This window comes from Uloborus diversus, chromosome 1, assembly GCF_026930045.1.
Source record: "Uloborus diversus isolate 005 chromosome 1, Udiv.v.3.1, whole genome shotgun sequence".
Taxonomy (NCBI): domain Eukaryota; kingdom Metazoa; phylum Arthropoda; class Arachnida; order Araneae; family Uloboridae; genus Uloborus; species Uloborus diversus.
Genome location: NC_072731.1, coordinates 59,904,273 through 59,965,220, shown reverse-complemented (window position 1 = coordinate 59,965,220; position 60,948 = coordinate 59,904,273). Strand labels below are relative to the sequence as shown.

The 60,948-nt window shown below is 34.2% G+C and overlaps 1 protein-coding gene across 2 annotated transcripts; it reads right to left on the bottom strand.

Moving 5' to 3' along the window:
- Positions 1 to 344: 344 nt before the first annotated feature.
- LOC129229938 (NFX1-type zinc finger-containing protein 1-like) lies at positions 345 to 36,939 on the bottom strand. 2 transcript variants are annotated; one of them, XM_054864323.1, is made up of 5 exons: positions 36,847 to 36,939; positions 35,944 to 36,022; positions 35,345 to 35,396; positions 27,822 to 27,863; positions 345 to 7,926 (listed from the first exon to the last, which is right to left on the bottom strand). In XM_054864323.1, the coding sequence occupies exons 4-5, from the start codon at positions 27,830 to 27,832 to the stop codon at positions 2,259 to 2,261; spliced, it is 5,679 nt and encodes a 1,892-aa protein (XP_054720298.1). In that variant the 5' UTR covers positions 27,833 to 27,863; positions 35,345 to 35,396; positions 35,944 to 36,022; positions 36,847 to 36,939; the 3' UTR covers positions 345 to 2,258. The 2 variants fall into 2 exon arrangements, with proteins under 2 accessions (XP_054720298.1, XP_054720304.1); XM_054864329.1 differs by lacking the exon at positions 36,847 to 36,939 and adding an exon at positions 36,492 to 36,691.
- Between the last annotated feature and the right edge of the window lie 24,009 nt (positions 36,940 to 60,948).

Sequence of the window (60,948 nt, the reverse complement as noted above, 5' to 3'; positions counted from 1 at the left end):
TTTTTTTTTACTACGTTTTTAACTATTTTTAGTTTTTTTAAATTTAGGACATAAATGTGAGATTAATAATTTTCCCGATATATTTTGTAGCTTTTCCCTATCCGATTAACTAAATTTTATATTTGAGTCAGGGGGAGAAAGTGCACCATCCTGCCAAAAATCATGGACATAAACATATTAATATCTTTCGTGATTTACTTTTAATTTTATTAGTTAAATACACACAAAAAAAATGGGGGGGGGGATGCAAGTGCATTTATGATCTGGCCCCCTAACTTTTTCAAGGCACGAGCCGCCACTGTGAATTTAATTAAATTTAGATATTCCTCAAAAAAAAAAAAAAATGGTTTTGAACTTAATTTACCATTTGCAAAGCGCTCAGAAACAAAGGTACCATTTGTTCACTTTAAGTTTATTTTTCTCTCTCGTGCTAGAAGGGAAATTGACCTGCGCCTTGCAGAATTTTTTATACTAATGGCCATTGGCCAACTTAATGCAGCACTTTTACAATGTAATCAAAAGATGAAGTTAAAGCCTGTGTAGAAAGTATCCCTGAATAAGACAACTTTAATTAGTGAAACTTATTTTATTTTTTCCCAACAGCAAACACTAATGCTCATGTAGCATTCACTTCTTTCTATACATTTTCTTCCTCACTATACTAATGGAAATGAAAGAGCGGTATTTTTTCCAATTGAAAAAAGGGGGGGGGGGAATCCACAAAGCTGTGGTAAATTCTCGGTCCTGCTATCTGTTTGCCAAGATACGTAATCAGTATATAAGATAGATACAATACTATATATAAATCATGAATTTGCCAAGCTACATAATCAGTTTATATACAATCTTGAATTAAGATTAAACTTTCATGCAGATAGTTAAATTCAGGGTTCATGCACTCATGGTTAAAAAAAATTCCCTGACTTTTCCAGGTTGTTTTTTAAAAAATTCCAGGCTACTCACTTCATTCAAAATTAAGTTTAAATAACAATATTTTCAAAAAAACTAAAATTGTTTAAAGTAGCAATGCATAAAAACTGAAACTTTTCCCCTTAGATTTAAAAAAAATCTTGAAATTTTTTTTCTTTTTTCTCTCAAAATTTGTTTTTTTTTTCCTTTTTTTTTGTTATGTTCAAAACTGCTCTAATTTGTTTACTACTGGCCGATGACAATAATCATCTTTTTTGCTTTCTTTTCTAAATTAAAAGGATGCTTACATCAAAATTAAAATTTTCCTTTTCTAGAAAATAATTAATTCTTAAAAGTGTGTAATCCATTGCACATTTTATGTTGTTTTCAATAGTTTATATTGAGATAAACATCCAATTCTGTTTTTGGAAATTTACCTCTACTTACTTGACCAAATATGACGACTATGTGCAAAATTTAAGATAATAAGTAGATTTTTGAATTTGTAGCATAAAAGTAGTTATAACCAAATAATAACCCTTAAAAAAACTACAATTATGACAAAATAGTTAGTTTTTAGCACATAAGCATCTAAATAAATTAGAATTTAAAAAATTTCTGAAGATAAAATTTTGCATTTTTCTAGAAAATAATTATAGATTATCCATTAAAAAAAAGAGGGCCTATTTTGCGTTATTTTCAAGAGTTTGCATTGCAATAAACAACAAATGCCGTTTTTGTAAGCCTAGGCACTTAAAGTCTTGTGTACTTCCATCTTGAGAATGATCAAATATGGCGGCTATGCGAAAAATTAAGAAATAATATTTTGAACTTGTAGCATGAAAACAATTTAAAAATAACAAATCTTCATGCAACTACAATTCAGTTGAAAAGTTTTTAGCACATTTGCGTCCAAAGCAAGGAGGATAAGATTAAGTTTTAAGAACAAAATTTTTCATTTCTCAAGAAAATTATATATTTAAAGAAAAAATGCAGCACATTTTGTGTTACTTTCATTAGTTTTCAGAAAAGAAAACATTTAATTCTGCTTTGTTTTGACTTGATCTCATGGTACAAAATTCCCTGTAAAAAAATAATTTGGGGGGAAATTTACAAAATTCCCTGACATTTTTAACTATGTCATTTTCCATGACAATTCCAGGTTTTCCCGGAGCTTACAAATCCTGTAAATAATCTGATAAAAATGCTTCAGAGTCCAAATTTCTATTTAAACAAAATTTAAGAGGCAATTTTATTGAGGATTTCACATATTAAAAGCAAATTTCTATACATGAGACTACCAGCCCGTCTTGCCCATGTGAAAATGTCAAATCCCCCATAAATAGTGATTAAAAACGATAATCTTCTAAATTCATTGTTCCCGGCCATGAAGACTGAGTAGCACCATCCATTTCTCGAGCTACGCGATTAGTATCCAGCAATCTGTGATTCCTCCCGCCAATTTTTTCATTGCATTCATAACACTTTCCTTCTTCCATAGCTCCACCACATTCAGTAATGCAATATACGTGTCCATTGGGGCATTGATACCAATGACCTAATGATAAACCCATCGCTTTCAAAATTGATTTTTTTTCTACTTCAGATACATTTAGAACAGCGGTACCCCAGGAATTGCACAACTTATCCATCTCTGACAAGAACATTTTCTCATCAGTTTTCCGAAAAGCTTTATATTTTAAAAGGCACTGAACTATATTATTAACATGTGGATTAGCCAACATAGCAGAAGTTTTACATCTCTCACGAATAAATTTCAAGAAGGTTTTAATAAATGCAAGGCGATAGACTTCCCAATTCAAGTCTTCCAGCTGTTGATCAGATGCATTCAGATACTCAACACCTATGAAACAAAGAAGCCATTTTTTTGTTTCATTCACATAATTTATTAGTGGTCGACAACACTTTATTTCATCAATTGTTTTCATACAGAAGGGCAAAGAACCATCATGAGTAATGTCGATTAATTTTGTAATTATCTTAATAACATTTTCCATAACTGTTATTTCTTGAATACTTCTACTCTTTCCAGACAATAAAACTTTTTTCAGCGGCTGACATATTTGAAAAACTTCAGGGTCTGTATTGTTAAGTAAGGTTTTTTGCAGCTGAATATTTTTGTTTTTGTCTCCATAAGTTACACGTTTTACTTTTTCTATATCAGCAAGGCATTTTTTGACAACATCTCCAAATCGTAAATTTTTTCTGATTACAGTTTTGCAAGTAGGACAAAATTTCATCTGAATTTCGTAATTATCTTCTTTGTCGGTCATCCAGTGAGAGAGACCCTCTGATTCAAAATAATGACCGCAGTCTTCAAGAACTATGTACCTAGCATCTTCTTCGTCTTCAAAACCAAAAAAGATGGTTTTCACTTTTTTCTCATCACATATTCGGCAATCATTGGGACACGGTTCACCACAGTATCCAATGCATGGATGATTACACTTTAACAATTTTTCACATGGAGCGTTACAAGAATCACGGTTACACAATTCACCACATAGATGCTTACAGGTGTAATGCTTACAAGACCAAGCACATAGTTCAGTACATGTTTCACATGGTTCGCCACATTTTTTAGGGCATTTACTATGCACACATCTGTTATCACACTTTTTCTTGCAAGGTGGGCAGCTCTTAGAACAAGGTGATTTACACTCATGCCCACATATTAAAATTCGTTGGCACCTTTGCTTACATGCTACATGCAAACGACCCTGATAACAAACATTACATTTGCCTGCACACATATGGCCACATGACAAGTTTTGTCGGCATGGTTCTTCACATTTCGAAACAAGTTCCTCCACGCATTTTGAATTACAACATCGTATCTCCACAACATGGCCACAAACTTCGGATTTAACCTTCACCATTTCAGTGCATTTTACAATACATGCATCAGAGCACTTATTTAAACATCTATGTCCACAATTTAGATACTTTTGGCATGGGTTAGTGCATTTTAAAACTTCATTTGACAAATGACATTCCACCTCCATAAGATGGCCACAAAAAGGTATTTGTACAGAGACTTTTTCTTTGCATGGTCCGCACTTTTCATAACATTTTTTTCTGCATTTATGGCCTACATTACATGTTTTTGGACAGGATTTCAAACATCGTACCGTTTCATGAGCACTGTCATATGGATGACACATTAAAGAACAGGTGTGGCCACACATAAGACGAAATTCACAATTACGAGTACAACCACCTTCAGGGACAGCATCAAAATCTTTTTCATGGCTAACAATTGTAGAAACTGTAGGGTGATTTTGACATGTTAGTTGAAGAGATGATCCAATGGATTGTTTTTCTTGGAGAACAGAAACAATGTTTTGCCATAATTTACTTTTTTCAGCAAGCAATTCAAAATTTCCTATACAATACAGTCCTTTTTTAGCTCTTGATAAAGCTACGCAAACTCGATTTGAAATGCTCAAAAATCCAATCGCTCCTTCTTCGTTACTTCGTACAAAAGATATCAAAATAATGTCATTCTCTTCACCTTGAAAGTTGTCGACAACAGTAACATGAACATTTTTTAACAAACCTTTTGATGAAAGCTTTTTTATAGCAAATAGCTGACCGGAATACGTTGTCAGTACAGTGATTTGAGAAGGGTCATAACCTTGCAAAAGTAGATATTTACACAATTTCACTATAAAAGTGGCTTCATATTCATTGACTTTACTTTTAGAGTCAAATTCTTGCAATTCATTATAGTTATGCATTATAAAATATAAGTTTTTATTGACCCCTTTTATGCTCTCATATGTATTCACAGAAGGATGATTTTCTAAAGATGAGTAGATGTGAGGTACCAATAAGGCAGCTATTTCCGGTCTCATTCGGTGTTGAGAAGACAACTGAAAACATTCCATATGGTTGTTTACCATCCTTTCAAATAAAGATACATTTAAATCATACTTTACAGCTAGCATGTGTACAGTAGGACTAGGACGTAGTTGCTGATGATCACCAATCAATATCACATGTTGAGTACCTTCTGCCAAAGAAGTAACAATGTGACTTTCTAAAATTTCTGCAGCTTCTTCAACAATTATTATTCGTGGATTCAGTCTCTGAACAATTCCCCTGTATTTTGCTGCTCCAGTAGTAGTCATGCCTATAACATGAGCATCTTTTAACAAGTGCAAATCTTCTTCAACTCGTATTTCAGAAAGTGCCTTGAACTCCTTGCGTATTATTTGTTGCAGTTCTAAACTTTCAGTCCGCTTAGCTTCAATATAACGTTCCAGCCAAAACTTATACAACTGCCATCTGTGCTGAATCTCAAGAGTCCAAATGTCTTTGATATTATCAGCTTCAGTTTCTTTCAAAGCGATGCTATTTTTTAAACTATTACTGATATATTTTGCAAATTGTTTTTTCCCACCTTGAATTTGCCAACCATATTCCAATTCAGGTGTAGCATATTTTGTTTCTTCTTTTTCATCGAAATTAACAGATATATCTGGAATATCTTCTGTATCAATGTTACGTTCAGCTTCAATAAATTCAATGTCTGCATCAGTACATTCCAGTTCCTCCTCATCTTCAAAATTTTCATCATTATCTGCTTCATTTTTAATTCCAGCCTTTTCAAATTTTTCAAAGAAATTGGAGTAAAGTATTGCTCCTGCTGAACTTCCACGTACACCAAGCCAATCATAAATAAGACAACCATCATCTTCTAGATGTCTGCTATAAGATTTAAGAGACTGATAATGATGTTCCGGAATGAGTCCACCCAATTCACTCTCACTCAAGACGCATGTGAGACTTTTGTCGACAGAGCGATTAATATCATGGATTCGCTCCTTTAAACAATTGAGTTCATTATATTTCTCCCATACACCAGACTTAAGGTAACGCAAAACATTACCAGTTTCCTTGGCGTGCTTTTTCAAATTATTCAGTTGATATTTTGCCATATGTTCACTGCGCCCACGACCACCAATTCTAACAATTTTTTCAGTAAAAAATAAGACTCCTTCTAAAAACTGGTCTAAAGCGTGATTTGTATAGCATACTACTAATATTGGAGATTTCTTTTCTTGATCCTGCCATTTGTCAATATTGTGCAAAAGAAGTTGAACAATCCGTAACCCTATAAATGTTTTACCGGTTCCAGGTGGACCTTGTATTACAGCAAATTCTTTAGTGACTGCATTTTTTAGTGCATTGTATTGAGAAGAATCAAGATCTAAATCTTCTTTACTTGGCCAAGCTGAATCATTCATAACAGGAATTGATTTCATGTTTGACAAATTTGAAGTAAATTTGTAAGACATTTGAGGTTCTTTTTCCAAAAGCATGCCATTTCTTAATTGTTGGTTTAAAGGCAAAAATAATGGCCTCATGTCATAAGTTGTGTCACGGTCTAAATATTCTGGTTTTAAGACAGTTCTTTCAGCATTAATAATATAGCGCTGCATAGGTAAGTTATTGCTGTTGAGTTCATGGAGGGCATTCAAGTTATACCTATAAGCTTCAAAGTAAGCATCAGTTTCTACAACCACAAAACTTCTCAAAGGGCTCAAGTTTAATACTTCGTCTGTTAATTCCTCAAATCTTAACAGCAACAAACCTTTCTTTAGATTCTCTGCATCTCTACGAGCTACTGAAGCAAACAGCATAGTTTTAAAATCATCGGAAGACATACATAAAAGGGACCCAGTCAAAAAACGCTTACTATACTCCCACCGTATTTTAGAAAACTTTGTTGCATCAAAGCAGGCAACATGTAATACTCCATCGCCAGCAAATTCCTGTTTTATAATATGAACATCATTATAAATTCGCACATCACCACTGCTTTTAAAGGATTTCTGGAGCTGTTTTAACATTAAGTATTTTGTAATGCCGTCACGCAATGGTTTCACATAGTCTTCACGTAACAAGCGATATTGAACATCGAGATAATGCTCAACGTCTTGATATTTCCCCTCTATGATATTAGGACGCAAAAACCTACACTTTTGATGAATGTCATCTTTATTGGGTAAAGTGGGTAGTAAACGGTAATTTTCCGGAGGGCTTTGCATCTGCAGGGCTTCTTTACGAGATAAGCGTTTTATTTCTTCAATCGTGTATTTTTTCAAAAAATGTTCATTCTGATCTTTTATGAAATTTATTCTTTGAACAATTGTGTGAAGAAGTTTTTCATTGTTTTTCATACATGCATTGCAAGTTAGAAGTATAATGGGTAGTAAAATAATCAAACATTCCGATGCAGTTGAAGGATGTGATTGTTGAAATGTTCCCAAAAATTCAACCAAAAATTTTAAAGAATCGATATTGTGTTCCTCTATTTTGGGGCATCTTTGTAACCATGCCAGATATAATTGAAGAGTCATAAAAATGAACGTAGTTTTGCTACTGATTTTATTAATCATAGCACTAACATTATCTCTCATTTTTGATGCGCATGCTTTTCCTATTAAGATAAGTATTCGTGCCATTAAATCATTTGTTATGTCTGTCTTTTCTAACAAAAGATCAAAACCATTAGTATTACTTAATATAGTAAGGACTATTTCGTTTGGATCTTTATTAACTAATTCACAAATTTTACGAAAACCCATCGGTCTTACTTCTCGTTTCAAGTTCTCATTGTGGTTATTACTTTCAATTCCTGCATGTTGAGCTGCCTTACTAGATGAATTTTGTTGTTTATTCATTCTAAAATCATTATTGCTTTTTTTATTAGGCTGGAAATTAAGATTTCTGTCCTTTACTTTTTTGCTGGATTCGCAAACTGGAGTTTTAGCAAATTGTTTATTTCTTGTCTTGTTGTGTTTTTGGTTTCCTGATCTTTTTGTAACATTGTCTTGAGCTATTTTTGGTTTTACACCTTGTGGGACATCACTGGAAGCATCAGTTTGTTTTCTAAAGTTCTTGCTTGATGAAGCATGACCTTCTGACAAATTTATTGCTCTAAATCTAACTTCAGTCTCGTCATCAATCTGATTCCATGCTGCACTGCTAAATTGAAAAATAAGAAAATATTTGTTAAAGTGCCATTCAAATAACATAACGATGGTTTTAAGATGATCATCAACATTCATTCCACATGCACAGAATTATATTTGTTCAGAAACATGTTGTCCCTGAATTAATTAATTTTGTTTATTTTTAAGGAAAATGTTGAAAAATTTCCAAGCACAAAAGGAATATTATCTAAATAACATGGATATTATCTGAGATAATTGAAATGTTTCTTAGGATTTAAAAAAAAAAGAAAAGAAAATAGTTAGTTTTGGACACATTTTTGTAGTGTCGTAATTCAAAACGCCAGTTCGTAGAAAGTACGATTTTTTCATAGCAGTTGACAGCTCGGAATTTAACTTTTATCTTAATCTGTTTCACTCCGTTTATTTTCACCTCCCCTTTTAGTTGCATTCCGGTATTTCTAAAGGGGTCTTCACCAGTCTTTCGGACGCCAACTTCGTGACAAATTTAGAGTTTTTTTTAAAATCTGTTTAAATTTGGCCACTGTTGGTGATATTTAGAGAGTAAACTATTGAATCACATTAAAATTGTCAGGAATGGGGAAACAACATTAAATTGGAGTAAAATGAAGTCATGTGATGCACACATCAGCTCGTTTTCTTTTGGATATAAAGGATGCTTACATTAAAATTTAAAAGTCAAGAAACGTAATCAGTATATAAGATATATACAATACTATATATACAATCATGAATTTGCCAAGCTAAATAATCAGTTTATATACAATCTTGAATTAAGATTAAACTTTCATGCAGATAGTTAAATTCAGGGTTCATACACTTGTGGTTAAAAGAAATTCCCTGACTGTTTCTTAGAAAATTCCAGGCTACTCGCTTCATTCAAAATTAAGTTTAAATAACAATATTTTCAAAAAAACTTAAAATTGTTTAAAGTAGCAATGCGTAAGAACTGAAACTTTCCCCTTAGGTTTGAAAAAAAAATCTTGTTTTTTTTTTCTTTTTTCTCTCAATTTTTTTTTTCCTTATGTTCAAAACTGTTTTAATTTGTTTACTACTGGCCGATGCCAACAGTTATCTTTTTTTGCTTTCTTTCGTAAATTAAAAGGATGCTTACATCAAAATTAAAATTTTCCTTTTCTACAAAATAATTAATCTTTAAAAATTCATAATTAATGCACATTTACTTTCAATAGTTTACATTGAGATAAACATCCAATTATGTTTTTGTAAATCTGTCTATACTTATTTCGTGCAAACAACTAAATATGGCGATTAAGTAAAAAAATTAAGGTAATTAGTAGATTTTTGAATTTGTTGCATAAAAGTAGTTATAAATAATTAATAATTCTTAAAAAACTACAATTAAGGCAAAATAGTCAGTTTTTAGCACATAAGCATCTAAATAAATTAGAATAAAAAAATATTCTGGAGTAGAGACGTACCAAGTTGAACTTTGGCCGAGTAGCCTACTTAGCCTTTTACTACTCGGCCGAGTTACCGAGTACCAATTATATTTTAAGAAGAACCACCGACACATGTGATGAATTTTGAACTTATTGGAATGGTAGTACAGACCTCCTTGTCTATATAATAATTTTAAAAACTAAATTCCTGCTGAAATTTAACTACGCATTTTTTTAAAAATTTTGTTTACATCAAAAGTTTTACAAAAAAAAAATATTTTTTAAATTTAAAATAAAAAAATAAAAGGTATGATTAATCAAGTTGGAATTAAAACAAATTATACCAATCCATTATAGTTCTAGTCCTCCAAACATAAAAAATATTTAAAAGCAAATAAAACAAATGTGCAGGAACACTGCAGACATGTGTTTCTGTGTTACAAGGAACGTCTTTTTGAATGCATAAAATGTGAGCTAAAGAATGTAAAGACATTCGACAAAAAACTCTGACTTTTGTCAGATGCTTTTCAATCCACGAGCTCACATTTCATGCATTGAAAAAAGAATTCCTTGTAACGCCAAAACACTCTGCAGTGTTCCTGTACTGTGCTTTTAACGTTTTATTTCCTTTTGTTTTTTAAGCAAAGGTATTTTTAAATTTCTTATAACTAATTTTTGTTTGTAGCAAAAATCCATTTTGAATATAAAAATTCCATATTTTTTATACTTACCTTTTTTGCACAATTTTTAATAAATATGTTTTATTAACTTTGGGGACATTAAAATAAAGATTTATTCCATTAAAGCATTACAAACTCAAAATTAAAATTTGACTTGTAAATTTGAATTGTAAATGATTGCAGAATATTATATATGCTTGCGCTTTTTTATAAATTTTAATATCTGTCTTGGATAATATTCAATTTTTTGCAACTACTCGGTATTGGCCGAGTATCTGATCAAAACTTTGTCAAGTACCGAGTACTCGGCAAATTAGCGGAGTAGGCCGAGTACAGAGTACTTTTCTCCGCACACACCCCACCTCTTAGCCGTAGGCCTTAGGTTCCCCCGCACGGCTGGGTGCGGCGGTCGATAGTTGTATCATGCTACAGACGTGCTTGATGCTTATTGCGCCGGGGAAGGTCCCCGTGCTGGGCGTCAGCCCAGCTGGGAGTTTACCCCTTGATGTGTGGGTCTTGCAGTACTTACCAAGTACTAGGTACATGTCTATTCTGGAGATAAAATTTCACATTTTTCCAGAAAATAATTACGAATTATCTGAAAAAAAGGGGCACATTTTGCATTGTTATCAATAGTTTGCATTGCAATAAACATCCAATGCCATTTTCAGAAACTTAGGCATTTAAAAGTCGCATACTGCCATCTTGGGAATGACCAAATATGGCACCAACAACAAAAATTAAGAAATAATTTTTTGAATTTGTAGCATGAAAACAATTAAAAACAACAAATCTTTGTGAAACTACAATTCAGTTGTAAAGTTTTTAGCACATTTGCGTCCAAGGCAATGAGGATAGGATTAAGTTTTAAGATCAAAATTTTTCTTTTCAAGGAAATTATTTTAAATAATAATTTAAAAAAAAAACAATTTGAAGCACATTTTGCATTGTTTTCATAGTTTGCAGTAAAAGAAAACATCAAGTTCTGCTTCGTTTTTGGAAACTTAGGCATTTAAGCATCGTGTCTACTTCCATCTTAGGACTGACCAAAAATGGCGACGACGTTTCACACACGTAGCCCCAGTAGCAGAAACTTTCTAGTCAGTCTGCAACACTATTTTGGGCAGATGAAAATCATATGCAGTATTTTTATTAGCCTTATTTGACGTTTTTATAAAATACATAAGTCCCTTGCAAAGGTCAAGATTCAGAAATTTTCCAACTGGCCAGTGGACGCTAGACCCAAGAACTTAGTGGTCACCGTCACAGAGTTTTAAAGTATAAAAGGGGAGGGGAGAGGGGGCAGTTTCGCTACTTTCTAAAAACTAATAGAACTCTGAACACTATGGGAAAAAAAATTATTCAATACACATTAATTTAAATATGGAAAATGTAAGTTAAAATAGGTTTTTGAATTTTTTTTAATGAATGAACAAATAAATTAGGATTTGAGAAGTTGGCAGGAAACTGCATTTTAGATGATTTATAGAACATTTTATATTATCTTCAACAGTTTGTATTGAGGTAAACGTCCAGTTCAGTTTTTGGACACTTAGGCAAGTAATAGTCTCGTCTATTTCCATCTTGCAAAAAACCAAAACTGGCGTCGATGCGAAATATTCATGATTAGAAATAGATTTTTGAATTTGTTACATAAAAGTAGTAATAAATTAAAAATCCCTTAAAAAATACAATTTAGATGAAATAGTCCATTTTTAGAACATTAACCTCCAAACCAATGAAAACATAAGATTTTATTCTAAAGATAAAATTTTGCATTTTTCAAGATAATAATTAAGAATTATCCGAAAAAACCCCGCACAATTTGCATAATTTTCAACAGTTTGCATTGCAATAAACATCCAATTCCATTTATGAAAGCGTAGGCACTTAAAGTCTTGCGTACCAACCAGGGTTGGCTTTCTGCCGGCAGAAACCTGTTTTTTGCCAAGCCAGTGGCAGAAACTGGTTATAACCGGTAAAAACCGGCAGAAACTGATAGAAACTGGCAAAAACTAGAAAACGTTTTTAATAGCTCTAGTAATTACTTAATGACAGACAATTAAGTAAAATAAAAAATATAACTCCATTTCATCATTGCAAAAACTTAATATAATAGTTATTTAATAATTAGTGTAAAAATATGTTAAATAACAAGACTGACATTTCCAAAGCAAAGTAAAATTTATCATAGTTGAAATTGTTATGTGTTAGAAATTTTAGCCTTGTAATGTTGTAAGTAACAAATTTTTCAGTTTTTTTATAATTAATTTTTTGCATTTAACATTATATATTATAAAGTGTAATATATCAAATATTTAAATAAATACAGATTTTTTTTATTTCATTAAACTCTAAAATCCAAGAACTTGTCATTTTACACTTAATATAGTTGAATAAAGCTATTCTCAAAGAGCTCCCCCCCCCCTCCTCGCTCCTGTCTTGATTTCTATGGAAAGCTAATAATCCAATTATATAAGTACTAACACAGTCTTCAACTTTGCTGTATGTAAGAAACAATATAATTGGTTAGATTCACTGACTCATAAATGTAAAGAGTTTCATTGGTTGAAACAGTTCTGCATATACACATTTCATGTAACCAATCAAGTAAGCAGTTCTGTTTTTGTAAGCTGTTCTTCTATCAACCAAAAGTGCTATTTGTACAAAAAGATTTTGTTTTCAGAACAGTTTGCTCTATGCTGTGAAGCTTTTTTAATCATGAGTTCTAAAGGTGGTAGACCAATGGATTCTATATGGGGATTTTTTAGTCAGAAAGAAATTAATAATAAATTAGAAGTTGAATATAATAGCTGCAAAAAAACTGTGAGTGCAATACCTTACAGAATGAAAGAACATCATAAAAAGTGTAATGGTGCTACTAGTGATGTGTACAAGCAAGCTTCTGATTCTAAAATACAAGTTACGCTAGAATCAAGTGATAGTGATTTGGTGATTAACAAGATTACTCCTTTTCCTAAAAAATCAAGACAAGAAAATGAGTTTACAGAAGTTGGACCTTCTAGAATCCAAAGTTCTCTGAGTAATTTTATTGTGAAAACAAACTGAAAAGAAAAAGATGGTTTGGATAAGGCAATCGCCAAGTTTTTCTACAGCTGTAACATAACTTTTTTGGTGAGTGAAAATCCATCATTTATAAGCATGATTAACTTACTGAGACCAGGTTATAAACCTCCCAAAAGAAAACAGTTGGCTGGAGATCTACTGGACAAAATACATAGTCAGTTGCAACTACACCTTGAAAAGAAATTCAGTGGTGAAAAAGTTTCATTGATACAAGACGGATGGAGTAATATCCATAACGAACCCTTTGTTGCAAATTGTATTCACACTTGTTCTGAATGCATGTTTTATAATTCTGTAAATACAGGAAGTGAAAAAAAAACTGCATCTTACTGTGCTGATTTAGTGAAAAATGCAATAATAGAACTTGAAACGAAATATGACTGCAAAGTATTATCTTTAGTAACTGATAATGAACACAAGATGGAGTTAATGAGGAAAATTATTGAAGAAATGCCATCTGTTACAACTTATGGGTGTTCAGCTCATTACTTAAATCTTCTTGGACTGGATATCACACCAGATTCTCTTATTAAACATGTGGTTTCAGTCCAGAAATATTTCAGAAACCATCAGAGGCTTGGAGCTTGGCTAAAGGAGTACCCAAAAGCTGTAAAACTACATATATACCTTGTAATACACGGTGGAATAGCCAGGTGGACTGCTTAGAGTCATTATGAAGAATCGCCCATATTATTTACAAATACTAGAAGAACATGAAGATGATATTCATGACAAAGGTATTGTTCAGATTATAAATAATCAGATGATTCACAAAGAAGGTAAACACTTGCTGCTGCAGATAAAACCTGTTGCTATTGCTCTAGATTCAGTTCAAAAAGAGAACTGCTCAATTGCAGATGCTTGCGATGTTTGGATTCGTTTAATAAAAGAAGAGGCTCTTATGTGTGCTTTTGAGAAGGAAGTGATGCACAGGCTTAATCAAGCAGTTACTGATAACCATTTACTCGCCTATATGCTCCATCCAAAGTATTTGGGAGTAAATTTATCATGTAATCAAGAAGAATGTGCCCGAACTTTACTCATATTAACCCTGATTATGTTCCTTATACCATAGCTTTACAAAACTAACTGGCCCCTTTTCCCGAAACCTATTTTTCCTAATCAAGTTGTAACAACTACTCCAGCTACCGCATGGTGGTCCAGTTTGAAAAAATGCTATAGATGAAAGTTTTGTGAAACTTGCTTGTTCTTTGATGATAATGCCAGCTAGTTCTGCTGGGATTGAAAGAATCTTCTCTAATTTCTCCTTTGTGCACAACAAATTGAGAAATTGTTTAGGTTTAGAAACGGCGTCAAAACTTGTATTTTGTTACAGGCAGTGTGAAAACAATGTAAAATTTGATTTTGAATGGTGATAGTGTTGTAAATAAATTGTATTTGGGTTAATATTTAATTATTTTTCTTATACATTTTCTATTATATGTCAGGAATTGCATTTAAGTCATTTTTTGAGTTTCTGCCATAAATGTGGCAGAAAGGGGTTTTGCCATGCCAGTTTTAACCAGTTTCTACCAGTGGTTTTTACCGCCTTGGCAGAAACCTGCCAACCCTGGTACCAACATCTTCGAAATGACCAAACATGGTGATAACGTGAAAAATTAAGATATAAACTTCTGAATCTGTTGCAAAAAATAATTTTAAAATAAAAATACTCATGAGACTACTTTAGTTGAAACCCCTATTTTAACACTACTATTAGGTCTCAATTTACGCGGTTATGACTTTCGCGGCATTTCCGTGGAATATAATCCTTGCGTAAAATGAGAGCCTACTGTATTCTGCTTTGGGGGCCTTAAGTTTGGTGAAATATTTGGAAGATATTGATGAAAACTATTAAAATTGAGCCAAGCAAAAAGGAGAGATAAGTCATTGAAATGTTAAAAGTGGAATCCAAAGAACACATGTTACAATAGAAGAACGTACAGCATAGTAACTATACTCCATACTAAAACAAAGATCTTTTTCATATTAGGAACATGACTAAAATTCAAGGCACTGAAGTTGCCATAAAATTTCTGAAAAGGAGTGATGAAAATTGGAAATTTCTGTTAGCCTCAGTACAAAACTTGAAAACATAAAAAACAATTATATTTTACAAGGACTAATGGATTTGATTTGTTCTAAAATCCATTTACAATTTGATGTAAATGACTATAAAGATGTTTGTGTACAATATGTTATAGGAAGGAATGTTTGTGTACAGTGATGACAAAGCTACAAAAATTGGCTATAAATATTATATATTTGTAAATTTTCATTTAGGAGAGACCGGGGCAAGATGACGAGCCGGGCAAGATGACAAAAGCTTTAATTTTTCCGTTTTAAACTAGGTAACTGCATCAACTGCATGCTACTGGCTCTTCTATCGTATAGAGACGCTGAAATCGCCATATTTCTGTTAGTTCTGAAGCTCTGATTGTTTACCGTTGCCACGATATAACTTTTATGCATGTGTAAATAAGCTCTGCTGCACATACATATAGGATATATCGTGTCTCTTGAGTATTTATGAGTAACTTAGTTTAAATACTACCTATTACCACGAATAAATGTCAATTAATCGCCTTTTGTTATGGCAATGGAGAAGAATCCGTTCAAAGAGGCAGTCTGGGACAAGATGACGAGCCTGCCTTTTGCCCGTGTTTCGGACTTTATTAAACTATGTTGTCCACTTTATCAAATTTCTGTAAACACTGTTTATCCACGCAAACTTGCGCTTCTCCTCTGGGGCTAAAGGACGCATTGAATCAAGGTAGGTATTGTTTGAAAGTGGGTGACAAGGGGCTATTTATAAACTAGTTGACCAAATGACTAGTTGAATAAATTAAACCAAGCAAAGAATCTCCTGCTCTGCTGATTATTGACATAAATCTCACATAGCTTTGCAGGCTATCTTATATTACAGTGAAAAAACATTATCATGGTTGGGTTGCCATTTCACACATCGCATCGTCTCTAGCTCCTGATGCGTCATTTTTCTACCCATTAAAAACCTACTATAGCCAAGCATGTGACAACTTTATGGTCATTCATCAAGGACAAACTATCACAGAAAAAAATATATTGTTGAGCTTTTGAGTACCACTTACTTCAAAGCAGCTACAGTTGGAAATGCCGATAAAGGGTTTAAAAAATGAGGTATCGAGTCTCATAATTTTCTTGTTTTTTAGCGGACTATGACGTTGTTGACTCTGAAACTGAGAATAATAGTGCTAATCCTCAGACCTTGGGAGTAGAAAACCAATATATAAATCCTCCAGATGAAGCGGAAGTTATGGCAAATGCTGATTCCGATACACCAAAGAAGCATGTTAGTGTTTCTGATTTCAATGCATTTGCCTAAAGCAACACAATGCAAGAAAACAAAAGCTGAAGCTCAAACATTCTTACAAGCACACCCATCAAAGAAATGTCAGAACAAGGAGCAAAGCAGAAGAAAAAAAAGAATTATTTAAAAAAAAACAGGGAAAATAAGCTCATGAAGCTAAAAAGGGAGTAAAAAAAACTCAGACCAAGTTCCTGTAGGCTCAAGTCTATTACTGTGGGCCCGTATTCATGCCAAGCAATGCAGTTGCATCAAATTCAAAGAATAGTGTTCTAAGATGTGTTGCTTGGAAAGTGGAATTTTGAGACCCTCCAACAGAAGAATGGATCCAGAGCTGTAAAAGCCAAGAGTGGTGGCATGAGGAATGTTCCAATTATGAAAATGGTATTTTTATTTGTGTCTATTGTTAGCTGCACAACTTAACACTTGAACACTATGCTACAACGCATTACGCTTAATTTGATACTTAGTAAGATGTAAAAACACAGCTATCATTCGTAAAACTAAGTAACATATTAAAAACATAAAATATGTTCAACCTTTTTCAACGTTGTCATCTTGCCCCTAGGTCAAAGTCATCTTGCCCCAGTACTGAGGCAAGATGACAATTTGTTAAGGTTATGAAAAAGTAAAAATATCCTTCGTTATTTTTATTTGAAAAATTAAATGGCAATATATTTAATACTACAAAGGACTACTCTAACAGCTCATGTAAAATTAATTTTACTATCCTTAAGAATAAATTAATAAACCACAAAAACTGTTAGCATATAGTCATCTTGCCCCAGTCTCCCCTAATATTTTACAGAATGCAAAAGTAAATATTTCACATATCAAAATACACACTTGTATCTTATTACCAAAATGTACTAGTTCATGTTTATCAATTATATTTCTTTTTGCTGAATATTCAAAACTTTAACAAACATTTTCTATGCTAGTTCTAAAGACAAGCTGAAATTTTGCAAATATGTTTTTATGTTCCTGTTTTCTAAATCAATAAATGATTATTTCAGAAAAATTTTCTTATTTTGTTCCTTAATGCATCTGTATAAACCTATGTATAATGTTTGCGAAAATGGTTGTCATATTTATGAACATCACTTATTCAAAGTTAAAAGAACTACTTTATGTTTATATAATCTAAACCACTATAAGAACCTTCTACTAAGCAAAGGTCTCTCTTAAAAATAAATGGAAACTTGAATTCAGATTTTTTTTTTTTTTTTTTTTTAATTCATTAGATAAATTTCTGCTTTTTCTGAGAATGACCCCCCAATATTTTTTTTTTCTTTTTCAACATGTAAGCTAACTAACACTTTGTTGTAAATAAAATTTTCATTAAAATTACCCATAACATAATTTTGTATTGACTAATGCTTTTCATCAGATATCTTGTAAGCAAAAAAAGTAATTGACTTTCATAACAAAATAATTCTCTTTTACAGAAAAAAAAAATACATTTATAAAAAATGCATTTTCAACACATAAGTTAACAAATGAAAAGTTTTAAGAAACGTTTAACTATAAAATTTTATACTGAGTTTCTTAAACATAAATTCCCTCAGCACAGTATAAATACATAGTGGTTAACATGAAATGATAATAAAATGGTTTTAATGTTAAGAATAATTAGGTTTGTTAAGAACAATAAAAAATTTTACGACCAAAGCTTTAAATTTATTTTGTAGTAAGTTATCCCACAAAAATTATATCTCGGTACTAGTTTTTATTTTTTGTAAAAGTTTGAATCTGCTTTTTTTGGAGTCAGGAAGAACAGAAAATTTTGAAACTATATTTTAACAGTATACAGTGTTTTGCTTTATCGCCAGAACAGCAAGATGAATATCTTGCTTGTCTCATTGTGCTTGGAAGGTAATTCTCTAACCTCCTGAGACACAAAAGGCATCTTTCAAATGACTAACCTTATTGAAACGGTCAAAAACCAATGGAAGTAAGAGAAGTTATGTTTAAAAACACATTTCCTTCAGATCCCTCTCTTTAAAATAACCAAGAAAGCTTTTTTAAATTGGGCTTGTATTTATTTTGCGTCATCAAAAAGTATAGTCGCAATTAGTGATGTGGATCGGGTAAATACCCAGCGGGTAGGTAAATATTTTTTGGGTATTTACCTGGGTATTACCCAAGGCCTGGGTAAATACCCAAAAACTGGGTATTTTACAAAAAATGTAAAAAATGAATGGGAATTTTTTTTAAAAATCTAATATGAAATAATTGTAAAACTGATAAATATACATATGTATTACACAGTTTATAATATTTTTTATTAAAAGACTTGATGAAATTATGAAAGAAACATATCGTGAACCAAAGAATCTTTCTTTTCAATGTTATAATTGGAGAAGATGTTTGCTTTTTTTTGTAACCAGTTAAGCTTTTTACTTTTTGTAGAATGGCTTTTTATATCTGAAATTTGGCTATTAACATTGATTAGGCATATCCAACACATTTAATGTGAATATCATATTAGATTGCTTAGATTTCACACAATAAATCTTTAAATATGTGATCAAAATACAATTTTTGGGCAAAAATTTATTGTTTTGTATATGGTTGGTTATACAAGGTATATTCTAAAAGTAATGCAATGGTTTTTTTCCAGGCCACTTTTATTGGTCTGAGTATAATCAAACTACTTGGTTTAGGTGAGGGGGACCGTAAGGTTTTCCTGAAAACCAGTCTCAGGGTTATCCGAGCTGTGGAAGTGGACAGACGTAAGTTAATGTTAACCTCTGCTCATTGACCCTGACACGGGAAAAAATGGTACACGATTAAGGTTTGTTGCATAACCAACAAAATCCCTAAATCTCTTGAGGAGACTAACAAAATGATTCGTGAGACTTACGGAGACTCTTCTCTGTCCTATTCACAAGTTTTGAGGTGGCTAAAGACCTCTAAAGAGGGCCAGGAAAAGGTTCACGATGAACACAGGGGTCTGTCCAGGATTTTTCACAGGGTCCGTTTTTTGTGAAAAATCAAATAATTTTGTGAAAAATGAATTAATTTTGTAAAAAATCAAGAAATTTCGCAAAAAAAAAAAAATTTTTTTTTTGTTAAAACAAAATTTTAGAATTTAGAGATGGCACAAACTGCATCAGTTAAACTTAAAGTTGAGTGTTTTCCTCTTCTACGTCAAGAAAATCATTCTGGATTTTTTTTTTCTGATATTTGGCGGGGGGGGGGGGGGGGGGGGGCATCGCTCTTTCAAGTATCAATATTTATCTACCATTCTACAAAAATGTTAAATTATACTAGATATATTTCGGTACAGTACTTAAAATAATTGTAACAAAAATATAAATAAATAAAATAAAATTCAGAATAGGGTTCAGCATTCAACTTTTTGACCCAAGACACTCTTGAAAAGCACAGAATTTCGTTTAAAACTTATAAATTCCGTGATTTTAACAAAAATAAAAAGATATTTCAATTGTTTACCTCTTAACAAAGCGTAATAATCATTAAAAATTCGAAAAATCGGATTCCCATAGCGGATGCAAAGAGATCGCAATTCTCAAAGTGAAGGCATCAAAACTATAAAAACGGCTTGTAAAAGAAATATTTTTGATAAAATTATTTTTAAATTGCATTTTAGAGTCCTATGATAAACATATCATTAATATCTGTGGACACAGTTGACCCAAAAAATAAAATAAAATAAACCATCTATTTAGCATTTTAATTTTTGACTCATAACAGAAAATGGAATTTTGCTTTAAAAAACTTGAAATGAGAGTTTTAACAGAAATAAAGAGACTTTTATTTATTTGAATCCTAATAAAGTGAAGTTAACTTGAAAAAAGAAAAAAATATGATTCTCATATCGGATGTTAAAAGATTGCCTTTTTCAAAATGTAGACATCTAAAGAAAAAGAAAACGGTAATTAAAAGAGTTTAATTAAAGTTAATCATCCTTGTTAGCATCGAAAAATCAAAACCCATATAATTTTCTCCCAAAATAACAATTAAACATCACCACCGCACCCACCGTAAAAACGCGATTATTGTCAAGCAGGCAAAATGATGAGAATATTTTCTAATCAAGTCATTATAAAGGTTCAACTCCAGACGCTAAGTGGTGATAATTTTGAAGTTGGTAACACTATCTGAAGCGATCATATTTTTTCCTCACCCTTACTATCCCTTTGCAGTTCTAAGTTCATTTCGCAGATATATATTATTATTGTTTATTAAATTATGAGCGGAGAAAAGTGCTTACCAATGCCTTTTCAGAAAAGTTTACAAAAACACCGCTGCTAATTAGCTGTGATAAAACAAACAACCATTATATTTATTTGGCAGTAGCAATTATTTATCGCTTGCAGGAGCATCCCAAGAGTGCCGATTTTTTTTTCAAAATTAGCCGATTTTGTATAAGCTGATCCCTCTAATTTGACTTTAAAAAAAAGGTGCCAAAAATTATCGGTTTATACACAGAAATATGCGTTATTTTGCTTTCAGATTTGCTCTTTCAATAAACAATTTGACATATCCGATCTTGTTTATCAGAATTTTGTGAAGGGTCCGTTTTGTTTGATCGGGATTTTGTGAAAGGTCCGTTTTGTTTGATCGGGATTTTGTGAAAGGTCCGTTTTGTTTGATCGGGATTTTGTGAAAGGTCCGTTTTGGTTGATCGGATTTTTGTGAAGGGTCTGTTAACGGACCCAAATATGCTCTGGCCAGACCCCTGGAACAACGCTCTGGGCGGCCGTCAACCAGCAAAACCGACAACAATGTTCCTCAAATGTTGCACTTTGACCCTCGATTGACTATCAAGATGGTTGCAGATGAACTGAACATGTCGTCTACTGCTGTGTTTCGCATTAGTTAAGATTTAGCGATGAGAAAAGTGTGAGACAAGTTCGTGTCGAAGCACCTTGCCATAACATGCTGCGAATCTGCGAGTTTCTGGCTAAACACCAAGTGAAAACGCTCTCCCAGCCCCCTATAGTCTTGACATTGCCCCGACAGACTCCTTTTTGTTCTCTCGGATTAAAGCAGGCCTGAAACGAACTCATTTTTATCCCTAGAAGAGATTCAATCAGCCGTGACGAAGACCTTAGGGGAGGTCCCCAAAAACGCCTTTCAGGGCACTTAAGTCATGGCAGAGATGATGTAAAAAATGTGCAGAAGCTCAAGGAACTTACTTTAAAGAATTTTAAGTGTTTGTGCGAATCTGTTCAATAAATTATTTTTAAAAAAGAATTGTACTTGCTTTAGTTTTGTAATTGCAAAATTGTAATTGCATTAGTTTTGGAATAGACTTGGAATAGACTTTGGAATAGACTGTATATATACATAGTGGAATACATACAGAAAAGTATTTTAGTTGAATATAAATTTTTGAAATAAATACCCGGGTAAATACCCATTTTGGGTATTTACCCAGGTATATACCCTGGGTATTTACCCCTAAAAATAAATACTCGGGTACTTTACATCACTAGTCGCAATTCACAAAACAACTACTCTCCCCTTCATACTATAAATTTTATTTTTTAGTGAAATATTTTCTTTTTCATTTTCTATCACCGACCTACATAATATTGAACTTAAGAACAATGATAATATCTCATCAAATCTGTCTCAATTTCTCGAGAAACTGGATTGATCATTTTCTTCAAAATAATGATTTAATATTTTGACTTCAGCTTCAAGTGGGTATTGTCAGCTCTTCTACACTGGGATACAGTAAAATCTGATATATAAAGTTCTGTTAAAAAGAGTTCCACACTTATTTCAAGTATGCATTGGTGCGAAAAATTACTAAGAATTGAAATAGTCATTCAAAGAATTAAGATTGACGGATTGAAATTTTTATGATAGAGTGTAGCATTGTTCAAAAAACGCTCTGCAGTATAAATGAAGTAAACAAAAATTCAAAGTCATACATGTTAAAATGACATTAGATTTTCTATCATTGAAAAGGTTGCTTTCTAGTAATTCTTCCAGGGGGGTTTTAATAGGAGGGTAGATTTAATCTTCCAGGGGGTAGATTAACTCTTGAATACCATCTTGTGTCACTCAGAGATTCTCAAGTAAAGAGCTGCAAGATATATTTCTTGATGTTGAAAGTATTTTTTGATGTGGGGTGTTTTTCAAAAATAGCATATCTTTACAAAAAGTCTCTATGAAGGCAAATAATACATAGAGTTGCTAAAATGTGAATGTGGTTCTAGTACAAGGAATCAATGAACACTTACCAGCTAAACATTAAGTTGTAATATGAGCATAGAAATTTATGTAAAATGACATGGAGTTTATGCGTAAAAATTGTGCAGTCTCAACACTGTACGGGCATCTCATACAAGATGTATCATCCTAACATAGAGTACACAATTTTGAAATATTTAACCCATGTGAAGATATTACTTCTTAAGTTAAGGCAAACAATTATTCCCCATCACTTTTTTTCTGTTCTGAAAATGCAGGCAAATAATTTTCTAAGTTATCTAAATTGAATATACCCATTTTTTTTTATCATTCATAGCAAAAAGGTTGAGGCTGCAACCGCCCACCATCTCCCCCCCCCCCCCCCACCATTTGCCGCTCGGTACTCAAACATAGATTTTAGTATAGCGGTGTTAATTATTGTGGTAAATAGTTTATTATAAATGCTATTTATGGGGCATCTGATGAACAGTAACAAAACTATTAAACATTTAAATAGAACCTGAGAAAAGTCGGAAGCACTTAGGAATCAGAAAGATATTTTTTGTGACATCCATACCATTTTAAAATAAAAACCATAAAGTTCTATTTCCAATTTACTCTACAGGAATTTTTACATTTAAGTTGTTCAAAGAACAAAGGTAATAAAAATATTTGGGAAACTTTTCATTATTATTTTGAGTTTAAAAAAAAAATAAAACAAATAAAAACTTAATTTTCCTATCAAATATTATGGGTGTAACTAGTGAATGCTGGAGAATGACGCTTTTAATATTTGCTCATTTAGAAAGGAGGGGGGGGGGGGGGGTGAATAAATTTTAAAAGTTTAAGAATTCTTTTTAAAAAATTATTGATAAAAAAACTAACAAAATTAAGATATTTTTCGCCATAAAAAATTTGAGAAGGCTACTACATAGATACAGTGAAACATGTGCATAACAATAAGCCTATATGTTTAAATTGGTCCCAACAAATTCTTAACCAATGAATTTTTCAATCAGCCTGCAACAATGATCGTTTTTGATGCACCTGTTTATATCCATAATTAAAGTTTTTTTTTTTTTCCTTTTCCAAAAAGAAAAAAATAGTTAACTTATCTCTCAGATCTTTTTTTTTTATTTTTAAAAAAAATATGTCCCATATAAGAGCTAACAAAAAATAGAAGCACAGACCCCGAAGTGGTTTTGGGGGGGGGGGAAGTAGGAAATAAGGAATCAAAAATTTAAAAAGTAGGAAAAAAATCACTTAAAAAAGTAGGAAAAAATAGGAAGAGATAGGCCTACACACACGTCGAGACGACTGACAATCATTAGTACGAAAAATAAACTGGTGGAAACAAAGATATTAATTACAAAAATATGAAAATAAAATCTAAACAAAAAAACACCTTTCACCAATACAGTAATAAAATTTTTAAGTGTGAAAGAATAAAATGCAATATAGCGATTGCAAAAAAAAAAAAAAAAAAAAAAGCAATAATAATAATAATAAAACTCCTATTTTGGTTCAATAAAACCATTTTTGTTAAAGATTTGTTTTGTCAAAAACGAAAACATTCCTTCGACAGCATCCATTTATCATTTAAAAATACTATCACTTTCAGCTCCTGTTATCATAAACTATGATACAAAAGCAAATATTAAGTTTTAACTAAAATTAATCAGCAGCTGACATGCATTTTTGCATAAACAGAGGCAGATGTTTGAATTTGGAAAAAAAAAAAAAGGAAAACGACCGAAAATGCAGAACTAAAATAAATGTATGAAATACACCGCCAGCCATTGACTGAGCTGGCGGTGTATTTCACGTATTTCTGCCTTAGCCCTGGCTATAGCGCGGTAACTTACTGAATAAAATAAATGTGTTCTTAAATATGGGACATAAAATTTATAATAAAACAATTCAACTAAATAAATAACGAAATAAGTCAACTAAAGGGTTTGTACTATGTTATGTATTTTTAGCATTCAACATACATTTTTGTTTCAGGCAAGTCATTTATGGGGGTCAATTTCTCCCCTCCCTGGCTTTGGAAAATTAATACTTAGCTATTCCATGTTTGTGCGGTTTTCGTTGTTTTCAAATAAAATTTGCATTCAGTATCCATCCTTCACTAGCCACCTCCGGGGGGGAGGGGGGGATCAAAGTGACGGGCCAATTCTAATTTTAATCAAGCAATAAAAACGAATACTGTTTTAATGGTTTGATGATTTTTACCTCCTTCTTGTTCCAAAATTTTTGTCACGAAAAAAAAAGGAAACATCCATGCATGGAAAACAGAACATTTTTATCAAAGACAAATATCACTTACTAATGTTTTTCTGTGCATAAAAGGGAAGGCATGTAGTTTATCTGAATCCTCACCATACAACAAAAATATTCATTCGGAAATTGTTCACGAAATTGAGTGAGGAGGAGCACCTGGCATCAAATGCCTGCATATATCTCTTTCTCCCCCTTCCCCTTTTATCAGGCCCACTAAGTACAATAACTTACAGTAGATACGCTGCATCGGTATAATTGCCCGCACCCCGGAAAGAGTAAGAGTCTGTCGAAAAAATTTTAAATGCTCAGAAATGTCGCATTGCCATAAACACAGCACATAAAAATGATGAGCAACTCCTCGATATTGATGTTATATCAGAGTAGAGAATACCCATTAAATAGAAAAAAATACATATTAGTTTGTGGCTCTATCCCCCAACTTTTAAAAATGGGAAGAAATAAAAGCAAAATATTGCATTTAAAATGATTTCCGATTTTTCTCCAAAAATCGGGAACGTTTTGCCCATCCAGGTTTTGCCGCTTTTTCTTTTTTTTTTTTGCAAATACACTTTTTACAAAGAAAGAAAATAAAATTTTATAATAATACGTTCCCGATTTTTCTCCAAAAATCGGGAACGTTTTGCCCATCCAGGTTTTGCCGCTTTTTCTTTTTTTTTTTTTTTTGCAAATACACTTTTTACAAAGAAAGAAAATAAAATTTTATAAATTTTGTAATCATGTTTACGATTTAGAATGAACAATAATCATATGTATGTACGAAAAAAGTTAGTTTCCGCAATTATTTTTGAAGTGGTCCGTTTTTGAGAATTTCTGTTATCTGTCACTTTTATGTTGTACCAACATCAATAAAATATGTACAGTGTACAAGTTTTCATTTTTTGCTTTCTTATGTTCCTTTTAAGGTTTTACATTGCCTTTCTGTTTAAATAGAACTCTATTTCCCTTGTAATCATATAATAAATTGGCGAATAGGAAATTCGGTTTTTCCCGCATTTTTTGAACCGCCGGCCATTTACTTTAATTAAAGCTTCTAATTAACGAGCAAATAATATATAATTGCATCAGAATGTGCCAGTATCTATTTTCTTTTAGTTTCGTTAAAACAGCCGGACTGAAGTCGGGGCGATAAAAAGAAAAGTCGATCATAAACGCCGCAACGGCAAAAAAGTCACTTACGAAAATTTAACTTTTAAATACGCAAACGCCGCTGCCGCGGCGTTCCTTCCAGAAATTAATGTAGTCAGTCAATGAAAAGCTCAGGATCTGCTTGCTTCTTTTGCTTTTTAAAATTGAAACATGAAGAAAATTATCAGTGCTTGATTGTAAAATTAAGAATCAATGAAAAATTAGAAGTGCTATACTAAAGAAAGAAAAAGTAGGAAAAAAAAAGGAAAAAGTAGGAAAAATAGGAACTCTTTGGGGTCTGGAAGCACAATAAACAAAACTCAGCACAATTGTAGAAAAGCTAAATTGTACTAGCATCCTCTTTCAGAACAACTAAAACAAGTTGATGCTAAAGAGAGCTTAGGAATTCTTTCTTTTTTCGACCATAGCCACGTTTTTCAAAAAAAAAAAAAAAAAGTCTTAGAAATATAGTTGGAAAAAGTAAAGCGGACACTAAACCAAAACATCTAAAGGTGCCATTAAGGCGACGTAGAACAATCTTTTACCCGACAAAAATATTCCCAATGCGGATAATAATGGAATTGTTCTTGCCTAGCTTATATATAGGGTAACGGCACCAGTCAGACATGCTTAAGACATCGTTCTCAGGTTAACTCATTTTTTTGAGCCATTTAGTATACTTTTTCTCTCCTACAACAACATCTCATCTAACCTTTGGCTGCTATTGGATCCTCTGAATTAGTTAATTCTATTTTTATTTGATCAATTTCGAAAAAAGGTCCGAGCCCTAGTAACAGACAAGATGAGCGAAGAATGAGTAATTGCCAAAATTCCCTTTTTCCCTTCAAAATGTGCAAAAGTTTTGCTTTGAGGACTAAAAGCTCATGAAATTCAAATGAACATGAAACACCTGCTGACTTTGTGGTGGCTGTTCATAACCTTTGACCACTGCCTTGGAAATACCAACTTCTTTAAGAAATTCACTCTGATAATACTAGATGGCTGCACCATATTCATGAGCCACAGCAACATCAGTTTTACCCGCCTAATAGACTTATTATTTAAATCCAAACTTATGAGTGTCTGTTACTGGACCCTTGTCTGCTGGTGTTCCTACCCAATGCCTTCTATTTTTTTTTTTTTTTTCATTAATTATAAAAGCTGAAAATTGCAAAATGGTTAACTTAGCTGTTATTAAATTATTTTATTAAAACACTTTTAGTTTTTTAAAATAAAACTTAACAGATTATATGCACTGGACATGTGGGTAGTTGCTTGAATATTAAAAACTGCTTATAACAATAACTTGTTTGTCACTTTTTTTTTTGGTCCCATTAAACACAGGTTTTGCTGTATATATTAACAAACAGATTTCATTTACAACTGCATGTTATGATCTTTTAAATTTGACAAAGCTTTCAAGTAAAGAAATACTATACAGATCCTGAGCTTTTTCAGAGATAAGAAATTTTAACATTTTGCTACAAAATTCAAGTCAGAAATGTGCTCTCAATGAGCCATCTCTGCCTAGAAAATGGTTTGAAAAAAAATATGAGTTGCTGATTTTCTCCAAAATTTCAACATCTATAACTTTTGGAAACAGCTGAAATAATGTTTTTTTTTTAATAGGGTATGAATTGACTACGCAAAATAGTGTTCATATTGTTAATATAGAATAAAAATTCTACAAAATATTTTATAAATTAATGCAATTTTAAATAATCATATGCAGATTTTTTAGTAAAAAAGAAGAATTTAAAACATTCGATGATTTTAAAGTATAACTTACAAATTTTCCATTTCTAATGAATCTTCAGCACTTTTGGTTCACCTAAATAAAAAAAAAATCAAAATATTTTACAGGATCTTTTTTTTTTACTTTTACAAAATACAAAATCTGACATTCATGTATTTCAAAATCATTGATCCACCCACATATTCAAAATGTATCACTCTTACTGAGAATAAGAACTCTTTCTTGAGTCAAATGGGGGGGAGGGGGAACTAAGGAAAGCAAGAGAAAACTTTAAGAAGCAATTACAAATTATGATCAGAGACAAAAATAGTAAAAAAGTTATAAAATTATTTCCCAAAAGAACTTACACAAGTTAAAAGCTGGGGTTAAGAATCAAATTTTTAAGGAGAGGGAAAATTATTCTAAAAAAATTATGAGTTAACAGATTGCACTAGTCACCACAAAAAATGCATCCGGCTTAAAAATAGCTACTTCCGAAGTATTTTGCCTCCCTAAACACGAAAATCACCATACAACATAAAGATTAGCTCTAGTTTTCAAGATACAGAGCCTACTAGGTCAGTAAATTCCTACTATTGCTCTTTTTTGTGGTAGAAACACCCTCCATGGTGCTGACTGTCTTCTAAACTTCAACCCCAGGTTGGGATAGAAAATCTCACTACATGAAAATCGAAATGGACCTCAAGAAATTTACATTCTAGGAAGAGAATTTCTGGAAGAAATGCCAAAAATCAGCCTCAAGTAGATCCACCTATTTCTGATTCCATCCATGCTCATTCTGCTGGGAATACAAATGTGATGACCAGCAACAGGCTCTTGGCCCAGCTAGGCTGATCCTAGTCAATTTATCACAAGGTTCATACACTTATGGTTAAAAAAAATTCCCTGACTTTTCCAGGTTATTTTTTAGAAAATTCCAGGTTACTTGTTTCATTTAAAACAAAGTTTAAATAGCAATATTTTCAAAATAATTAAAATTGTTTAAAGTAACCCTGATGCGGAAAAACTAAAACTTTTCCCCTTAGATTTAAAAAAAACATTGTTTTTTTTCTTTCTTTCTTTTCTCTCTCAAAATTTTAAGTTTTTTTAAAAACATTTTGTTCAAAACCATTTTAATTCGTTTATTACGTGTTGAAAACAAAGTACTTTCAAATTGTTTTAGCCTTTCTTCGATGTGCAATATCAGCATTTTACTGTAATCACGCAGCAATCTTTTAGCATCCACTTTTGGTTTACAATACTTCTTTTTATTTTCTTATTAGTATATAACACAAAACATATTGAGCAAAATACAAAGCTATGTTTCAGTATAAATAGGATTAACTTGTTCCATCGATCAGCATACCATATAATGCAAAAAAAAAAAAAAAAATCAACATCTGCCAATCATGGGCCAATGCCAATAATCATCAGGTTTTTTTTTTTTTTTTTTTTTTCACATATCAAAGGATGCTTCATTAAAAAAAAATTCCTTTCTAGAAAATAATTAATTTTTAAAAATTCATAATTTGTTGCACATTTTTAGTTACTTTCAATAGTTTACATTGAGATAAACATCAAATTCTGTTTTTGGAAAAAAAATTTAAAAAAAAAAAATTATATTAACTTGAATTTTTGGCATCTTGAATTCAAATTGTTTTTCGCAATCACGAGCATGTATGTGTATGTATGCGCGTGTGTTTGTGTAGGCACATATGTGTGTGAGTGTTGTGTATGCAGTGCTGTGCGTGTACTCGCATGTGTCTGTAGGCGTTCGTGTGTGTATGTAGGCATGTATGTTTGTGTCTTTGTGCAGGCATGAGAGTGTGTAGGTGTGTGTGTGTATGCGTGTAGGATATGGATGCAACCTGGACACAGTTTTTGCAAGAGGAGCAGCATCGTGAGGCTGGTCGACGCGACAGTGGTGCTGGCAGAGGGTGCTGGCGGGAAAATAAAATCAGCGTAACATCAAAAACAGTCAAATGAGAACAATAAGCAATCGTGATTGCTCAAAAAAAACTATTTGCAGCACATTTTGTATTATTTTCATTAGTTTGCAGTTAAACAAAACATCCAATTGTGAATCGTTTTTGGAAAATTAGTCATTTAAGGATTGTGTCTACTTCCATCTTGTGAATGACCAAAGATGGCCTCTACGTTTTTCGGGAGCCACTCTTTTCATTGTCAGCATCATTTTGCCTCAAAATTTTTACATTTTTATTCAAGAAACATTGATAAGGATGAAGATTAGATCTCATGGAACAAAATTCCTTGGTAAAAAATTGAAAAAAAAAATTGGGGGGGGGGGGCAAATTTGGAAATTCCCTGACTTTTTTAACTATTATGTCATTTTCCTTGACAATTCCAGGTTTTCCCGGAGTGTACAAATGTGTATAATGCCTGATTATTTGAAGCATTATACGTGTCCCACCCAAGAGTACTTGAAAGGTTACTATCTTAGTAAAATAAAATAAATTACAACAAGTTTCGTGAAATACTATAAGTTACATCCCTTTTGTCTAAGGAAAGAGCTTGATTACCGCTCCCCTAAACGCACCAGAACCCAACAGAGAAGCGCAATAACAGGGTTCTGCCCCTGGAAGGATCGCCGACACATATTCGGTCGAAGCAAAAACTGCTAGAAACACTGTGACAACACAGGTTCGTCAAAGGCAGTTAGGAACCATTTTCTTGCGACGAGCCTGAATTGACCGGAGCAGTTTTAACACAAACTGTGCAGCCGATCCTGTATTGGCCGGGCAAGGAATGGGTTAAGATACCCAGATCCGAACATTTTCAGCCTGACTAAGGGCTGAACCCTGTAAATGATAACTCGTACGCTTATTTCCATGACCTAAGTGTAGCACTTGACATTTCCCTACACTAACTGCCATACTCTACTTAGTAATATGATCTTAATTCTCTTGAAGCTGTTTTACTTGTTCTTCATTTTTGACAATCCTGATAACTTTTACATCATCAGCAAAACAATTCGTGCTTCTAGAAATATTATCACTGATGTCATTCATAAAGATAATAAACAGAAGAGGCATTAAAACTGATCCCTGAGGAACCCCGATTAAAACATCGCTCCATTTAAAATGATTTCCTCTCACAACTACTCTTTGCTTCCTACAAGTGAGCCAATTTCTAACCCAAAGTACAGTTTTTCCTCATATTCCTATATCAGCTAGTTTGCTGAGAAGAGCAACATGCGGTACCTTGTCAAAAGCTTTTTGAAAATCAATATAAACAACATCTACTAGAGACGTACCGAGTAGCACTTTCGCCGAGTAGCCGAGTACCGAGTACTCGGCCTTTTACTACTCGGCCGAGTACCGAGTTGCCGAGTTACCAAGTACCAATTATGTTTTATGAAGAACCACCGACACATATGTGATGAATTTTGAACTTATTGGAATAGTAGTATAGACCTCCTTGTCCATATAATAGTTTTTAAAACTAAATTCCTGCTGAAATTCAATTTACGCATTATATAAACAATTTTGTTTGTGTCAAAAATTTTACAAAAAAAATTATTTTTAAAATTAAAAATAAATAAATAAAAGGTATGATTAATCAAGTTGGAATTAAAACAAATTTATACCAATCAATTATAGATTTAGTCCGCAAAACATAAATAATTTTAATACAACAAATGTGCGGGAACACTGCAGACATGTGTTAACGCCCCCCCCCCCCCCCCCCCCCGTTACAAGGAACGTCTTTCTCAGTGCATAACATGTGAGCTAAAGAATGTTAAGACATTCGACAAAAAAATCTGACTTTTGTCGGATGCCTTTAAATCCACGAGCTCCCATGTTATGCATTGAAAAAGGAATTCCTTGCAATGCCAAAACACATGTCTGCAGGGTTCCTGCACTGTGCTTTTAACGTTGTTTTATTTCCTTTTATTTTTTAAGCAAAGGTATTTTCATAATTAATTTTTGTTTGTAACAAAAATCCATTTTTAACATAAAAATTCCATATTTTCTATCCTTTTTTTTTTTTGCATAATTTTACATAAATAATTTTTATCAACTTTGGGGACATTAAAATAAAGATTTATTCCATTGAAGCATTACAAACTTCATTATTCTCAAAATTTAAAATTTGACTTATAAATTTTAATTGTAAATGTTTGCAGAATATAATGCTTGCTCTTTTTTCCATAAATTTTAGTATCTGCCTTGGACAATATTGAATTTTTTGCAACTACTCGGTATTGGCCGAGTATCTGATAAGAATTTGGCCGAGTACCGAGTAGTAACCAAGTACTCGGTATGTCTCTAACATCTACACATTTTTTGTTATCTAAAGCTGAGGTAACCTTGTTATGGAAATGCAATAAATTAGTAGCACAGGACTTATCTTTTCTGAAATCATACTGCAAACTAGTCAACAGACGATTGGTCTCGAAGAAATTCACAATCTTAATTTTGATCAAAGTTTCAAAAATCTTACAAATCACTGAAGTCAGATTTACAGGTCTATAAATCCCAGCATTAGAAGAGTGGCATTATATTAGCCAGCTTTCAGTCCTCTTCATTGCTCCCCCTTCATTGCTTTTTCTTTGGTAACTTAAAGGTTTTGAGTGCATTATTAAAGCTTACAAAAGCGCCCCTACATAGCATTCAGGCTACTCAGTGGGTTTTAGAATATGTTTACTTGCTCTTCTTGCAGATATACAAGGAAGAAGGTTCAAACTGCAGATGATGCTTGTGAAAATAATTGTTTTATGAGCGGTAAAAGTTGGAAAATGCTTGAATGGAAAAAAAATTGTGGGATTGGGAATCCCGCGAGATTGAAATCCCGCTGGATCAATTGTGATAAATATCCTGCGGGATCCCACGGGATTCAGGATCGGGAACCCTAATTTTAACGCAACAATAAAATATGAAATGGTTTTCTATTCCTTATAAACCAATGATTTATCTACACTGTTCCACAAGCAAAATGTTAATTTTGCAATAAATATCTCATTTTTCATTACTTTCTGCTTTGAAGCCTTAATTAGCTAAATCTGGTCTAAATACTATGTCTCATTTGACAAATTGATGAGCGCACGATATATATCAGTCGATATATATCATTGGGACACTTTCAAAAACACATTTTTACGGATTTCTCGAGAAATAAAAGACCAATTGCTCTGTAATTTTTTTCACGTAAAGAGTATACTCTAGCTGTCATTTTCCTATAACAATTAAGTCTGCTTTTCATTTAGGGGACCAGCAACAAATTGAGGGAACACAAAAAGGTTTTTGATCATTTTTCATTGTTAACAGCTGGGAATGAGCTGTAAATTTCAGAAATGAATTTAAAATGTATCAAAAATTTATTTTTATATTTTTGTGAAAGTATCTTTTATAGCCACGGAGATATAAGCATTTCTTTTAAAAATACATTTTTTTTAAACATTTTCGGCTCATATCACGTACAGTTTTTTGTCAAACATAACTAAACTTTCACAATATCTGACAGCATATTAGAAAAACATAATAAAATATTAAGGTTTAAAGCAATTAATTTTTCTCTGTGCATGCATGAAAGTTAGCAATTTATAATGCTTATTATCCAAAGCTAAGATATATCCAACAACTCATAAAAAATCCTGCCTCAATATCTTTAAAATTTAAAAAGTTATCGCCGATTTAATGAGCCGAATTTCTATAATTATTGGATAGGCGACGAATGGCAAGGGGTCGTTCGCAAACTGGCAACATTTTCCTGCTATTGCTGCAGAATGATTCTTGATAAGAACGAATTATTTGAGAACGATCCCTCACGATTCATTGTCTAGCCAAGAATTATTAAAATTCGGTTAATTAGATCGCTGATAACTTTTAAGATTTTAAAGATATCAAGGTAGAATTTTTTATGAGATGTAGGATATATCTGGGCTTTCTATTTCGAAGATTATAAATTGATATCTTTCGTGCATGTGCAGTGAAAAATTAATTGCTTTAAACATTCATATTTCATTAAATTTTCAATATTTTAACTTCAAATTTTATTATTATGATTTTCTAATATGCTGTTAAATATTCTGAAAGTTTAGTAATGTTTGATGGAAAACTCTGCGTGATATGAGCCGAAAACCTTCAAAAAAATTTTTGCATTTTTTAAAGAAATGCTTATATCTCTGTGGGTGTAAGAGATACTTTCCCGAAAATATAAACATAAGTTCTAGATAGGTTTTTAACTTATTTCCGAAATTTATAGCCTATTCCCAGCTATTTACAATGAAAAATGATCAAAATCCTCTTTATGTTTTCTCAATTTGTTGTTCGTCCCCTAAATGAATAGTAGATTTAACTTTTGAAGGAAATTTTCCGCTGGAGTATACCTTTTACGTGAAAAAAATTAGAGCAATTGGTCTTTTATTTCTCGAGAAATTCGTAAAAATGTGAATTTTTCAAAGTGTCCCAATACTTTTGGTCATACAGTGTACATCCAATATTTATTTTGAAAATATCATAATATTTTCCATATTTATTTTTTCAACTACAATATTTTCAATATACAAATTATTGATCATAGTAATATTGTTTATTTATTATTAATAATAACCAAAAAGTTATGCACTCTAATTTTATGATGTATTAATGCATCATTAATATAAAAAAGTAATATATTATTCCTTTTTATTTTAAATTCATCAGAGGCACCCCCCCCCCTGAAAATTTCAATGCTGCAGTCTGCCCCCTGACCCCTACTAGGTGGGCACCCCTGTATTCATAAAAATATTAGCACTGTAACAATTTTAATTCATATTAAAAGTGCCTAGTTAAATATTAAACATTGGTCAGAAAAAAAAGAGTGTCTTATGACTGTGCATCAACTAATGCATATTTTTATTTTTGGATCATACAACTATGTTAAAGTAGCTAACAGAAGAACACTCAATAAAACAGCTAATGCTAAATGAACTCCATTGAAATTGATAAAAATGTAAAATGAAATGATATAAGTAATAAAAGAAATCTTAAATTTAAGTCCACATATTGTAATAACAATGTAAGAAAATAAAAAGTGATTTGAGGATGCATTTACTATTTTGAAGACTTTAGTTTGTGCTGATTGAAAACATCAACTATGTATCAAAATACTGGATATTTTCAAAAAAAATCATGATATTTTCAAACTCTGCCTACTTGTGATAAACTTTCAAAATGTGTCCAGTCAATTTTACATGTGTTAACAACATGAATGAGGAAAATTTGCAAAAAGCATTTTTCTTTTTTTCTTTTTGATTCTATTTTTGCATATGATAATTAACATTTTTATCATTTGACCAAAAAAAAAAAAAATCCTAAGTATAGATGTCAAACTTAATAGATGCATATAGATTAAATAACATTAAAACATCTCCATCTAAGTGCAAAAATTTATTTCACATTAAAATTTTAATTTCCGTCTTGCTTTCATACTCAAGTTTACTCAAAACTTTGCATTTTCATAAACAATCAACAACAGAGACATTTTCTAGTCTAGTACTACGCAAAATCATCTGTGTAATAAATCATTTCAAGACACTGCTTTCAATTAATACTCAATTTTCTAAAGAATCTTACCAAATATTATTCAGCTTTAAATCTTCATATGTCCAACCAAATTTAGAATGCTCTGAAAGAAAAAATACATTAATAAATATACATAAGTTAGCACAAAATGAAAAAGGTTATTGTAAAATGTTTTGTTCCACTCTAAAATATAAAAAGAATAATATATCAACTAGCTGAAGGCTAAGGCTATGGGCAGCATAATTGGTCCTGCAAAAAAGGTGAAGTAATAATGAAAAAATAACAATCAGGATTCAGCAGAAATTGTAAAATTTTAGGCCCTTGGACAAAAACTTAAGTCCCAGGCAAACTTATTTCTAGATTTATAGAAAAATTCTCTGCAACATGATCTTTGAAACCATCCAAAATATATTTTCCTACTTAAATGCATGGTAAAACCACTTTTCATGAGGATGTTTTTGCCTGTTTTTCAGAATGTTTTTGAACATTCCTAATACTTTTATTCCTTTTACATATTTGGTGACATAAGGGGTTAGTATTCCATGACTTCAGATAATAAGATTAATTTGAAACTATGTTTGGATTCATATTTTATGCATCATTAGGAGACTTTTTGTTCTTCATAGGACAAAGTAAGTGAGCAATCTTACCAAAATTAACTGGATTCCCTCGTAGCAAGTAGTCTGGGAAGGAAACTTCTACCAAAGGAAAAGGAAACCTGAAGAAGCCCTGTGATGAAGAAACTTTCGTTAACAGATATGTTGTCAATTTCTTCATTGACTTTTCCATACCAATAACATAAAATTTGCCAATACTAAACCGTTGATGTGAAAAGAAAACTGAAAAAACTGATTCATACTAATCTCTTAATATTCTTTTAAATTTATTATAAATATCTATTTTATTTTTAAATTTCTTTTTTTTTTCCTCTTTTATAGTATAATACAAAAGTTACCAAAAGTAAAAGTAAACTATTTATAAAAGTATGATAATTGTAATGTTAGAAGCCGAGCAAGAAACATAATTTTTACATACACTCAATGAAAATTGATCATAAATGTCATTCTGAAACATTTTTTTTTTCTTTTTAAATCTTTCAACATATTTAATCAGAAAAAATAATCATCCTTTCTTAAGATATGAAATATTTTCTTGACTTTTACAGGTTATCATGGTGCAAACAAGGTTGAAAACTTACATTTATAATTTAACTATACATTAAACTTTTTTTTTTTTTTTTTTTTGAGTTGTTAGGGCATATTATGGCCACATAAAGAAAATGACTAAAAAACATTCGTGCACATTTAAATGAGCATATCTATCACTCTAAGTAATAGGGTCATAATCGAACAGATTTTCAACATAAACTACTGATAACTAGTAAAATTGTTTTTATCTCGTTGCCTTGACTGCAGCCGGTGATTAATTTACTGACAGAAATCTAGTTTTAATCTATAGAAACACAGAGCAACAAACTATTGAACAAGTATGCATATTTTTAAATATTGCAACATTTTTTAACTAAAAAATACCAAATTTACAAACAAAATTACCATGACAACATTATTCAATTTAGTTCATATCAGATTTCTTTTCAAAAGTTTTGGTTTTTAAATAGTTGTATTGCCAAATTAAAGTTCATTAAATAGAATAAGGGGATTTCCCTAAATTCGGCGCAAAAGCGATGAGAGACTTAGATGCTGAGCTTCTCCTCTTCAACAGCCGCTTACACGCAGTCTCCAAATGGACGGGCTTCGGCGCTCAATCTTTCCATTTCAGGCCACGGGAGGGGTTTTGAGGATGAAACCCCTTTGGAAATATTTAAAAAGGTATTTTAATTTAAATTTATTTCAATGGCGGATTATTTTTACCTTCACTGACTGGGCTATAACGAAAAGCGACTGAGGAAGGAGTTCCTAAAACCGATTCCTTCCGACGCAGCTACTAGTGATGGGCATAATCGAGTTCTCATAATCGAATCACTCGATTATCAAAGATCACTCGAGAACTCGATTATCACGAGTTCTCGATTAACGTATCTCGAGTTCTCGATTATCACATCTCGAGTTCTCGATTATCACATCTCGAGTTCTCGATTATCATAGATCTCGAGTTCTCAATTATCAGATCTCGAGTTCTCGATTATCACATCTCGAGTTCTCGATTATCACATCTCGAGTTCTCGATTATCACATCTCGAGTTCTCATTATCCCTTCCCGAGTTCTCGAGCGATGAACTGCTCGAGTTCTCGTAATCCCTTCCCGAGTTCTCGAGCGATGACTGCTCGAGTACTCGATTATCATTTTCCGAGTTCTCGAGCGATGGACTGCTCGAGTTCTCGCTTTGTGAACTTCTCGGAATGCTGATTTCTCGAGTTCTCGAGCGATAGACTGCTCAAGTTCTCGCTTTGTGAACCTCTCGAGATATTGATTTCTCGAGTTCTCGAGATGTCAATCACTCGAGCAGTGTACTTCTCGATCGATTTGATAATCAAATGAACCTTTCAATAGTTGACTTCTGAAGGGATTCAGTTACCGGGGCAGATCTGTCATTTAGTGGGTCAGAGGCAGGGTTCCCCCCTAGGTGGGGGAAAGGGGTCATGGCGCAGGCTGCGCCATTAAAATTTTTAGGGGATTGTTTTGAGGGGTATTTCTTACTTTTTTGGGGGAGCTCTTATTTTGGGGGGAGGAAGGGATCTTTGCGAAATTTAGGAGGGTGGGTGCGCTCTTGCTCTTAAGGGGGTTGGCACCCTTGTCAGAGGGCTGGCTTTGAAAAATTAATGTTTTAACATATAAATGGGCGTGGTTTTTATTATTTTCCGAAAAACATTGTTCAGGGAAAGGGGGTCATGGCGCTCTTAAGGATGGGGGGAGGGGGTTCGTTTTTAAGAAGTGCGCTAGCACACTTGAGGAATGGATACCCCTATGGCCTAAATAATTTTATGATGAAAGATTTACCTCTCGAATATTTGTTGTAGAAGTTTATGTGTTGTTCTTGCATTCGAATAGTGTTGTAATTAATTGCATGTATGCTGCCGAATGCCTGATTATCAAATGATTCTTTGGGATATTTTTGTAGCCCAATGATATGTTTTTGGGAGAATGTTGTTAGCGAATGAACACATGGACGTTTCTATGGGTGACATGGGTCGTGTGTCTCGGTGGTGAAAGCAAAGATTGGGGGACTCTAATAAGGTTCTAACTTGAGGGGCATTAAAACTAAAATTATATTCATGTAAAAAGGGGGAAAACTTTAGTTAAAACCTGAGGGGACCTCTTCCCCCCTTACGTCCACCTTCGACTACACCATTGGGTACTGAAACCCGTGACACGTGTCTGCAGTAATCTGTATATTTGTGCTACAAAAGTTGGTTATTTCCTGTTACTTCTTGGTAGAAAGGTATTTATTTATTTCTTAATGAAGCCAGTGGTCTAGTTCTCGTGTAATTCATTCGCAGGGGATGACAACCAGGAGAGGGGCACGGGAGTTAAGACGCAAACTGCGGGATTGTAACTTTCATGAGATTTTGTCTCTTTTCGGGGTAGCGCTCTTGCGGGAGAACTTCATACGTGCAGGGGCGTGCACAAGGCGAGGGGGAGAAAAGGGACACCTGTTGGCCCCGGCCCGAGCTTGAAGGGGCCCGAGATTTTTAAAATGAGAGGTGAAATATATTAGGGACGTAGGGATAAACAATATGAAGGGGACGTCAAAGTCATTTGGGACGAGTCCCGAAATTTCTTTGCATGTCCCTGCATATTTGGTGCGCCATCGCTCTTGGAATGGATGGATTTGGAATCGTTTTAAAATCGAATGATTGCTACTTGCGTGCTTTATTTTGATGGGGTTATAATTTAATGTTTGGTGTCGAATTTTCGATTATCGAGAGATCTCTGTATAATCGAACGATATATTTTCGAACTAAAATTATTAAGGATTATCATATGAGCGGGTTAATGGGGAGCATGGATTTTGTATTGCGTTGGTGAAATCTTGAAATAACAGGTAGAGAAATGCTTTCCATATTGTTTTGCACTTGACAGTTATTTAGATCAAAAAAGTAATAATAATAATAATTAATTAAAAAACGTGGGGGACAATGATAATATGGACATGGGTTTGGGCAACACAAACAGGTTTGAACTTGAGAGTTGTTTAAATTAATAATATATTGAAACTAAAAAGTGGGAACAGTTTAGCTAAAAATCGGAGGGGACACCTTTCCTCCAACGTCCCCCTCCCCCCCCCCCCCCCTTCGAATGTGACCCTAAGTAATTGAACAAACCTCTAGAGTGGTTAACTTTTCCAATGATTCATTCACAGAAGTTATCGCGAATAGGGAGACGTTATGGCCCAAACCGGGTAATTGAAATTTTTGAGGGGTCTTTGCCCTTTTTGGGACTATCGTACTTGGAGGAGGAAGGTGATTGTCACAAGAGGAGTCCCATTGCTCACAAGAACGAACGGACATTCAAATTTCGAATCGAATAAGAGCTTCTCGGGTGCTTTTTTCGAATGGGGTTAACCAGATAGCACACTTCGTTGAGTAAACGTTTTAAAACGGTTGTTACGCTGTACCAACCACGTTAAAACGTGTATGAAACGTTTAAACGAAGTCTGTTTATAATGCAAGGGTGCCTATCTTCCTAAAGGTGAGGAAATCCACTCCTCAAATGCGGCGGAGAACCCCGAGAACAAGAGCCTCCTAAAGTAAGACCAAAAGCTTTCTCAAGTAACCCCCTCCCCATTGAAACTTCATTTTGGCTCGGTCTGCACCATGGACCGCCCCCTACCCTCTCGTGGGCACCCCTAAATAATATATTGTTTGTTGTTGAAAGTTCGTTATCGAGCGACGCTTTCGGATGATTTGAAAATCGGATAATCTGCTTTTTTAGAGAAACTTGGTAATCAGTTAACCCCTTTTGAAGACCAACGCAAGGAAAATGAAGCGTAGACACGGGACCCGTCGAAATGGACCATTGTCGGCCCAAGCAGTTTCAGCAGTTTTTAAAAAATCATAAAGTAAGCATCTCAATAGAATAACTCTAAATTTTTAAGTTGAGTTAATTATGAAATTAAACAATAAAAATCTGCATATAATGTAATTTTAATTAAAAAATTGTTGCAAAGAATGTTAGCTAAAATTAATTCCACACGACAAGCATCAAAACTTCTTTATGTACTCAGAAACATCTCAAATTCACTCCCTGCACCCACTGTTATTGGATTTTCCCCCAAGTCAATGAGTGAAAAATAAAAATAAAAAAGAACGAATCATGAAAGAAGCAAAATAATCGATTCCACTTAAAGTTGCACCATTAATGCGCCCGGAATCTGCTCTGTAATAACGAGAAATATTTAACCCTCCCTCCCTTCTCCTATATTAGTCAGATACTAACCCTAATCTCAATAGCAACAGCAAAAAAAAAAGCAAAGCTATAAACAAGAACAAATGAGTCCTTTTGCGCAGAGCTGCGATTCCTCGACTTGTTTACATTATCAACTCTTTGCTTAATAAGCGTCCGAAATCCATCCGAATATATCATACATCCTCTGAAGGCCGCCGAAATCAAGTTCTCGTTGAATCTGCATCGCCCAAGAATTGAGATCCAGAATGAAGACTATTAAATTTATCTATTAAATTTACCCCCTAAAAAAGATTCAATAAAAAACATTGCAAAATTTTACGGAAAACATCGAGAACTAGTTCCATTTGAATGCAAAATATAGAATTTTTCAAGGATGGGGGCGAGGGAAACTGAACCCCGTAAATTGAAGTTTCAATGGCAACATATGCGTCATGACTCTCAGACCTATATTTCAAATTTTACACTTGGGGGGGGGGGAGGTTCAAGGGCATATAATCAATGCATAGTATTCCTACTAACAGCAAAAACTTCATTTAAATGTCAACAATAATTTTTAAAAGCCAGGATGGGTCGCCCCTTCTAGATGGTACCCCTGTAAAAAAAAAATTCGATGTTATAAAAGTCGAGGGCGTCCCCCCCCCCCCGCCCCTAAAGCGATGGTGCATCCTCTCAAATGTTACGGAGCATCTGTCTAGGAAAAGAGCCAGAGAACCGTCCCCCCCCCCCCCACCTCCGAAAATTGAGATAAAGAAAGTCTCAAAAACCACACCTAAAAATTTCAGTGACGCAGGCTGCGCAAAAGTTCAGCCCTACATCCCTCCCTTCTATAAGGATTGAAACCCTAAAAAGAGACTAAAACCTACCAAATTGACCCCCATAAACAGGTCCATCCAGGGTGAAGCTTGGGGGAGGGGGGGCGAAGGGTATGTACCCAGTGCAAAATTAAACAAAAAACTACAAAAAGCACGTTTCCGTACATTAAAAAGCATCAGTTTTCAAAGCCGGGGAGGCGATTGACCCAACTGGTCAATCGTCTCCCCATCGGGCCTGCCCTCAAAGTTGCATTGACAGAAGTACGCGACATGACTCTCAGGCCCATTATTTCAAATTTTCCAGGGGGGGGGGGTTGGATAAAAAAATATATGTACTCAGTGCCTACTATACGAATTAATAATAAAACCTACGCCCACATATATGTCATTACAATTATTTCGAAAACCCGGGGAGGGGGAATTGCCCCTTCTTGACCCCCTAAATTACGAGCTTGATGGTACCCCTTCCCCTCGTGTGCAACCCTACAGAAACAATTTGAGAAGTCGACTGTTCTAGAAGTCAGAGTTGTTCACTCCCTCGACCCCTCAAGAGCGATGGCGCACCCTCTGAAATATTATGGAACAACTCCTAGGACAAGAGCTCCCCCTAATGAGATTTAAAATACGCTCTCAGTCCCCCCCCCCTTAAAATTTTATTGGCGTTGTGTGCGCCATGGACACCTTTAGCGGGCATCCTTGTAAAAGTAAACTTGATTCTGAAACTCAGGAAGTCTAGATCTAGATACTGGCCGAGAACTCGATTCAAACATCTCGAGATCTCGAATTAAAAGATTTCGAGATCTCGATTTAAAACATCTCGATTACTCGATTCAAAAGATCTCGAGAAGTCAATTGCTCGAGCACTCGATTCAAAAGATCTCGAGAAGTCAATCGCTCGATTGCTCGATTCCAAAGATCTCGAGAAGTCAATCGCTCGAATGCTCGATTCCAAAGATCTCGAGAAGTCAATCGCTCGAGTACTCGATTCGGAAGATCTCGAGAAGTCAATCGCTCGAGTTCTCGAATTAAAAAGATCTCGATTATCAATCACGCGATTATCAGAAGTACTCGATTCACGAGATCTCGATTATCAAAAGATCTCGATTATGCCCATCACTAGCAGCTACTATACGGACGATTAACTTCCGCACTAAAAAAATTCACTTCCAAAACTTTCGAGGGGAAGTCCTAAATCTTCAAAGATTGGGTACGATAGTGTTTTGGAACTTAATAAATTTCGAAAGCTTCCCCCCCCCCCCCAGGAGGAAGTTCCAAACTCCGTTCCTTCCAACATCATGGAAGAGGGCCGGCAATTGCGTTCTTAAGGCTTCAATTTCAAAAAAATTCCCTTAAATCTGTGATCCCCTATTTTATAGTGCCATTGAAGGTCGTCAAAGAAAAAACTTCGTTTTTGCAAGTTCTGTTTTGAAAAATTGCCGGTGGAACATCCTCAAACCCCATCCCAACCCTTGAAGACAGTGTGAAATTTTCGGAAGCTCGACCCCCCTCCCCCCGTAGAAAAATCTCTTCAAATATGCATAAAAAAATATTGAAAAAAAAAAAGCTTTCTTTTCTTTTCTTTTCTTTTTTTTTTTCAATAAAATTTTTCAGATTTCGAATGTTGCCAGATCAAAATTTTTGGAAACGGCAACCCAAAATTTTCGGAAAAGTTGGAAATTTAAGATCGCAAACACCCTTGCTTTAACGTCATGACCTATAAAGATCACGTTTTTAGATCTCAACATCGAACTGTTTTCGGGGAAAGGATAAACAACTCCTATTATTTTCCTAAAATAAAAACTAGCGTCTAAAACTGTTTCGGGTGGAGCTTCAATATGAAAACATATGGGTGATTCTCCAAAAATCTGACATTTTTCAATCACATTTTTTTTTTAAATAAAAATGCTGAACAAAATTACTTACTCTTTGTTAGGAACTTATTAAGAGAAAAAATAGAGAGAACTTACTTTAACTATGTTACACCCTCAAAGAAAGGTCAAATTTTCATACAGCAAGACTGACAAGCTGTACCAGTTACAAAATAAGCTTCTTCATCGATTATCTCAAATGTAACTATTGTCATGAAGAAATAACTGAAGCCTAAATCAAAAGTATGGTTATTAAATGACAAAACAAAATTTATGTAAAAACTCCCTTAACGGACTCTTCCAATTTCTTCGAGTATAAGTCCCACATAGGTTTTTCCATATTATTCACTCTGAATAGCTTACACTCCGAGTAACATACACAGTATGATAAAATTTACAAAAAAAAAAAAAAAAAAAGTTACCTTCTCATTACCTGCGAATTTGTTTTGGTTCAGGAAATACAAACATAAAACAAAAAGGGAATCAGCAATATTAACAACATATATTTTACTTTTAATTTAAAAAACTACGAAATTTATTGCAACTTCACTAACCTATATTGGAGCAACATTTAGATAAACAAATGTCTAACCAATAAATCTCTTTTGGAACGATTCGTCTGAACAACAACAAAAAAAAAATATTAAATAAATTCGCAACACCAGAGCTTGAATACGCTACCTTGAGGTGATTAATAATAGTAAAAAAAAAAAAAGGTAAAACATTCCATTCCACGTGTTTTCTTTGGGGTAAATTACAGGCTTCAGACAGTTTATGGTGTAATGTAATTTCAGAAGAATAGAAAAGAAAACTTCCCACAACTACAATGAAAAATTACTGATGAAAAAAATGACTAAGCGTCAAAGCAAGTTTATAAGTTACGGTATTTATTTGCTTTACCTTTTTCACCCGCCATTAGACCAGTGGCTGCAACGCCCGCTATGGTTTATTGGAGTTGCGAATTCTACGGGATGCATTACCATAGTGCTTGAGAAATAATGCTAGAAAAGTGATTGTGACAGGAGTATGATTTTTTTTTTTTTTTTTTTTTTTTAAGGACAGGAGTATGACATTTTCCATACAATTTGCCTGTTGCGTAAGCCCAGGATTGTAATTAAGGTAAGTAATGTTATTTTTCAATTCTAACCTCTTAATTCAACTACACACACTATGAGTAGAATTATTATTTTTCATTCAACACAGAAATTTTGTCCCCCCCAGGAGAATGACAGCAAAAATATTACATACCCACTTTTGAACTTTGAAAGTTTTAGTAAGAGCAGCAGACAAATCATATGAACTTAATACTCAGGGAATCTAACAAAATGGTGATAATAAACTGTTGTAGGAAACCAAATCAAAAATTCCCTTTTTTAATGTATAATAATTGAACTCATTCCAAAGACAGGAGAATGACATGAAAGCTGGGAACAAAGTTTGAAACGATGTACCTTGATGATTTAAGTAATTTAATTTATTTAAAAAATGCTATTTTACATCTTTAAGTAAGCTTAATTTGTACTACAAATTGAATTTGTGGAATGTTGATATAAAATTTTTTAATAATTTAAGTCTGTTTGAAAAACGGATGGCGACACACCAAAAGTGTGACTTTCTGGTTATTTAAAAAAATTTTTAAGAAAAAACTAAAAGAGCTATCGTTTTAATAAGAATAGAATAACATCAAATAAGTATTCTTAACTATTAAAAAAGAAAAATGAAAACACTTTCTGAGTTAAACAATTCTTGTGTTAGGCTACTGGGACATAATATTGTTAGAATTTTGGAGAATCACCCATATGTGGGGGAGAGTTCTGAACTTTTAATGACTTCTCCTAGCCTCTTTTCAATAATACCAAAAGTGGTATAAAGATGTCATCCTGGTATTACGATTTTTCATTTACATTTACACACAAAAAACAGCACCATTAAGGATTTGATTGATTATCAAAATGGCTTCAGAGTCCATAAAAGAATCAATAGTTGAACAGGCTGAATAAAGTTAATGGATCGAGAATGATGGTAAAAAATCTTTATTTTTTTCATTCTAGACACTTGAAAATCCTTAAATGTTCATCTAAACTCCTTCAATTACACATATTATTTTATGAAAGAAAAACAACATGACTCATTTCTTAACTTGTTTTTTGAAAATTTAGTTTTCATTAATCACTCCTCCCTCCAATATAAGGCATTACCCCCCCCCCCCATTATTATATGGTTATACACCCCCGATCTGTAAAACGTGGCACCCTATAGCTGGTCTTTCCACCGCCCTCTTTGGGCGCTCAGCACGGGCCTGGTCAACGATGGTCAGAAGTTGGCACACCTGGATTTTATCAATATCATCGTGATAATTTGCAATTATTTATTTCTTTCTTTAGGAATATATTACAGGTAGCGTCTGAATAATGTCTAAATTATCTAGATTTCATAATATTGCACCTAAATAGAGTTCTGAAAAATGTTACTTAATTAAAAAGTGGGAAAGAAATGATCTATCTTTATCTATTCGTTTAATGTATATGAAATACTTCTAGTTCTAGGTTTGTACTTTTTACCTTTTGATTAACAGCTGTTTTTTTGGGGGGGGGGGTCGCGGGGGGGGGATAAATTATTCTACTAGAATAAATTGAAAGCTGTGGTTGATCTAATTCAATCAATATGCTATATAAAAAATTAAAGTGGTTTGTAAGGTAAATCCATTTTACCTTACAAACCTTTCATTTAGTAAACTCAATATTGAACTGATATCTGCCTCATAAGTGAAAATTGAATGAGTTTAGAAGAAGGATATATGTTAATAATCTATGACCACTTACCCATCTTACTTAATTTGACCTAAAATATTGTTACAAATTCTGTAAATAGTAATTATTGTAGGAACGTAACCTGTAAATAGTTTCCCGTAATGAATATACAACCCCTTTTTCATTCGGCTAAAGTATACGACCCCTATTTTCTTTCTTTTCGTTGATAACGGTCTACGCATTTCGCGAAGAGGTAAGAATGTTGTGGAAAATTCTTTTCGGTGTATAAAAGCCGTTAGCGATGGATAAACAGTTTAGTTTCGATGGAGATTTCGAACTGAGTGCATTTTTGCTCTGTTTATTGCGAGGCAGTTCGCTGTGTTGTTTTCGTATTTGGAAGTAAATACGTGTGTAAACGTTGAGTTTACGGTGTTGTGTGAGAATTGCTTAATTGCTGATGAATAATTTAGCAGTTGTTGAAGATCTTTCCTGTACATAGTGTAAATAAATTTCCTGTGTTTTTATCAAGAACTGTGTTTTCATTTCAAGAAAGTGGAAGTCGCACCGAATCCGTTACAATTTGGCGCCCAACGTGGGGCTACTTCAGGACTTTCTTGCAGTAAGTGTGACTTTGGACATTTTTTCATAAAGACTTTTTAAATTTGGACTTTATTTTTATGGTGATTACTCGCGCAATGGATGAACAATTAAAACAACTGCTTGATGCAATCAACTCTGTGAAGAGTGATATGGCGGCTAATCAAGAACAATTAAAAAGTGACTTGACTGCAAGTTTTACAGCTAATCAAGAACAATTAAAAAATGATATGGCAGCTAATCAAGAACAATTAAAAAATGAATTGGCGGCTAATCAAGACCAATTAAAAAGTGATTTGACTGCAAGTTTTACTGCAAATCAAGAACAATTAAAAAATGATATGGCGGCTAATCAAGAACAATAAAAAAGTGATCTGACTGCAAGTATGTTGGCAAATCAAGACCAGTTAAAAAGCGATTTAACGGTGCTGAAAAAGGACTTAACGGTGCTGAAAAAGGACTTAACGTCTAACCAAGAAGAAATTAAAAACGACCTTATTTCGGTAAAGACTGTGATGGAAAATAAATTTAATGACATAGAGCATCGAGTTGATGCAATTGAAAAAAAATTTGATACCGTTGAAAGCCGATTCAATGCTGTAGAAAATAAATTTGAAGATGAAGATAGAAGATTTCATCTACTTAAAGAAGAGATCTTTAAGGACGTGGAAAGGAGATTGGCGACCGCGGAAAGCAGCTCTGTACAGTTTGGCGCTCCCACATCGGTTGCCACATTTGATGGGAAAACTTCGTGGCAGGTTTACAAAACTCAATTCATGATAGTGGCGGAAGCGAACGGATGGGACTCTGCTACCAAGGCCTGTCATCTTGCAGCATCCCTGAGAGGTGACGCAGCGGACATTCTCCAGACCCTTCCGGACAGCCAGCGCCTGGATTTCGCCGCCCTCACATCTGCGTTGGAGCTTCGCTTCGGTGGGAAGTGCCAGAAGGATTTCAGCCGACTCCAGCTGAAATCCCGTTTCCAGAAAACCGGGGAAACCCTGCAAGAGCTAGCGGCGGACGTCGAGAGATTGTCTCATCTTGCTTTTTGTGACTGCCCTGCGGATGTTCGAGACAACCTGGCACTCAACTACTACATCGACGGGGTTCGAGATCCGGAAATCCAGAAAGCTCTACGGATGGCGGATGTCAAAGACCTGAGTTCTGCTGTTGTGTATGCGATGAAGTTGGAGGCCGCCCAGCAAGCAACCCGCAAGGATCGCCATCTAATCCGGACTCAGGAAGCTGATGAGTCTGATTCCAGGTCGTCCCACCTCGCTGAACTTGAGAGACAACTCGGTGACTTGACAAGACATTTGAGCAGCATAACAGCCCAAAAGAAACAAGAGCAGAAGTGCTGGAAATGCGGTAGTGAAGGACACCTGCGAAGGAGTTGTCCGGCTCGCCAAGCTACGCGAGGGAAGGAAATCACCACCACTAAAGCTCTGCAGATTTCCTCTTCTAGTAGTGGCAGTGATGGACTTTTCATTTACGCACATGTAAATGGGAACCCCTGCAGACTGATTGTTGACACTGGAGCCAATGTGACAATCATTAGGATAGATGTGGCTCGTGAATTTGGATTGAAACTGCTGTGGACATCGCCACGCGTAAGTCTCCAGACTGTGACAGGTGACAAAATTGAGATTGACGGTAAAGTGGACTTGGAAATAGTGTTTGGAAATGCCACTTACCATCATACGGCATTCGTTGCTGCTATCACTGACCCCTTCATTCTCGGATTGGACTTTTTGAAGAAATATGACTTCACTCTCGACTTCAAGACTAATGAGCTGCACTCGATGAGAGAAGACATAGCCGTTTTCCCTGCAGAAAGTGATGTAAAATCCGCTCATCAAATAATAGCCCAAACAGATTTATCGATTCCCTCAAGGTCAGAATCATTAATACCTGGCTCCCTTGAAGAAAGCAATAGTTTTCGATTTGGACTCATTGAATACCCTAACCTAAGCAATAAAATAAACGGAGTGCTGGTAGCATCTACGCTTGTGGACCTTTCTAAGGATGTAATTCCTGTGAGAGTCGCCAACGTGAGTGAAAGGCCAAGGAATATCCGGAAAGGTGAAGTGTTAGCAACTTGTACTCCAGTAAACTGCATCATTAGAAGAATCAATTCCCCCGAGACTGTGTCTTCTGAGTCCTTGACATCGAAGTTAATTGGGAGTGCACCAGTAACGAAAGACCAAAGAACTGCTGCGGAACAATTGGTGGATGACTTCAAGCATCTGTTTTCATCTACATCGGAGGATGTTGGCCGTACGAATTTAACGCAGCATAGGATCTACACTGGAGAACACCCCCCTATTAAACAGCATCCAAGACGACTACCGTTCGCCAAGAAGGAAGAGGTTGAGACCCTCCTGAAAGAGATGAAGGAGAATGATGTAATCGAACCGTCATCCAGTCCTTGGGCCTCTCCCATCGTCTTGGTCCGAAAGAAAGATGGCTCCACCAGATTTTGTGTTGATTACCGACGGCTGAATGAAATCACCAAGAAAGACAGTTACCCTCTTCCACGGATAGACGACACCTTGGACACTCTTTCCGGACACAAGTGGTTTTCGACCCTGGACTTGAAGAGCGGCTACTGGCAGGTTGAAATACACCCTGATGACCGAGAGAAGACAGCGTTTACAACTGGACAAGGCTTATGGCAGTTTAAAGTGATGCCCTTCGGCCTCTGCAATGCACCAGCTACGTTCGAACGTCTTATGGAGACAGTGTTAAGAGGACTTTCCTACGAATCCTGTCTGGTCTACTTAGACGATATCATCATCGTGGGACGCAGCTTCGAAGAACATCTGGCAAATCTTAGGAAGGTGCTGCAAAAGCTTAAGGAAGCCAATCTGAAGTTAAGCCCGTCCAAATGTAATTTGTTCCGCCGGGAAGTGAACTACCTTGGTCACATCATCTCTTCTGAGGGTGTACAAACCGATCCAGAGAAGGTATCTGCGGTCAGGAGTTGGAGTCGTCCCGAAAACATCCATCAGCTGCGAAGTTTCCTGGGGCTCTGCACCTACTACAGGAAGTTTGTAAAGGGTTTTTCCAACATTGCACGACCTTTGCATAAGCTGACGGAGAGCAAGCAAAAGTTCGAATGGTCCAAAGAATGCGAAGATGCATTTCTACGACTGAAGGAGGCTTTAACATCAACGCCTATCCTCGCCTATCCTCAGCCTGAAAAATCCTTCATCCTGGACACTGATGCGAGCAACGAGGGCATCGGAGCTGTTTTATCCCAAGAAATTGACGGAAATGAACATGTCATCGCTTACTGGAGCAAATGCTTATCAAAGTCGGAGCGAAATTACTGCGTCACCAGAAAGGAGTTACTGGCCATAGTGAAAGCTGTAGAACACTTCCATCATTACCTCTACGGCCGAAAATTTCTGCTTCGGACAGATCATGCCTCATTAACTTGGCTTTTGAACTTCAAAAATCCGGAAGGCCAGATAGCCAGATGGATACAGCGGCTCCAGGAATATGACATGGAGATCAAACACCGAAAAGGGTTGTCTCACGGTAATGCAGACGCTTTATCAAGGAGACCCTGTCCTGAGAAATGCAATTATTGTTCCCGAATCGAGAAACAGTATGGAACGACTAGCCCTACCGCCTATCAGGTGACAGTGACTCCAACATCATCAGAACCTGATCCATGGAGTGATGACCAAGTTCGAAAAGATCAACTTGAAGACCCCGACATAAAACCAATTTTAGTGTTCATGGAAAGTGACAGTCGACGCCCTAGCTGGCAGGACGTTTCCATCTTCAGTCCTGCAACAAAAAGATACTGGGCTTTATGGAACTCACTCCATTTACGGAACGGCGTGTTACACCGGAAATGGGAATCTGACGACGGCAAAACATCTAGGTGGCAGTTACTACTTCCCCGATCAAGGATTTCAGATGTTTTGAAAGAAATACATAGTAGTGCGACTGGAGGACATTTTGGTGTCTTGAAAACCCTCAATAAAGTTCGGGAGCGCTTCTTCTGGAGCAAGGCGAAGGATGACGTGGAGAAGTGGTGCCATTCTTGTGACGCCTGTGCTGCTCGTAAAGGACCGAAGAAGAGAAGCAGAGGGAAGCTACATCTGTACAACGTTGGAGCTCCTTTCGAACGAATTGGGATCGACATCCTGGGTCCTCTACCAAGAACTGCTGATGGGAACAAATACATTCTTGTTTCCATCGACTACTTCACCAAATGGCCGGAAGCATATCCCATTCCAGATCAAGAGGCTACCACCGTAGCAGAGACTCTGGTCCAACACTGGATCTCGAGATATGGAACACCTTTGCAGATTCATTCCGATCAAGGGAGGAATTTCATCTCTGCTGTGTTTAAGGGCCTATGTCAAATTTTCGGAATTGAGAAAACTAGGACAACACCACTACACCCACAATCGGACGGCATGGTGGAGAGATTTAACCGCACGATCCTAAATAATCTCTCGCTTATGGTATCCAGAAATCAACAGGATTGGGACAAGAAGCTACCTTTGTTCCTGCTGGCCTACCGCAGTGCTGTCCACGAGACTACCGGATATGCCCCATCTCAGATGCTCTTCGGACGAGAGCTTCGGCTACCTTGTGATCTCGTCTTCGGTCGTCCTCCGGATGCGCCTTCATCGCCTGAGGAGTACATCCAGGATCTCCAGGCCCGGTTGGAAGACGTTCATAACTTCGCACGAGAGCGAATCAACATCGCGGCGGAGAAGATGAAGACCCGATACGACACAAGATCTACTGGACATGAATTCAACGAAGGCGACAAGGTTTGGTTATGGAATCCCATCCGACGGAAAGGTCTGTCACCCAAATTGCAGTCGCATTGGGATGGACCCTACAAAGTCCTTAACCGACTGAATGACGTCGTAGTGAGGATCCAAAAATCACCTAATGCAAAACCTAGGGTTGTACATTATGATCGGTTAGCCCCATACTATGGCCATAGTTCATGAGTATTACGTAAGCAACCATGGTTGATAACATAAAAGTTGTAGATAATTTTTGCTTTTAATGTTTAGTAATATTTCTTGTTATTATCGTGTTTTCTGTATCTGTTAGTTATTAATTAATGTGTATATTTGTAAACTTGTGATAGAAGTTTGGCACCCTTTCTGGGGATTGTACTGCCCGGGACGTGCAGTCCTTAGGAAGGGGGCAATGTTACAAATTCTGTAAATAGTAATTATTGTAGGAACGTAACCTGTAAATAGTTTCCCGTAATGAATATACAACCCCTTTTTCATTCGGCTAAAGTATACGACCCCTATTTTCTTTCTTTTCGTTGATAACGGTCTACGCATTTCGCGAAGAGGTAAGAATGTTGTGGAAAATTCTTTTCGGTGTATAAAAGCCGTTAGCGATGGATAAACAGTTTAGTTTCGATGGAGATTTCGAACTGAGTGCATTTTTGCTCTGTTTATTGCGAGGCAGTTCGCTGTGTTGTTTTCGTATTTGGAAGTAAATACGTGTGTAAACGTTGAGTTTACGGTGTTGTGTGAGAATTGCTTAATTGCTGATGAATAATTTAGCAGTTGTTGAAGATCTTTCCTGTACATAGTGTAAATAAATTTCCTGTGTTTTTATCAAGAACTGTGTTTTCATTTCAAGAAAGTGGAAGTCGCACCGAATCCGTTACAATATTATACAAAAGGAATTCAGTTTCGCTGTTTACGCAGACATGTTCTTGAGAAATCCGGGAAGTTGCCTGCACAACCAATCTGCTAAAAACTTTAATAAACAAAATTTTGCAAAGAAGTAAAAGAGATGTTCAGATTTTAAAATGTTTCATAAGTAAACAAATATTACTTTTTTATGAAATAAAGTACTATCAGTATAAAGCAAAACTGAATTCTAAATGGGAAAAGCTAAAAAATAATAATAATAATAATAACCCCTATGCTTTCATTTATTTCGAATATATAGCTTTTTATTCAATTTATGACCGCTTTCCTCCATCAGACCCTATTTGAACTGATGAAGAGTCTAAGCCGAATGATAGAGAGAGCACATGATGTTACCAAACGTACTATATCTCCTTTGATATTTACAAGATCAACTGCAAATTCAGATTTTCTCATGCATGGCAAAGAAACAAGCTCTCAAAATTTTGTTGATCAAACAACACAAACATACAAAAAAAAAATGTTGTTTGTGTACGGGGGGGGGGGGTGCTCAAAAGTCAAGAAAGGTTGAAAAATCCTGGTTCAGCCTTTATTTTTATTTATATACTTGCCCTAATAGTTTTCACATGGTGGAAATAGCCACTTGAGAACAATTTACTATGCAATTTGAATAAACTCCTAACTTTTAGTAATGCTTCTAGATTTCTCATCTCTGTCTACATGAATCAGAATGCCCACAAAGACTTAAAAATTTCATTTCAAAAGAATTAAAAAAAAAAAACATACATACCAACAAAAATTACTGTCATTCACTTAAAAGTAATTCATACATTACGGTATTGTTTGTCTTACATCTTTCAGCCGCCATTAGACTGTCTGCGGCGCCCTCTATAGTTTAGTCGAGTTGCAAATTGTTGCTTTTGCATTGAATATAAGGATCAATAGAAATCAGGGGCGGATCCAGCCGATTGTTTTGGGAGGGGCCATCCGAAATTTTGGAACAAACTCCCCAGGGCCGAATGTAGCTCCATGCCGCCCCTAGGCAAATTTAAAATCTGCCGACCCCCCTAAAAGAAGCAAAATATCCTTGACTCAAAAAAAACGTAAAAAAATGTTCATTATTAAACTACAAGAAAAAATTATCTCTGTGGAAAATGAAAGAATGCTAAAATTTTACTTTCAAGAATAACGATTTAATTAAAAAAAATGTGTATTATAATAGCAATTTTGCCGCCCCTGAAAAGTTTGCTGCCCTAGGCAGCTGCCTACTCTGCTTATTGGGAAATTGGGCCCTGATAACTGTATACAAATTTTATTAAAATGAAGTTTTAAAAACTCAATTTTCGGGGTATCGAGATATTAGGTGAGGGGTGGTTTTAGGAATCTCCATAGAAAATGTTTCAGAATTTAAATTTCCGAGTAATTTTTGAAAATTAGAAAACTAAAAACGCATTTTGTCTATTTTTGATGATGTACGGAGAAAGGTCAGGTTTCGGGCGATGCCCCCAAAATACTTTTTGAAAATAAAGCTTAGAAACTAAAATATTCTGCCATTATACATTGAGAAATTAGAAGAGGATGGGTGCTCTTCTAGCTCTTCAGCTGTCCAGCCTAAAAATGCACCTTTAGGTAATGTTTGCTTACATTAAAGGAAATGTGAAGCTGTTTGGAATCCTTCCTTCCTGTAAATATTTTGCCTTTTGAGGCTCTAAAAATTTGATTTTTAGCTATATTTATACATATTTTAGAAAGGGATGGAAGATTCGTGTGACCCTCTAAAAAACCTCCTTTTAAAACTATCATCACGATACAAACTAGGGATGGAGGCGGTCCTATCAAAACTCGTTTGTAATTGAAGTTCCAAAAAATTCATTTAAGTTGCATTTAAGCAAGTTAAGTGATAAGGGCTGGATAAGCTAGTTTCCGTTGATATTTTTTCCAAATAAAAGACATAAAATGCAATTTTTTGCTACATATCAAAGCATTTGTGAAAGGGCAAGAAAAAAGGGGGTTCTCCTCCTAGTTTCGAAATTAAAGCCATAAAAACGAAAAATTAGGTTCTCTTTGGCCTTGTGAACAATAGGTATACTCTGAGAACCGCAGCATTTAGAGATCAGCCAAGTGTCTGTTGTTGGAATCAAGAAATTTTGTAAAAGATGGAGAAAAATTTTGGAAATAAAAGTTTTGTTTTGAGGATAGGGATATAATTTATCTTCCAATTAAGGCCTATACTTCTTTTTCAGTAAAATACATGTGTTACATTTTGTTATCTTCTCGTAATATTTTTTTCCTTAAAAAATTTCCTACAATCACAAGGCTTTGGGAGGGGCCAAGGCCCCCCTCTAGATCCGCCCCTGATAGAAATGTGCTTTTTATTAAGCTTGTTGCAGCCTTGCCTTATTACAGTCTTTCGTTTAACAATCTTAGGCTCCTCTGTATCAACTACAAAAACTCGCAAATCTAGTATTCGGCATTCCTTGATATTTTCGCATAATCACTTTTACTCTACATGGTTTAGATTACCGGCATTCAATAAAAGATAGTATTGGAATGCGTCAGAATTTATTTCTTTAGTTAAGTTGGAATAAAATAGGGCATAAGTAAGATTTTTGAGTGTCTTTTTTAAGTTTCGTTCAGGAAAAGGCGAATATTTCGGAAATTTTCCCCTGTCAGATGACTCTTCAACTTTGAAGTTCGATTCGGTACTAAATTTTCAAGTTATAACGTGAGTAATGCAATATTTAAAAAAAATTGTTCGTATTTAAAAAAAAGCTCTCTTTTTCAAAAATTGCGAAAATGCGTATTTTGAAAAATGGTGTGAAAATCGAACAATGAGTTTCTGATCTGCTGGATCCCAGATAAAAGGTTCTGTACTATTCGGAACTCCAGCGCTCGAATACGCTACCTTGCGGTGATTTACAAAACTGCCGATGAAACTAAAACATTGCCACGTTGCGTTCCACGTGTGTCTGTTGACGTAAACACAGGCAGTTTGTTCTGAGTATTTATTAACGCAATCGATGAGTCTTAGTTTGCTTTCAGCTACAGAAATTAATTCGTCACTTAGTAGTATTCTCGAACTTCTCAAAATAATGTTAGTTTTCTTTATTTCCTTCTAAAATATGAGTTGATTGAAAATGGTGAAAGCGAAAACTGGATTAACAAACTTGGATAACGTTATACAAGGTAAAAATTTTTATTGTTTTGTATGAATTTGTAAGAATATGAGTTTTTTTTAATCTTAAATTAATTTAACTAACCATCTTTTACAGCAGCATTTAGTTGGAATGGAAGGTATGCAAAATATTTTCTTGAATATATTATCGTAGAACAAAATGAAAAATGTTTCACCGAGAAAGAATTTACTTTATTCCTTTCATTCTCAGCTGAAAGTTTCGCCAAATTTGTTTAGGGTTATAGTTTTAGTATTGTGCGAGCAAAGTAGCCTGGCGAGATTTCGCGTTTTTAGTTAAACCATTTTTAATTTTTATCATGAGTGGAATAAAATGGTAGTAAGATTACAGAATTCGATAAGTAAAAAGAAATAATGGTCAATCAACTGAAAAGAAAACTACCACCATATATCCGTAAGAATTCTGTAGATGATTTGCATAACTTGACATAATTAAATCGTAACTCAGAAATTAGAAAAATCGAAACAGAAAAATTTTAAATTAACCGATTCGGGAATTCGAGAGAAATAACTCAGCAACAAATGCAAAACAATAAGCGCTAGCCAAGCAAGGCAAAGAAGTATCATCTTCTTTCGATAATAATTTGTAATGTCATATGGAATTTTCTAGCATTAATTGTTGTTCTTGTCAGGCCACAATTATTATTTAGTTTTATAAGGAATTGATAAATATCGAATTCAACATCGTGGAAATAGCTGCTTAGAACTACGAACTACGTAGTTTGCATTAATCTTTGACGTTTAGTAATGCTTCTTGAATTCTCATTTCTTTCTACGTGGGCCAGAATATCCACAAGACTTTGAAAATTAATTTAAAAAGAATAAAGCGAAAAATATCATACATACGAACAAAAATCACAACACTTTTAGCATTTTCTTCGTTACCACATGCGTTTGTTTTAGTTTTTTAAGTCGGCCATTAGACAGTGACTGCAGTGCCCCCTATAGTTCGTTGGAATTGCGAATAGTGTAATTTACAGAAGTTATTTAGTGGTATATTAGTTTTTTCCTAAAGCAATGCAGAATAACAACAGCAGAATGATTTTTTTCACAACAATCAAGAGTCAAAAGCTTTTTCTGATATATTTTTTGTTACATGAATAGAGACAGCTTTCTGATTATGAACTTTTAGAACAGTCTTCACGATCAGACAATTATTACAAAATTGTTACATATATAAGGCAATTGTAATAACATCATCTGCAACCCAAGTAACACTGAAACGTTACGTCATCGTTACATCACGTTGCAATTAGTTGATCGTTACCGTTTCCCACACAACGTGATATCACGTTGCTTTATCGATTCGTTACAAAAAGCGTAATTTTGAAGCGTTACATCACGTTGCAAATTTCTTAAATTTGTAACGTTGACAAACAGTTGCAAAAGAAACGTTACTTATCGTTACTTTTCGTTGCACCTTGCCTCGTCTTCGGCAACCTCCGAATCCTAGTGGCCATTTTCAGTAAACAACTTCTGGCTTGCTTTGCCGCCATTGTTTGCAGCTTCGCAATCGTGATCTCTCATCACTTTTAGCGGTAAGTACTTTGTATTATTATTGTTGATATATTTATTTAATTAAAAAAAAAGTGTTATTAAATATTTTTATGATGTTAATGAACTGCCGTTGGTCGGAGTTTGAGTATTTTCCCCACCGTACTTTTATTTATAATATCGTTTGAAAGAATAATGTTAGATGTTTTTATTTGAGTATTTATTCATTGATTTCTTAAAAAGATGCTGAAGCTTGGGGATATGTTCCATTAATAAGCTATAAAAGCGATAAATGATACCATTTTTTACTCATTTAATCGGCTTTTTGCAGAATGATTTGGACGAAATAATTGTAGCAACTTTTTGAAAAAATTTTTGTCATGTAACTGAAATTATCTTTAGTAATAATACTTCAAATTTTAGTTAAAGCACTGATGTAAGAGGATTTTTTCAAAACTTTCATGTCTTTCGAAAAATATTTCTGGAGTTCTTTAGTAATAATAATAATTTTTTTTTCTCAAGGATTTATTTATGAAAAAAGTTTTTATTTAATTTGCAGTAATATCGTTAATTTTGACTATTAATAGAACTCTAATTGATGTAAATTCGGCTATGCTATGTTATGTTTATTTTTAAATGTCAGGAGTGCTCTTACAAAATATTGTGAATGAAGCAACAGTGTGAGAATACTCGAACGCCTTTAAACGGAATGAGACATTTTATAAATTAAAAAAGAAGAAAAAAAACCAAAGATTTTATAAAAGTATATTAACACTAATTGCATTAACAAAAAATACAGAATACTTACTGCATCAAAAATTAAGGGTTCAATGAACACACCTCCATTCTTACCAAGAAAAAAAAAACTTTATTCAAGTTTTGAAAAAAAAAATCTTAATACAACGTTTAAAAGCAACGTGATGTAACGTGATAAATAAAGGTTGATGTAATGCTTCAAAAATCGTTGATGTAACGTTACTGAAACCGTTGATGTAACGTTACTAAAACCGTTGCTTTTGCGTTTTGCAACGAGACATATTTTCGCTCTATCAACGTTACCAGTAAAGTGATGTCAACGATTCAGAGCAACGTGATGTAACTTGATTTATGTTACTTGGGAAGGTATTTTAATTCACCTTGATTTTGATGCAGGGGAGGATACAAAGGGGGGGGGGGGGGTCATGCAGTGGCGGATACAGGAAGGAGGGTCACGGTGGTCATGACCCCCCCAAACCCCTGGTAATATTTGAATGTTTGCTTGAAAAAGTAAAAAAAATGTCGAAACCATGAGAAAAAGTAAATGTCTAAAAGTAAATGTCTTTTTGAATTCAATTTTTTAGAGTATTAAAGAAGTGATCGAAACAAAAAGGGGGGGTCATGGGAGTCGTGCCCCCCCCCCCCGTATCTGCGACAATACTTTTTAATCTGTTGTAAGGTTCATTGCATTTGAGTAGTGGAAATGATTTCTTGAAAAAGAAAGAAAAGAAAACCTGATGTAACCACAAAAAAGAGTAATAAATAATTTTTGAATTTCCTTTTTTGGGGGTATAATATGTCACTTTTCTATTTATTAGTAGGCAATAAAATAGCTTTTCTACTGTCTCCAGGAGCCAGTATAATGAAAAAAAGAAGTGTCTGCCACCCGATCGCTGAAAGTTATCGTAATGTGTAAATACTTTTGGTGTAAAAGTTTCTGTTGATTATTATTCTTTTCTGTTGATTTGGACTTTGTGTGGGGCAAGAAATGTAAAATTTTAGAATTGTGTTTGCCCAAAACCTCGTCATAAGCCGCGTTTGTTAGAAAAAGGACTACCTGTAACAAAAACAATGAAGCGTTCGGATGACAAAACATTGTTCCCTTTTTTGAGAAGTTGAAAAGAAAATAATGAACCCAAAACCGATGGAACCATATTAGGAGTTCTTGTATCAGACTCTGAGACTGTGACGTCTTCATTCACCTTTGATTTTTCTACAATTGAAAAGAATCGGTGAGTATTCATCAATGGTCCGAATTATATTCATAAAATAAGTAATTTTAAAGATGATTTTCGTCGCATTCATTACGATTATTTTAAGTAAAGTTTTACTGTATTTTTCTGCATACAATATGGATGTGTCGAGTATCATGTAAATTTATAATCAACGATGGATGTGTATCCTGGTTTGAGTATTATGCTAATATTTAATCAGTTTCTAAATTTATCATGTTCATAAAACATTTAATTTTTTAAAGATTTTTGTAGTATTTCTTTATTGTATTGTGTTAGCTGGTGTGAATACTGGTCTAAGCATATTAGAATACAACTTAACTAGGTCATTTTAATGGATTGAGTTAGTATTAACTAATTTTAATTAATAATACTTCAAGTATTTAATTTATAACAGTTAAAATTAATTAAGTTTGCAACCAAATTAATAAAGTTTACAACTAATGGCTGATTTTGTACTTTTGTTGACAACTAAAGAAACCACAGTTCAAGAAAAATGTTGTACATAAGACTACATTCTTCAGCATGACCCCCCTCCCCTAAAATGAAATCCTGTATCCGCCCCTGGGGTCATGGGGGATCATGACCCTCCTCCCCCCTAAAATGCCGACAATATTATCCATCAATCATTATTGTTTGTGATCATAATTTAATAATTCAGGGTGGCCACAGCATGAGCAAAATCAGTTTCCGTGACTTTTCCTTCTCAGACAAAAATTTTCACTGATTTTTATTATAGCGTCACTTTACACCTTTTAAGATGTATTTCGACTCCTCCTTGATGTTGTGATACACCTAGCTATATCCAGATCAAGATAAAATTTTAAACTGTCTGCAAACTGAAATAATTTTAAAAAAAATTTCTGCAGAAAACCGCTGTACTTCTCCAACGGCCAAAAATATCAAGTTGAAAGCGAGTCGAGTACCGCAATGATTCCAGTGTGTTTCTTTATTATTAATTAGAGGACTTCAAAATTTACAACCAGCAATTGTCGCTCACCAAAAAAAGTGTAGTAATACATAAATTAGTTTCACACAAACAAAAATTGTCTGTAAACTTTGAAAAATGTTCTGTGAGTGATGTTCGACTGTTTTTTCTATACTATCTGGGTTTGGCTATAGCAGACATATCTTTCCTAAAATATTCAGCATTAACGTAAAATGTTTTGAGGTAGTAACAAACTAGTATGTTGTGGCCATCACGACAATTTCTTCTATATTTTTCTTTTTTTTTCTGATCCCTCCCCATGCTTGACGAGGAAGCAATATTCCCAACAAAAACGAAATTACACATGCAAAAACTTGACGACCATCCCAATGTCCGAATTATTGCAAAAGCAAAGCAAAGAGCGAAAATTGAAAGTTATTTTAAAAGAATTGCTTGAATTAATTACAAATATTTTATTTGTTAACAAACGCAAGATGGCAACAGTTAAAAATTTTAGATCATTGAGATAATATTTCCGATCATTCCCATACAATTAAAATCACGAGAAATACGCAGACGACAATCTATTACGATTTATCTTTCTTATTGTTGCATAGACTAATAATAAGTAGACCGAGCTACAGGGGCGGATCCAGACTATGGATTTGGGAGGGGAACTTTTTTAGCAGTTTATGTTTTATGGGGGAGGGGGGGGTTAAATATTAAAAATAACCGTAAAAAATCAGTTTTACAAACTATCCTCTGCATCTTAACGCTTCTTATCAAAAATTCTTCCTTTACAAATTTTGCAAGTATAATTTTCAGAAAATAATTTTAAAAACCGTTATTTTCATTCTTATCTTTGTATTTTAATCCTAAAATTTTCGGAAACTGATAAGGGGGTTCCGGGGGTTTTCCCATGGAAAATTTTTGAAATTATAGCCCTAAGAACGCAGTTTTAGGTGGCCTCTGATGATGTTACGGGGAGAAAAGGTTCGAGGGGC